This window comes from Babylonia areolata, chromosome 20, assembly GCF_041734735.1.
Source record: "Babylonia areolata isolate BAREFJ2019XMU chromosome 20, ASM4173473v1, whole genome shotgun sequence".
NCBI lineage: Eukaryota > Metazoa > Mollusca > Gastropoda > Neogastropoda > Buccinidae > Babylonia > Babylonia areolata.
In genome coordinates, this window is record NC_134895.1 from 56,011,195 (window position 1) to 56,083,283 (window position 72,089).

Genomic DNA, 72,089 nt, shown 5'->3' on the forward strand with positions numbered 1-72,089 from the left:
CAGTCAGTGGGACAATAGTACAACATGCACACAGTCAGTGGGACAATAGTCAGTACAACATGCACACAGTCAGTGGGACAATAGTCAGTACAACATGCACACAGTCAGTGGGACAATAGTACAACATGCACACATCAGTGGGACAATAGTCAGTACAACATGCACACAGTCAGTGGGACAATAGTCAGTACAACATGCACACAGTCAGTGGGACAATAGTACAACATGCACACATCAGTGGGACAATAGTCAGTACAACATGCACACAGTCAGTGGGACAATAGTACAACATGCACACATCAGTGGGACAATAGTACAACATGCACAGAGTCAGTGGGACAATAGTACAACATGCACACAGTCAGTGGGACAATAGTCAGTACAACATGCACACAGTCAGTGGGACAATAGTCAGTACAACATGCACACAGTCAGTGGGACAATAGTCAGTACAACATGCACACAGTCAGTGGGACAATAGTACAACATGCACACATCAGTGGGACAATAGCTGAATGACGATGCTGATGCTGAAGATGGTGCAGCTGCTCTGCTCTCTGTCAGCTATAACTGGGCTTCTGTTTTAATTATTTTTTTTACTATGACCATTTTTCCCTGCAGTCGAGGCACCATTACTGTTTTAATTATTTTTTTACTATGACCATTTTTCCCTGCAGTCGAGGCACCATTACTGTTTTAATTATTTTTTTACTATGACCATTTTTCCCTGCAGTCGAGGCACCATTACTGTTTTAATTATTTTTTTACTATGACCATTTTCCCCTGCAGTCGAGGCACCATTACTGTTTTAATTATTTTTTTACTATGACCATTTTCCCCTGCAGTCGAGGCACCATTACTGTTTTAATTATTTTTTTACTATGACCATTTTTCCCTGCAGTCGAGGCACCATTACTCTGTTTTCAAAGCGGACAAATGCTGAATATGTTTGTATTTCAATAATCCGCTACATACAGACTGGTGGATGTTCAATGAATATGACTGATGTGCATGCATAATACCTATAAAGGTCTGCACATGCCGGTGTGTTAGCACAAAGCAGTGGGAACATTTACATTATCACTTGTTTCTCTTGTTCAATTAACAACTTCTCTTTTACCAAGTCCTTTAAGTAACTTTCTTTCACTGTATTTGAATATTCATTTCAAATATTCATCTTTGATTCTACCCTCCTTCTACCCAGTTCCCCACACCTCACCATCCCTCCTCCTTAAGTCTGAGGGAGAGAGAGAGACAGAGAGAGAGACAGACAGAGAGAGAGAGGGAGCGACACAGAGAGAGACAGAGAGATATACAGAGAGAGAGAGAGAGAGACAGAGAGATGATTTATTCATCAAGGCCACAGCCCCATATGAATGAGAGGTGATAACAAGATATGTAGACATTACCGTAACTGGCAATACTGTTTCTCTTAATTTAAAAGCTTTATATAAGTACAATGTGAGATTTCTTATAACGCCATCACCAGATAATGCCATCAATAAACAAAATTTAAACAAACAAGGGTGCTCATAATATTTCTTTGAGATCATTTTAAAATGAATATCATGCAATACAGGACACTTCAAAACAAATTGAACATCATCTTCAGTTGTTTGAGATAATTTTTAAATGAATATCATACAATACAGGACACTTCAGAACAAAATGAACTTCATCTTCAGTTGACTCTTTGCATAATGGGCACAACTTCTCTTAATGATTAACATTTTTATTGTGATACCTGTGCATACTGATTTCAGAAATGCCAAATCTAAATTGTGTTAATACAAATCATAAGTGTCTGTTGATATTAAGCAAAAGAAGATTTTTAACTAAATATGCAGAAGAATAAGCGCTGTAGGAACAGAATTGATCACTTGATTGGACATGACTTTCCCAGTTTTGCCATCTACAGTCTATTAAACGTTGACGAAAAGATTTCAAAAACACATTCTCACTATCGACTCCTTGATGTTCCCATACTTATCCAAATCCTAATTTACATAGACAAGTTCGTATATTTGAAGCCCAGTTTCTTTTTCCTCTAAAATCTAAATCATACAATATATCATATGATTTCCGTGATAGTCTATCTTCGTTCATTTTTAATAATTTCAACCAGTATCGAACACATCTCACAGCAGAACTGATTTTTTATTGGATATCTATTCGTCTCACCATAAACTAAATCATTTGGTGTTCTCATTTCAACTCCTAGAAACTTTTTAAAGTCCAAATAAGTGAACAGATTCACATTGTAAAGTAGCGTTCTTATCTAAGCCCCATAATTCTTAACCATATTGTACGATGGGTTGAGAGAGAGAGAGAGAGAGAGAGAGAGAGAGAGAGAGAGAGAGAGAGAGAGGACAGACAGACAGACAGAGATGGGTGGATGGAGGGAGAGATGGAAAATAAAATCATAGCTGGAGGAGTGCTGCCACACTATTTTACTAAATTTGCCTTTAAAAATTCCCCATCACAACACAGCTGAAATATCTATTGTGGTTTGAGATGTTCTTTTTCACAAAGTTGCCACACACACATAAATATACATAATTCTATCACATATGTATCTGCACACACAAACACACATCAATATAAATAATTATATCACATATGTATCTGCACACACACATAAATATACTAACCGGTAATTATATCACATATGTATTTGCACACACACACACACATAAATATACATAATTACATCACATATGCATCTGCATACACACATACATAAATATGCATAATTATATCACATATGTATCTGCACACACACACATGAATACACATAATTACATCACATATGCATCTGCACACTCACACACACAAATATATATAATTATATCACATATGCATGTGCACGCACACACACACACATATCCAGTCATAAAGATACTAAAAAGGTTTGGAAAAAATTCAATGAAATGAAAGAAGGTATAAATTTGCCATCTTGAACAATTAAGACAGAAGACAAAGAATTCCCATCCAGTGCAGAGAAAGCAGAAACATTTGTGGAAATGTTCTCAGAGTATATGCGATTGGAAGGTCTATCGCCTAAAAAGAGTAAACACAGAACCGAAGAAGAGAGCAAAAGTGATTATACAGATCCATGTCCCGATAACAGTCAATACATCAATGCTCCACTCACACTCAGTGAGGTTAAAGACTCATTACTATCCCTCCCTAAAAAGAAAACATCTGTAGGTCTTGATGCGGTCTCAAATGAGATGCTTAGGCACTTACCAGAAAATTTTGTTTTTTCTTATTTGAGCTTTTTCAAAAGTGCTGGATTGATGGTTTAATGCCAGCACAATGGAAACAGTCTATTGTAATACCAGTTCATAAACAAGGAAAATGTAAAACACAGAAGAACAGTTACAGGCCAATTGTGCTAACATCACATACTGGTAAGCTGATGGAAAGAATAATTTTGAGAAGACTGATGTACTATTGCCATAAAAATAGAATTATCCCAATTAATCAAGCGGACTTTCAGAGAGGTAGATCTGCAATTGATAATTTGGTTAAACTTAAAACACATATAAAACAACAATTTGCTAGAAGACAAAACGTTCTTGCAACTTTCTTTGATATAAAGAAAGCCTATGATCAAGTTTGGCATGCAAAGTTACTCTTTAAACTGAAATCTGTTCCTGACTAAAAGACATATACAAGTACGAGTTGGAAATACATACTCAAATCCTAAGACTCTTCACATGGTTCTGTTATTGCCCCTGTTCTATTTAACATCTTGCTGAACGACTTACCCCAACATTTATCAAAAGACGTGATCCTAGTGCAATACGCAGTTGATATATATGTATGTGGATGAATGTAACTATGAAAAGAAATACATCAAAAAGGGCATTAAACTATATTAAGAAAACATACCAAAGAGAAATAGATAAACTGAATAAGTATATTGTCGACAATGGTCTTACATTATCAGCAGAAAAAACTCACATTATACTTTTTAACAATGGTAATAATCCAGAAGAGTTACCAACATTTAAAACTGAAAATGAGCCCATTCAGTACAGAGATATGATAAAATTTTTAGGCTTAATGCTTCCTTCAAAACTAGCTTGGAATGCCCATATCGAATATATAATAACAAAAGCAAGAAAATGTTTAAACTTGCTCAAAGTTATAAGTAAACAGTACTGGGGACAAGATACAACGATATTGAAACATTTATCATCATCACTTATTCGATCCAAACTATCGTATGGACAAGAAGTCTTTTTCAATGCTCCAAAGCATTTGTTAAAGAAACTTCAAAGCATTGACTGAAAAGCATATAGACTTGCCCTTGGCGTACCTTTCCACGCATCAACCCTAGGAACATATAAAGAAATAAGAGAATTACCTTTGGATGAATACCGAAACCTGGCATGTGCTAAATACGTATTGAGTTGCTCAACAACTGAAAATTTTACATCGGAGGAAGTAAAAATTACATCTGAAAACAACTTCCCAAAAAGAGCTAAAACGATATCTTATCTAACACCAATTGGCACGTTTGTGTCAAACCTTTTCCAAAAGTCCGAAATTAATCCAGATAATGTAGACATGCAGAAAACAGTAAGTCCATGCTCCATTTGGGAGATGAGTAAAGCACAGCTTGATATAAATCATACTGACATTGCAAAAAAAAGAAAATCCAAATATCATGGCAACAGAAGTCCGATTACACCTTCAGAATCGATACCGTGACCACTTACATATTTACACAGACAGCTCACTCCTAGACAATGGCCAAGCAGGTTCAGCTTTCGTTATACCAAAACTGAAAACAGAACGATCATACCATATTGGTAAAAATCGGTCAATATTCACAGCTGAACTTATCGCTGTTCTTATGGCTTTAAATTATATTCTTGATCTTCCAGTTTGCCTTCCACAAGTCTTATTTTGTGTTGATTCAAAATCTGTATTATACGCTTTAAACTCATCAAATTGTAAGAACAAGTTCAAAATAATAATAGAAATAAGTCACATTGTACATCTTATGAATTTGAGAGGAACACGTATAACTTTTTGTTGGGTTCCTTCTCACCTTGGTCTCCTATATATATAATGAATGGGCTGACAGGGCTGCAAGAAAAGGTGCAAAACACCAACAGGGAACCACAGACCTTTATGTACCTTTGTCTGTACAAGAGGGGTACCGCTTACTAGAAAAAGCATCATGGAGCAAAGTCAGGGAAGTATACCAGCAAAATGGCAAAGTTTTAAATAAAAGTATAAATAATAGTCAACAACCGGAATCTATCAATCAATCAGATTAAGGCAAATTCGGACATTATCAAACAGGATAAAGCTGAACGCTTTTATAACAAAGTTCAGCAGAGATGTTAAATGCATGTGTGGAGAATCTGTTTCTAGGAAACACATACTCTTTGAATGTCAGAGTCTGAAATCGTTTTTACCAAACTTCTCGGAAATTTCTTTTGAATGTATTTTTGACAATTTCAAGATGCTATCTGCTATTGCAGAAGGTTTGCTGCATAGTCCAATTGGACATTTGTTATAGTTGTTACAGTTGTTTGATGTTAGCGTTTCCTTCTATATTGTGCTTATGTCTCCCGTTTTAATGCTTAATTTTTTCCAATGCTCTGTATCTTCTCCCCCTCCCCCCCCCCCCCCCCCCACACACATGCGCACACACACATACACACACACCATTTTTCACCCTCACCCTCTGCCCAATACCGTTCCCTCCACCACGCCCCGCCCCGCCCTCCACCCTCCCGCACTCCCCACGCCCCCTTTTTTTTCTTCCGTCTAATATCACTTAAAGTGGAAGACATTAAACTGAAGACTACTACTACTACACACACACAAACTTTCTCAATCTCTCTCACATACCCACAAAGTCTAATGCAAAGTGCCAATCTAAATCTTTTTTACTCCAGAAAAATAACCAGAGTTGATAATTTTATTGCACAGAGGCATCAAAAGAATACACATCAGCATTCAACCAAATGACACGTTTTGTAAGTGACATCAAAAGAATACACATCAGCATTCAACCAAATGACATGTTTTATAAGTGGCAGGTTTGTCTTTGCACGTGTTCATCAATGTTAATGCAAATGTGTTGCACTCACACTTATTTTTCACAAAACACACACACTTGCTCATGCAAACACACACACACATACTCACACAGAGACCCATGTCCACATACGCGCATGCACACATGCATAAATGACTGCACACACACACACACACAACAAGATGTAGCTAGATGTGGAACGATCCCTGAGAAAGGAATGATGCATTTTGCTCCACTACTTTAAAAAAAGAAGAGAATTCAATTTTCTTAAAGGCAGTGAAGTACAATTTTCAGGTACCTTACATGGACAATTTTCATTCTGATTCTTAACTACCAGTAAAACAAGCACAGAATATGAACCTGGACAATGTTCATCCTGATTTTGAACTAAAACACAACATAGAATATCTACTTGGACAATGTTCATCCTGATTATTAACAAAAACACAACACAGAATATCTACTTGGACAATGTTCATCCTGATTCTTAACTAAAACACAACACAGAATATCTACTTGGACAATGTTCATCCTGATTCTTAACAAAAACACAACACAGAATATCTACTTGGACAATGTTCATCCTGATTCTGAACTAAAACACAACACAGAATATCTACTTGAACAATTTTCATCCTGATTCTGAACTAAAACATAACACAGAATATCTACTTGAACAATTTTCATTCTGATCCTTCAATAAAACAAACACACACAGAGAATATCAACATGAACAATTTCCAAGCTGATCCTTAACAAGAAAGCTAGAAGACGGAATTTTAATCAATAAAATTAATGTTAAGAGTCCTGGGGGCTGTCATGGAAATGGCTGGGGAGGAAGTCAGCTGTGAAATACTGGCTGTCTAGTTAACAATCATATGTACTGAAAACTGAAGCTAGCTATGATATACTGGCTGTAGCTAGCAACGAAATACTGGCTGTCTAGTTAACAATCACATGTACTGAAAACTGAAGGCGGTGCCACCTCCCACCTGTCCCTGTGGACAGGAAGACCAGACAGTGGAACACATTGTCCAGAACTGTACACACAGGCAACACAACAAGTGTGGTCTGTCGACACTGCACTCACAACCAAACTACATGGCAGCCACGATGAGCTGGAGAAAACAGCGTCGACACTGCACTCAGGTGGAGAAAACAGCATCGACATTGCACTCAGTTGGACAAAACAGCATTGACACTGCACTCAGCTGGAGAAAACAGCATCGACACTGCACTCAGGTGGAGAAAACAGCATCGACACTGCACTCAGGTGGAGAAAACAGCGTTGACACTGCACTCAGCTGGAGAAAACAGCATCGACATTGCACTCAGGTGGAGAAAACAGCGTTGACACTGCACTCAGGTGGAGAAAACAGCGTCGACACTGCACTCAGCTGGAGAAAACAGCATCGACATTGCACTCAGGTGGAGAAAACAGCGTTGACACTGCACTCACAACCAAACTACATGGCAACCACCATGAGCTGGAGAAAACAGCATCGACACTGCACTCAGCTGGAGAAAACAGCGTTGACACTGCACTCACTACCAAACTACATGGCAGCCACCATGAGCTGGAGAAAACAGCGTCGACACTGCACTCAGGTGGAGAAAACAGCGTTGACACTGCACTCACAACCAAACTACATGGCAACCACCATGAGCTGGAGAAAATGGCAGCCACCATGAGCTGGAGAAAACAGCGTCGACACTGCACTCAGGTGGAGAAAACAGCGTTGACACTGCACTCAGAACCAAACTACATGGCAACCACCATGAGCTGGAGAAAACAGCATCAACACTGCACTCAGAACCAAACTACATGGAAACCACCATGAGCTGGAGAAAACAGCGTCGACACTGCACTCAGGTGGAGAAAACAGCGTTGACACTGCACTCACAACCAAACTACATGGCAACCACCATGAGCTGGAGAAAACAGCATCAACACTGCACTCAGAACCAAACTACATGGAAACCACCATGAGCTGGAGAAAACAGCGTCGACACTGCACTCAGGTGGAGAAAACAGCGTCGACACTGCACTCAGGTGGAGAAAACAGCGTCGACACTGCACTCACAACCAAACTACATGGCAGCCACCAAGAGCTGGAGAAAACAGCGTCGACACTGCACTCAGGTGGAGAAAACAGCGTTGACACTGCACTCACAACCAAACTACATGGCAGCCACCAAGAGCTGGAGAAAACAGCGCCATCCATTGCCACAACTGGACTGATGATGTAGCTGTGTACGCCAAGAAGAAGAAGAAGAAGAAGAAGAAGAAGAAGAAGGAGGACTGTCTAGTCAGACACAGGCAACAGCAGTGAATGGACGGAATACATGTGTAGTGTGTAGGAGGATAAAGTAAAAGTCACACAACTCATATCTATTTTATTGTTATCATTCTGAGCTTACACACACACAGAGGAACAGACTGACACATGCACACACAAGCTCACTAGTTAAGGTTAAGATTCCAGTAGCACTTCACAGCCATCAGTGCAGTGAATTAATGTCCACTGTGTCTTAGGTTTGGCAAATGAAGGAGGGGCCCAATCCTCCCCTTACACATTCCCTGAGCACCAGACAAATACATCCCCAGTCCTGGTGATATGTCATGAAAATCTCCAACTCACATCATGCAATACGTCCACAGTCCTGGTGATATCTGTCATGAAAATCTCTCTCCAACTCACATCATGCCATACGTCCTCAGTCCTGGTGATATCTGTCATGAAAATCTCCAGCTCACATCATGCAATATGTCCTCAGTCATGGTGATATCTGTCATGAAAATCTCCAACTCACATCATGCGATACATCCTCAGTCCTGGTGATATCTGTCATGAAAATCTCCAGCTCACATCATGCAATATGTCCTCAGTCATGGTGATATCTGTCATGAAAATCTCCAACTCACATCATGCGATACATCCTCAGTCCTGGTGATATGTCATGAAAATCTCTCTCCAACTCACATCATGCGATACGTCCTCAGTCCTGGTGATATCTGTCATGAAAATCTCTCTCCTACTCACATCATGCAATACATCCTCAGTCCTGGTGATATCTGTCATGAAAATCTCTCTCCAACTCACATCATGCAATACGTCCTCAGTCCTGGTGATATCTGTCATGAAAATCTCTCTCCAACTCACATCATGCAATACGTCCTCAGTCCTGGTGATATGTCATGAAAATCTCTCTCCAACTCACATCATGCGATACATCCTCAGTCCTGGTGATATCTGTCATGAAAATCTCTCTCCAACTCACATCATGCAATACGTCCTCAGTCCTGGTGATATCTGTCATGAAAATCTCTCTCCAACTCACATCATGCAATACATCCTCAGTCATGGTGATATCTGTCATGAAAATCTCTCTCCAACTCACATCATGCAATACATCCTCAGTCCTGGTGATATCTGTCATGAAAATCTCTCTCCAACTCACATCATGTAATACGTTCTCAGTCCTGGTGATATCTGTCATGAAAATCTCTCTCCAACTCACATCATGTAATACGTCCTCAGTCCTGGTGATATCTGTCATGAAAATCTCTCTCCAACTCACATCATGTAATACGTCCTCAGTCCTGGTGATATCTGTCATTAAAATCTCTCTCCAACTCACATCATGTAATACGTCCTCAGTCCTGGTGATATCTGTCATGAAAATCTCTCTCCAACTCACATCATGCAATACGTCCTCAGTCCTGGTGATATGTCATGAAAATCTCTCTCCAAATCACATCATGCATTACGTCCTCAGTCCTGGTGATATGTCATGAAAATCTCCAACTCACATCATGCAATACGTCCTCAGTCCTGGTGATATCTGTCATGAAAATCTCTCTCCAACTCACATCATGCAATACGTCCTCAGTCATGGTGATATCTGTCATGAAAATCTCTCTCCAACTCACATCATGCAATACGTCCTCAGTCCTGGTGATATCTGTCATGAAAATCTCCAACTCATATCATGCAATACGTCCTCAGTCATGGTGATATCTGTCATGAAAATCTCCAACTCACATCATGCAATACATCCTCAGTCATGGTGATATCTGTCATGAAATCTTCTCACATCATGCGATACGTCCTCAGTCCTGGTGATATCTGTCATGAAAATCTCTCTCCAACTCACATCATGTAATACGTCCTCAGTCCTGGTGATATCTGTCATGAAAATCTCTCTCCAACTCACATCATGCATTACGTCCTCAGTCCTGGTGATATCTGTCATTAAAATCTCTCTCCAACTCACATCATGCAATACGTCCTCAGTCCTGGTGATATCTGTCATGAAAATCTCTCTCCAACTCACATCATGCAATACGTCCTCAGTCCTGGTGATATCTGTCATGAAAATCTCTCTCCAACTCACATCATGCAATACGTCCTCAGTCCTGGTGATATCTGTCACGAAAATCTCCAACTCACATCATGCAATACGTCCTCAGTCCTGGTGATATCTGTCATGAAAATCTCTCTCCAACTCACATCATGCGATACGTCCTCAGTCCTGGTGATATGTCATGAAAATCTCTCTCCAACTCACATCATGCAATACGTCCTCAGTCCTGGTGATATCTGTCATTAAAATCTCTCTCCAACTCACATCATGCAATACGTCCTCAGTCCTGGTGATATCTGTCATTAAAATCTCTCTCCAACTCACATCATGCAATACGTCCTCAGTCATGGTGATATCTGTCATGAAAATCTCTCTCCAACTCACATCATGCAATACGTCCTCAGTCCTGGTGATATCTGTCATTAAAATCTCTCTCCAACTCACATCATGCAATACGTCCTCAGTCCTGGTGATATCTGTCATGAAAATCTCTCTCCAACTCACATCATGCAATACGTCCTCAGTCCTGGTGATATCTGTCATGAAAATCTCTCTCCAACTCACATCATGCAATACGTCCTCAGTCCTCTTGATATCTGTCATGAAAAATCTCTCTCCAACTCACATCATGCAATACGTCCTCAGTCCTGGTGATATCTGTCATGAAAATCTCTCTCCAACTCACATCATGCAATACATCCTCAGTCCTGGTGATATCTGTCATGAAAATCTCTCTCCAACTCACATCATGCAATACGTCCTCAGTCCTGGTGATATGTCATGAAAATCTCTCTCCAACTCACATCATGCGATACATCCTCAGTCATGGTGATATTATGTGGTGTATGTCAGTATAGCTCACAGATCAGTATGGTGTATGTCAGTATAGCTCACAGATCCACACTTTTTATGTGGTGTATGTCAGTATAGCTCACAGATCAACAAACACTTTTTATGTGGTGTATGGCAGTATAGCTCACAGATCAGCAAACACTTTTTATGTGGTGTATGTCAGTATAGCTCACAGATCAGCAAACACTTTTTATGTGGTGTATGTCAGTATAGCTCACAGATCAACAAACACTTTTTATGTGGTGTATGGCAGTATAGCTCACAGATCAGCAAACACTTTTTATGTGGTGTATGTCAGTATAGCTCACAGATCAGCAAACATTTTTTATGTGGTGTATGTCAGTATAGCTCACAGATCAGCAAACACTTTTTATGTGGTGTATGTCAGTATAGCTCACAGATCAGCAAACACTTTTACTATAAATGGTTTTCACACAGACCAGTTCCTGTTTTTCTATGCTATTCCATATAGCCCTGCAGATGACACATAGATAACAACAAACACACTTACTTTAAATGTTAGATATGGCATTTCTTTGAAAAAAAAAAAAAAACCCAACCAAACACGCTGATACTTTCTTGAAAGTCATCAAATTCTAAGCTTGATTTTTGCACCAAATGTAATAGTGGTTAGCATTTCTTACACTGATTCCTTAAAATGTCAGTTACTCAAGTGAAGTCAAGCGCCTTTAACACCTGAAAGATCATCTTCATTTCAGTTTTTCCCCACTTGTCTTCCTTTTGCATGTCCTCACTTTTCCTCTATGTAGATGTAGAGTTCTCAATCACCATCCATCCTGACCTTCAGTAAGCAGTATCATACACATCTTCAAGTTACAATAGTTAGGTAAACCACACTTGTATCTTTCCTTTTACCTTAAAAAAATGAGTATAGATCCTTTTAAAATCTTTCAGGATAAAACAACACATTTTTTGCCATGCACACACAGACTATTATAAACTCTGCACAAACACAAAAACACACATGATGAACAAACAATAATACCCAAAGAAAAAAGCAATAAGTTATACTCACGACAACCAAACCACACTTCATGCACCACATTGTACAGAACATGCAAACATTTCACACAGCTAAAAAGCACCGACGTTACAACAGCACACCGCTGTAACCCGAGTGCTTGTGGTTGGTGGGGGGCGGTGGCCGAATGGGGAGCTGAGGACACATGTTCAGCTTCCTGTAGAAGCGCAGCACATCACAGCTGGCTCGCACGCAGGATGGATCAAAGCCGACCACCCTCAGCCCCTGCAGGCTCTTGGCGCGGGACAACGCCACGTACGCCTGTCCGTCCTCAAACACTTTGTCCAGTTTGAGCTCCACACAGTCCAGCGTCATTCCCTGCAAGGCCATGAGGAAGACAGCATCAGCACAGCATAGTCAACATTAACACCATCCATTTATTCAGTCCAGAGTCATTCCCTGCAAGGCCATGAGGAAGACAGCATCAGCACAGCATAGTCAACATTAACACCATCCATTTGTTCAAAGGCCATTCACATCAGGCTACGTTTACACCAAGTCCAGCCAGTTGCTGACAAGACCTGGCTGAGAATTGTGTCCGAAGTGTGTTGCTGTCAGGCTGACGGCAACTGGCTGTGTGTGACTGAAGTGTGTTGCTTTGTCAGGCTGACGGCAACTGGCTGTGTGTGACTGAAGTGTGTTGCTGTCAGGCTGACGGCAACAGGCTGTCTGAAGTGTGTTGCTGTCAGGCTGACGGCAACTGGCTGTGTGTGACTGAAGTGTGTTGCTGTCAGGCTGACGGCAACTGGCTGTGTGTGACTGAAGTGTGTTGCTGTCAGGCTGACGGCAACTGGCTGTCTGAAGTGTGTTGCTGTCAGGCTGACGGCAACTGGCTGTGTGTGACTGAATTGTGTTGCTTTGTCAGGCTGACAGCAACTGGCTGTGTGTGACTGAAGTGTGTTGCTATGTTAGGCTGATGGCAACTGGCTGTGTGTGACTGAAGTGTGTTGCTGTGTCAGGCTGACGGCAACTGGCTATGTGTGACTGAAGTGTGTTGCTGTGTCAGGCTGACAGCAACTGGCTGTGTGTGAATGAAGTGTGTTGCTATGTCAGGCTGACAGCAACATGCTGTGTCTGAAATGTGTTGCTATGTCAGGCTGACAGCAACTGGCTGTGTCTGAAGTGTGTTGCTGTGTCAGGCTGACAGCAACTGGCTGTCTGAAGTGTGTTGCTGTGTCAGGCTGACAGCAACTGGCTGTGTCTGAAGTGTGTTGCTGTGTCAGGCTGACAGCAGCTGGCTGTGTCTGAAGTGTGTTGCTATGTCAGGCTGACAGCAACAGGCTGTGTCTGAAGTGTGTTGCTGTGTCAGGCTGATGGCAACTGGCTGTGTCTGAAGTGTGTTGCTGTGTCAGGCTGACAGCAACTGGTTATGTCTGAAGTGTGTTGCTGTGTCAGGCTGACAGCAACAGGCTGTGTCTGAAGTGTGTTGCTGTGTCAGGCTGACAGCAACATGCTGTGTCTAAAGTGTGTTGCTGTGTCAGGCTGACAGCAACATGCTGTGTCTGAAGTGTGTTGCTGTGTCAGGCTGACAGCAACATGCTGTGTCTAAAGTGTGTTGCTGTGTCAGGCTGACAGCAACATGCTGTGTCTGAAGTCTGTTGCTGTGTCAGGCTGACAGCAGCTGGCTGTCTGACGTGTGTTACTGTGTCAGGCTGACAGCAACTGGCTGTGTCTGAAGTGTGTTGCTGTGTCAGGCTGACAGCAACTGGCTGTGTCTGAAGTGTGTTGCTGTGTCAGGCTGACAGCAGCTGGCTGTGTCTGAAGTGTGTTGCTGTGTCAGGCTAACAGCAACTGGCTGTGTCTGAAGTGTGTTGCTGTGTCAGGCTGACAGCAGCTGGCTGTGTCTGAAGTGTGTTGCTGTGTCAGGCTGACAGCAACTGGCTGTGTCTGAAGTGTGTTGCTGTGTCAGGCTGACAGCAGCTGGCTGTGTCTGAAGTGTGTTGCTGTGTCAGGCTGACAGCAACTGGCTGTGTCTGAAGTGTGTTGCTGTGTCAGGCTGACAGCAACTGGCTGTGTCTGAAGTGTGTTGCTGTGTCAGGCTGGCAGCAGCTGGCTGTGTCTGAAGTGTGTTGCTGTGTCAGGCTGACGGCAACTGGCTGTGTCTGAAGTGTGTTGCTGTGTCAGGCTGACGGCAACTGGCTGGGCTTAATGTGAATGAGCCTTAACCTGCTAATTTTGTATTTCTTTTTTTATCACAACAGATTTCTCTGTGAAACACAGGTCATACATCAGTCACAAACGCAAAGAATTGGGGATTATGTAATTTACACAATCCCAGTCCTTTACTAATGGGGTGGGGGTGGGAGCATGGGGGAACAACAGTCACAGCCAGCTTTTGTGTTTAAAAGGTCTGTTTACTATTGATATGATCAAAACTGTGTGATTTTGGAAAGTCTTCAAACAATTCTTTTCTTTTTTCTAAGACATTCTGAGACTTTGCGCTTCACCCTGTCAAATGTCAGAGACTGACAAGGAAAGTGAACTTGACTGACTGTCAAATGTCAGAGACTGACAAGGAAAGTGAACATGACTGACTGTCAAATGTCAGAGACTGACAAGGAAAGTGAACATGACTGACTGTCAAATGTCAGAGACTGACAAGTGAACTTGACTGACTGTCAAATGTCAGAGACTGACAAGGAAAGTGAACTTGACTGACTGTCAAATGTCAGAGACTGACAAGGAAAGTGAACATGACTGACTGTCAAATGTCAGAGACTGACAAGGAAAGTGAACTTGACTGACTGTCAAATGTCAGAGACTGACAAGGAAAGTGAACATGACTGACTGTCAAATGTCAGAGACTGACAAGGAAAGTGAACTTGACTGACTGTCAAATGTCAGAGACTGACAAGGAAAGTGAACATGACTGACTGTCAAATGTCAGAGACTGACAAGTGAACTTGACTGACTGTCAAATGTCAGAGACTGACAAGGAAAGTGAACTTGACTGACTGTCAAATGTCAGAGACTGGCAAGGAAAGTGAACATGACTGACTGTCAAATGTCAGAGACTGGCAAGGAAAGTGAACTTGACTGACTGTCAAATGTCAGAGACTGACAAGGAACGTGAACTTGACTGACTGTCAAATGTCAGAGACTGGCAAGGAAAGTGAACTTGACTGACTGTCAAATGTCAGAGACTGACAAGGAAAGTGAACTTGACTGCCATACTATTCTGTGTTCAGTTTCTCATTCTTAGTCCAGTACTAACAGACAGGCTGTGTGTGTTAACACTTTGTACCCCATCAGTGCAACTGCACTGCAGATTCTGTTAACCTATTATCCTACAACAGCTGAGTGCACCATCAAAGTCATACTTCATACACGAGACACTCACAGTGTCATCAAAAACATTCTCAATCCCCTTGGAAAACACATGAAAAATGTATAGGCTAAAGCTAGCAAGCTGAAAGCACTGAGTAAAAAAGTGAAACTGAATGTGCCCACTGCAGTACCAATATATCCATACTCAGTCTAAGGGAACCAAAAGGCAGAATGGATAAATCAGCACTCTGGAACATGGACTGGATGGAAATGAACTGAACAGATCTCATAAAAAAGGCAACATTAAACGACAATAAATTTGCCTGTCAACATAACGTGTCCACTTACCAATATGTACACATGTGTAAACACAAATGTACACACACACCAGCTACAGACTGACATTCCCTTAAATCATAATTCCCTTGCAAACACATGCATATCACTGAAAAGCAGGTTTATGTGTTGCCTCACAAACGTGTATCCTGATCACAGTGACTGGTGGGTAAATGGTGCAGATTTTTCTGATCTCCCAAGTCAGGAGATTTGCAGACCTGCTAGCGCCTGAAGATCAAATACACAGGTTAAACATCCTGCAATTCATGTCAAGGTTTGGTGGGTTATGTAAACATAAGCAGCATGCCCCATCCCCCAAAATGGTGGGGGTGAACAACTGTTATCCATGGAAAAACCCACTCTGCATGTGGGTGAATGCCCCATCCCCCAAAATGGAGTACAACTGCTACATGGTGGGGGTGAACAACTGTCATCTATGGAAAAACCCACTCTTCATGTGGGTGAATGCCCCATCCCCCAAAATGGTGGGGGTGAACAACTGTCATCTATGGAAAAACCCACTCTTCATGTGGGTGAATGCCCCATCCCCCAAAATGAAGTACGACTTCCTACATGGTGGGGGTGAACAACTGTCATCTATGGAAAAACCCACTCTGCATGTGGGTGAACATGGGACTTACAGCCCACCAACAAAGAAGAAGAAGAAGAAAACAAACATATCATTATGACCAGCCACGAACAAAGAAGAAGAAGAAGAAGAAAACAAACATATAATTATGACCAATTGCTACTCCAATACAATACTCTGGCACATTTGTATATTGTTGCGAAGCAAGTAAATGTGTTGTCTCACAATGCTGCACAGCAGGTAAATGTGTTGTCTCACAATGCTGCACAGCAGGTAAATGTGTTGTCTCACAATGCTGCACAGCAGGTAAATGTGTTGTCTCACAATGCTGCACAGCAGGTAAATGTGTTGTCTCACAATGCTGCACAGCAGGTAAATGTGTTGTCTCACAATGCTGCACAGCAGGTAAATGTGTTGTCTCACAATGCTGCACAGCAGGTAAATGTGTTGTCTCACAACGCTGCACAGCAGGTAAATGTGTTGTCTCACAATGCTGCACAGCAGGTAAATGTGTTGTCTCACAATGCTGCACAGCAGGTAAATGTGTTTCCTCACAATGCTGCACAGCAGGTAAATGTGTTGTCTCACAATGCTGCACAGCAGGTAAATGTGTTGTCTCACAATGCTGCACAGCAGGTAAATGTGTTGTCTCACAATGCTGCACAGCAGGTAAATGTGTTGTCTCACAACGTTGCACAGCAGGTAAATGTGTTGTCTCACAATGCTGCACAGCAGGTAAATGTGTTGTCTCACAACGTTGCACAGCAGGTAAATGTGTTGTCTCACAATGCTGCACAGCAGGTAAATGTGTTGTCTCACAACGTTGCACAGCAGGTAAATGTGTTGTCTCACAATGCTGCACAGCAGGTAAATGTGTTGTCTCACAACGTTGCACAGCAGGTAAATGTGTTGTCTCACAACGTTGCACAGCAGGTAAATGTGTTTCCTCACAATGCTGCACAGCAGGTAAATGTGTTGTCTCACAATGCTGCACAGCAGGTAAATGTGTTTCCTCACAATGCTGCACAGCAGGTAAATGTGTTGTCTCACAATGCTGCACAGCAGGTAAATGTGTTGTCTCACAACGCTGCACAGCAGGAAAATGTGTTTCCTCACAATGCTGCACAGCAGGTAAATGTGTTGTCTCACAATGCTGCACAGCAGGTAAATGTGTTGTCTCACAATGCTGCACAGCAGGTAAATGTGTTGTCTCACAATGCTGCACAGCAGGAAAATGTGTTTCCTCACAATGCTGCACAGCAGGTAAATGTGTTGTCTCACAATGCTGCACAGCAGGTAAATGTGTTGTCTCACAATGCTGCACAGCAGGTAAATGTGTTGTCTCACAATGCTGCACAGCAGGTAAATGTGTTGTCTCACAATGCTGCACAGCAGGTAAATGTGTTGTCTCACAATGCTGCACAGCAGGTAAATGTGTTTCCTCACAATGCTGCACAGCAGGTAAATGTGTTGTCTCACAATGCTGCACAGCAGGTAAATGTGTTTCCTCACAATGCTGCACAGCAGGTAAATGTGTTGTCTCACAATGCTGCACAGCAGGTAAATGTGTTGCCTGAACATTGCAAAGCAGGTATATGAGTTTCCTGACAAAAATGTATATTATCCTGACCAAGCATGCCACAGCACCAACCTGACTTTTGTGTATAGAGATGGCCCAGGCCAGCTTGAGGGGGACCTGTTTGCGTGTCAGCACCACACCGCCAAACATTTTAAAACTCCAGCGGGTTGGTTTGATGACCTCTTGTACACCACACACAAACTTCACCACAGGACAGCCTGTAAATAAGAAAACAGAACAAATGAAAATTTTAAAAAAACTGAAAGAAAAAAAATTGAAACATGTAATCAAATCAAATCAAATCATTAATCCACTTTAACTTGTGCGATCACAGGCTTGTTGTAAACACAAACATGAATTGATCAACATGAACAAAGAGATTAAAACTAGTCAAATAAGAATCCCAGTAGCTGACGACAAACTAAAACAAGCCTCCCCCCTCCACCCACACACACACATACATACACATGTTAAGACAATAGGGCATTGCACAATTAACAATATTTACAAATAAGAAACATCCAACAAATAAATGGTAAATATAACTAAAATAAAATGCACACACACACACACACACACGAGTGCGCAGACACATATTAAGACCATAAGGTATTGTACAACAATACATATCTATATATATATATCCGGGTATATAAACATCCAGGAGATAAATCGTATATATAAGTAAAATGCACACACACACACACACACGCACACGCACACACACACACAAACATACGTTAAGACCTAAGGTATTGTACAACAAATATATATATATATATATATATATATATATATATAAACATGCAGGAGATAAATTGTATATATGAGTAAAATGCACACACACCACACACTCACACCTGCATATTTCACACCAATAAATTCAGTACATTTAACCCTTTCGCTGCCAGGAAAATAAAATTTAATTGAAATCTATTTGCCAGGGTTTTTTCACAAAAAAACGGGTATAAATTTTCAAAAAATTCTGTGCTCTTTGTTATTGGAGAAAGACCCATGAAAGTATATATTTTCTGAAAGGTAAATGAACAAAGAATACAAAACACATGCTGTTTTTCCCATTTTATATATTTTTAGTGACATGCTGTTGTTTTGAAATCAGTGTTTTGTTTTTTGCCACATTTTCAACTTGTTCATTACAAACATTAGTCAGGTAATTTGCACAAAAACATCATATTTTCTGGACAAATGAATATCTGCAAACACAAAATCATACTAGAACAACCACAATATATATATTTTTTAAAGAGATAGATACACAATACATTGTGACTTCTCCAAGTGATAAGATGGATGTGAGGCCACGCCCCCCTCAGTCTCCACCCCCCCTCCTCTTCACCCCTCTCACACGGTCACTTGATTCAGTTCTCATCAGACCGCGTTGGCTGCGTGCCAAGCATATCGCTCTGCTACTAATTCGGTCATCTTCTGTCGTCTGCTAACATCTGTACAGCTGACATCACTCACTGACAGTCGCATCTTGGCCACTCTCTTGATTGCTCCCTTTATTTTCTATCAGATCGTCCTATAAATGTTCATCACTATCTTCTCCTTCGAATTTACGCTTCAATTCTTTCTGAGCATCAGCTAAAGAAAGAAATCTTGGTTGATTTAGTTCGTCACGATCGCATGTCTTGAGCACGGCGTCATTCCGACATTTTGTTGAGCGAGCGAGGAGAGAAGCCAGGCAAACACTAGGACAGTGACCCAACCAAAACATTCAAATAAAGGACTGCTTCATGACGTAGATGGGGTTTCTAGCTATGAATAGAATCTAGAGAGATTCCCCAGGCTAAAGCTACCACTATTCTTGTCAACGAAGTGAATGCAACCCAAGGAAAAGTCAGAATATATCGATGACGAGTTATCTCGTCATTGTGGCAGCGAAGCATACATGCTTGCCATGACGAGTTATCTCGTCATGCAGGCAGCCTAGGGGTTAACAGTAAGATACATGAAATCCCTGACAAAAACAACAAAAAACCGAAAAAATCACTTTCGATCACACACACACTGTGGCTGGCCCATACTCAGCCACTCAGTCCCACATGCACACATAATGTCTGCAGCCCTGCATTTGTCTGATGGTGAAGTTCATGTGTCCACACACACAAACTTCATGAACAGGACAGTCTGTAAATAAGTAAAGAAATGAGGAAAGAAAAGAAATGGAAATGAAGTACTGTGCTGCAGTGGCCATGTTTTCCCCTGAATGATATTGGTTTATTCCCCAAGCCCCACCACAACCCCCCTCACACTCCCCCCCAAAATAAAACCTGAACTGATTAATCAATTACAACAGACAGCCAAGCAAGCAAACAAACATGCAATCAACACAAACACATCTATACAAAAGATATCAAAACTAGCCAGTCAGTGAATCTACCACATAAATAAACAAACACATCTATACAAAAGATATCAAAACTACCCAGTCAGTGAATCTACCACATGAATAAACAAACACATCTATACAAAAGATATCAAAACTAGCCACTCAATGAATCTACCACATGAATAAACAAACAGCTGGTTCGCTGACTATTGCACACTACTTTCCAACACAAAGCAAAAAACACGGTGCTCGTGACATGCTCAAACCACCTCTGAACATCATATTGTAGTAACATACAAATAATAACTCACATACATACATAATACAAGCAAGTATGTTGATGAAAATTAAAACAAACATAAAACGCTGAAGCATAATCATGAAATACACTGCCTCTCCCTTTCCCACACACACACACACATACTGCATGAAAACATAGTGCACAAGCCTCTCCCTTTCACACACACACACACATACTGTATGAAAACATAGTGTACAATCCTCTCCCTTTCACATACACACTGCATGAAAACACAGTGCACAATCCTCTCCCTTTCACACACATACTACATGAAAACATAGTGCACAAGCCTCTCCCTTTCACACACACATACTGCATGAACACATAGTGTACAATCCTCTCCCTTTCACACACACACACTGCATGAAAACATAGTGCACAATCCTCTCCCTTTCACACACACACATACTGCATGAAAACATAGTGCACAAGTCTCTCCCTTTCACACACTGCATGAACACATAGTGCACAATCCTCTCCCTTTCACAAACACACATACTGCATGAAAACATAGTGCACAAGTCTCTCCCTTTCACACACTGCATGAAAACATAGTGCACAAGCCTCTCCCTTTCACACACACAGCATGAACACATAGTGCACAAGCCTCTCCCTTTCACACAAACACACTGCATGAAAACATAGTGCACAAGCCTCTCCCTTTCACACACACTGCATGAAAACATAGTGCACAAGCCTCTCCCTTTCACACACACACACTGCATGAAAACATAGTGCACAATCCTCTCCCTTTCACACACATACACACTGCATGAACACATAGTGCACAATCCTCTCCCTTTCACACACACACACACTGCATGAAAACATAGTGCACAATCCTCTCCCTTTCACACACACACACACACTGCATGAAAACATAGTGCACAAGCCTCTCCCTTTCACACACACATACTGCATGAAAACATAGTGCACAATCCTCTCCCTTTCACACACACACATACTGCATGAAAACATAGTGCACAAGCCTCTCCCTTTCACACACACTGCATGACAACATAGTGCACAAGCCTCTCCCTTTCACACACACACACACTGCATGAAAACATAGTGCAGAATCCTCTCCCTTTCACACACACACACACACACTGCATGAAAACATAGCGCACAAGCCTCTCCCTTTCACACACACACTTCATGAAAACATAGTGCACAAGCCTCTCCCTTTCACACACATACTGCATGAAAACATAGTGCACAATCCTCTCCCTTTCACACACACACACACTGCATGAAAACATAGTGCACAAGTCTCTCCCTTTCACACACACTGTATGAAAACATAGTGCACAATCCTCTCCCTTTCACACACATACTGCATGAAAACATAGTGCAAAATCCTCTCCCTTTCACACACACACACATACTGCATGAAAACATAGTGCACAAGTCTCTCCCTTTCACACACTGCATGAAAACATAGTGCACAAGCCTCCCACTTTCACACACACACTGTATGAAAACATAGTGCACAATCCAAGTCCAAAGAGAGAGAACCCACCTTCGTTAGAAGAATCAAAACCTGTCACAATGCCTCTGGCTCCATTCACTAGACCCCGACTGACTTCAAGATTTTTACACAGCAGTACCTGGTTGGAGCACAGAAAGCAAAAGAATTCAAAATATTAGGGATTTTCTCCTTTACACAAAATATGGATGGTATTCGCAATAAATACCATATTTTTCAGTAGGTATAATTATGATATATAAATGAGTTGGTGATGGTGTGTTCTTATTTTTGACTTTTTTTTTTTTTTTGCCTAGACTTAAGCATAATGCATCTTCAAAATCATAAGCATGAAGAGGTTTATACCTAAAAGTCATTTCTGGCATATAAGTTACAAGGGCAAACCGTGCAAACAAAGGTATCTCTGACTCAGTTACATGTGCAAACCGTGCAAACAAAGGTATCTCTGACTCAGTTACATGGGCAAACCATGCAAACAAAGGTATCGGTGAATCAGTTACATGTGCAAACCGTGCAAACAAAGGTATCTCTGACTCAGTTACATGTGCAAACCATGCAAACAAAGGGATCGGTGACTCAGTTATATAGGCAAACTATGCAAACAAAGGTATCTCTGACTCAGTCACAAGGGCAAACCGTGCAAACAAAGGTATCTCTGACTCAGTTACAAGGGCAAACCGTGCAAACAAAGGTATCTGTGACTCAGTTACATGGGCAAACCATGCAAACAAAGGTATCTGTGACTCAGTTACATGGGCAAACCATGCAAACAAAGGTATCTGTGACTCAGTTACATGTGCAAACCATGCAAACAAAGGTATCTGTGACTCAGTTACAAGGGCAAACCATGCAAACAAAGGTATCGGTGACTCAGTTACATGTGCAAACCATGCAAACAAAGGTATCTGTGACTCAGTTACATGGGCAAACCATGCAAACAAAGGTTATTCTGACTCAGTTACATGGGCAAACCGTGCAAACAAAGGTATCGGTGACTCAGTTACATGGGCAAACCATGCAAACAAAGGTATCTGTGACTCAGTTACAAGGGCAAACCATGCAAACAAAGGTATCTGTGACTCAGTTACATGGGCAAACCATGCAAACAAAGGTTATTCTGACTCAGTTACAAGGGCAAACCATGCAAACAAAGGTATCTGTGACTCAGTTACATGGGCAAACCATGCAAACAAAGGTTATTCTGACTCAGTTACAAGGGCAAACCATGCAAACAAAGGTATCTGTGACTCAGTTACATGGGCAAACCATGCAAACAAAGGTTAATCTGACTCAGTTACATGGGCAAACCATGCAAACAAAGGTATCTGTGACTCAGTTACATGGGCAAACCATGCAAACAAAGGTATCTCTGACTCAGTTACATGGGCAAACCATGCAAACAAAGGTTAATCTGACTCAGTTACATGGGCAAACCATGCAAACAAAGGTTAATCTGACTCAGTTACATGGGCAAACCATGCAAACAAAGAATGAAAGAGAACAGTAACAAGGAAAAATTCTTTGCTGCTGACAAAAACATGTTAAACAAAAAGCTGATGAACTATTTATTGTCATTGTTTAGTTGTACGTGTGGAGGTATTTCAGTATCTCTCATGATGGTGATTACAATCAATATATTCCTTCAGCTTCATTAATCTTATCATGAAAAAATAACCAAAGACTTTTGGGACAAAGTTCATTACAAATATAACAAAATATTATTCAAAAAACAAAACAAAACAAAAAAACAGCAAACAACCAACCACACTGGGCTTGAAATCAATGTTCAGTTTATCACTCCCTTCAGTCCTGTAATGTGATTGATGATGATGATGATGATGGTGATGGTGATGATGATGATGATGATGATGATGATCACTGACATAACAAACAAAACAACCAAACTGGGCTGGAAATCAATGTTCAGTTTATCATTCCCTTCAGTCCTGTAATGTGATTGATGATGATGATGATGATGATGATGATGATGAGGATGGTGATGATGATGATGATGATGATGAGGAGGAGGATGGTGATGATGATGATGATGATGATGATGATCACTGACATAACAAACAAAACAACCAAACTGGGCTGGAAATCAATGTTCAGTTTATCATTCCCTTCAGTCCTGTAATGTGATTGATGATGATGATGATGATGATCACTGACATAACAAAAAGAAAACCAAATTATTGTATTATATCATTGTATTACTTCTTTTTGTTACAACAGATTTCTCTGTGTGAAATTCAGGCTGCTCTCCCCAGGGAGAGCGCATCACTACACTGAGAGCACCACCCATTTTGGGGGGGGTATTTTTTCTGCCTGCATCCTTTTTGTTGCCATGGGTTCTTTTATGTGCGCTAAGTGCATGCTGTATACAGGACCTCAGTTTATCGTCTTATCTGAATGACTAGCGTCCAGACCACCACTCAAGGTCTAGTGGAGGGGGAGAAAATACTGGCGATTCTGCTGGGATTTGAACCAGTGCACTCAGATTCTCTCGCTTCCAAGGCGGATGCGTTACCTCTGGGCCATCACTCCACATATTGCAACAGAATATTTCTAGTGATTCCAAGTGATACAGAGTGCACACTGACCTGTGCCCCCACTTTGAGAGACACAACGCTGCTGACAGGACACAACTTGTCCAAGTTCTCCGCGTACGCAGGCTCTGAGTCACTGGCAATGAAGGTCTTTTCTGCACCTGAACAAAAAACAGTGCAAGTCAACAATGCTGTCTGCCTAGTTTCTTCTCAGTCATAAGGCACACAACAGAATTAGACCAAAGGGCCCTATCATAGCTATATAACATTTTGAATCTAATCTGTTTCAAACTCTGTGTGCTGCCTATCATAGCTGTGACCAAGCGCGCTATGCTTGCTCCAACACTATTCACGCACAAGCCACAGCAGACGACAGTTTTCCCTCATAACCCGCGCACAGAATATGTGACGTCACTCTGCTTACATCATTTTGTCCTGGCCAGACCACCTGCTGACTGCTCGACCAGTGTCAAGTCGTGATACGTCATTGGCTGAGAGCAAACTTGTGTTTCTGTTCCACAGTATTTAATTAATAACTCTTTTGTCGGATCAGTAAACTACTAGTATTATATACTGGCAGAATCGTCTTAATTCCATCTTTAAATCTATTCCATTTATGTTTACCTACGTGAAACTGATTTAACGCAGTTTGTAATTTTCAGCGACGAGCTCGTTAAAACTGACCCTGTTCAGGTGACTTAAATTAAGATTATAAATTCATCTTAAATAATCAACACTTCATTTTACACTCATTATAAAGTAGGCGTTGAGCTCTTTCTTTTGCAACTTATCCGATGCAAATCGGTTCAGGAATCATTCAGAAATCTGTTACTGAACACCTTGTAACAAGCACAGTTCTCATCAGATTTCTTCAGATTAGTGACGATCTGGTTTGCAGCCCACGTGATTGTCTTTGTAGTTCGCCTAATTTGTATAAATTGGCCGAGCGGGTGATGAGTGGTCACTACCCGAGCCAGCCGTGGCCAGCACCTGCTCTCTTTGTCTCTTGCTGTGTCGCGGGCAGTGTGTCGGGTGTGTTCTCACAACAGTGACACCTCGCTACGTATGGCTGTAAGTACTATTGTGTAGAACGTGTTGACTTGTAAATTGTATTATTCGACACAGTACTTGTGTTCATATGAGTATGTTCAGTTATTGCTTTGTTCAGTTAATGCTTTGTTCAGTTATTGCTTTGACATGTTAGTCACAGCTCGGCTATGATTGATCTAGAAAATTGCCATGTCGTCATATGCTCGTAGCGGTGTTCCATTTGATTCTTAACGTCACAGTCAGTGACGTCTCTGGACACTAGTAGTTTGTTCCAGAATGTTCTAGTGAGTGCGTAAAGTTCATTCACCACTTAATGGTTAAACCATGATGGTGCTTCACTTACTATCTGGTCTATCAGTTTGCCAGTATAATATCAAAGCCACTGATTCTATTATCTTGTTTATTATTCATGTATTATTTTACATGCTGATATCAATTGTACTGCTACAGTGTGCTCAGTACTCTAAGAGGTGTGTAGTATTCTGCTGTTGTGATTACAAGATAGTGTTGGATTAATTGTTTCAATCACTTTAACTGCACTATTTAAATGTATTAGGAATGTCATTTGATGTCAGTGTTTGGTCTTCACACATATGGAATACCAAGTGGTAATCTTTCCATGTAATATGTATACATGTGCTTTATTATTCACTTGTGCCGACATGTTGTGCTAATGACATTTGTTTGTGTCATTCCAGGCACTGTCTTCTCTTTTTATCTTCTTCTTCTCATTGTCTTCTCTTAGACTAGTTCTCTTCTAGTCTTCTTCTTCTTAGTTCTTCTCCTAGTTGTCTTCTTCTCATTATTTCTTCTTTTAGAATATTGTAAATAAAACAATAGAAAAACCCATTTGTGACTGGCCTCTATATGTTCCTGGCCTGTGCGTGGGATCTTGTCTATCCTTCAATTAATCATATTTAGTTAAGTCTTTTGTGCCATACCCTTCAGTAACCACTCGGTACACGGCTACATAGCTATATAACATTTTGAATTCAAAATGTTTCAAACTCTGTGTGCTTTGCTAGATTCATTTACAAGTCATCAGTGAGTGCAAATTTCGAACAGAAAAAAAAAATAATCATATCACTGTAGTGTATGATAGAATAAGAAGGGAGGAAGTTTTATATCTTGTTTCCAACTGCTTTATGTTTCTGATCAGTCTGGAAGTTTTCAGTTCATGAATTCTAAGATTTGTTTGTGAGTGATTTTATTTCTAACCCATACAAATTGGTCGTCTGTGGGAGAAGTCAGGGGAGCTAACTGGAGCAACAAGTGAGTCAAACATCGTGGGGGGGGAAATTTTCATTCATACCAATAATAGGTTGTAGCATTAAGTGAGTTAAACATAGCGGGGGGGTTGGGGGGAACGGGGGGAGAATCTTCAGTCATACCAATAATAGGCTGTAGCGTTAAGTGAGTTGAACATAGTGTGGAAAAAAAATCTTCAGTCATACCAATAGGCTGTAGCGTTAAGTGAGTTGAACATAGTGGGGAAAAAATCTTCAGTCATACCAGTAACAGGTTGTAGCGTTAAGTGAGCTGAACATAGTGGGGAAAAAATCTTCAGTCATACCAGTAACAGGTTGTAGCATTAAGTGAGCTGAACATAGTGGGGAAAAAATCTTCAGTCATACCAGTAACAGGTTGTAGCGTTAAGTGAGTTGAACATAGTGGGGAAAAAATCTTCAGTCATACCAGTAACAGGTTGTAGCGTTAAGTGAGTTGAACATAGTGGGGAAAAAATCTTCAGTCATACCAGTAACAGGTTGTAGCATTAAGTGAGCTGAACATAGTGGGGAAAAAATCTTCAGTCATACCAGTAACAGGTTGTAGCGTTAAGTGAGCTGAACATAGTGGGGAAAAAATCTTCAGTCATACCAGTAACAGGTTGTAGCGTTAAGTGAGTTGAACATAGTGGGGAAAAAATCTTCAGTCATACCAGTAACAGGTTGTAGCGTTAAGTGAGTTGAACATAGTGGGGAAAAAATCTTCAGTCATACCAGTAATAGGTTGTAAGTCTTCCAGATAAAACCTCTTTTCCTGGATCATGAACAGTTTATTTTGTTGAGGATATGATCCAGAAAATCACAGTTAATGTTTGGGTTTAGAAGAGTCTGTCTTGGAGATATCCTCCTCCTGTGTCCATAAAGTTCCGTGAATAAGAATTCCTTGCAGTACTGTCAAAGTCAATGTATTTCTACAGTACTGTCAAAGTCAATGTATTTCTATTGTGACATTTAAAAAACAAAGCAACTACTGTTTTTACTTACCTGCAAGGACAACTAGTTTTTAAGAGTCTATCTTGACAACATCCTTGATGTACACACTTTGTAAGAGTCTATCTTGACAACATCCTTGATGTACACACTTTGTAAGAGTCTATCTTGACAACATCCTTGATGTACAGTTTGTAAGAGTCTATCTTGACATCCTTGATGTACACGTTTGTAAGAGTCTATCTTGACAACATCCTTGACGTACACAGTTTGTAGGAATCTATCTTGACAACATCCTTGATGTACACAGTTTGTAGGAGTCTATCTTGACAACATCCTTGATGTACACAGTTTGTAGGAGTCTATCTTGACAACATCCTGCTTGATGCACCATGTTTGTAAGAGTCTATCTTGACATCCTTGATGTACACATTTTGTAAGAGTCTATCTTGACAACATCCTTGATGTACACAGTCTGTAGGAGTCTATTTTGACAACATCCTTGATGTACACAGTTTATGTAAGAGTCTACCTTGACATCCTTGATGTACACATTTTGTAAGAGTCTATCTTGACAACATCCTTGATGTACACAGTCTGTAGGAGTCTATCTTGACAACATCCTTGATGTACACAGTTTGTGCGAGTCTATCTTGACATCCTTGATGTACACATTTTGTAAGAGTCTATCTTGACAACATCCTTGATGTACACAGTTTGTAAGAGTCTATCTTGACAACATCCTTGATGTACACAGTTTGTAAGAGACTATCTTGACAACATCTTGCTTGATGTACACATTTTGTAAGTCTATCTTGACAACATCCTTGATGTACACAGTTTGTAAAAGTCTATCTTGACAACATCCTTGATGTACACATTTTGTAAGAGTATTATCTTGACAACATCCTTGATGTACCATGTTTGTAAGAGTCTATCTTGACATCATCTTGCTTGATGTACACAGTTCGTAAGAATCTATCTTGACAATATTTTAGTTGATGTGCCATGTTTGTAAGAGTCTATCTTGACATCCTTGATGTACACAGTTGGTAAGAGTCTATCTTGACAACATCCTTGATGTACACATTTTGTAAGAGTCTGTATTGACAACATCTTCCTTGATATACACATTTTGTAAGAGTCTATCTTGATACCATCCTTGATGTACACAGTTTGTAAGAGTCTATCTTGACAACATCCTTGCTGTAGACAGTTTGTAAGAGTCTATCTTGACAACATCCTCCTTGATGTACACAGTTTGTAAGAGTCTATCTTGACAACATCCTCCTTGATGTACACGTTTGTAAGAGTCTATCTTGATAACATCTTGCTTGATGTACACAGTTTGTAAGAGTCTATCTTGACAACATTCTTGATGTACATAGTTTGTAAGAGTCTATCTTGACAACATCCTGCTTCATGTACACAGTTTGTAAGAGTCTATCTTGACAACATCTTGCTTGATGTACACATTTTGTAAGAGTCTATCTTGACAACATCCTTGATGTACACATTTTGTAAGAGTCTATCTTGACAACATCCTTGATGTACACATTTTGTAAGAGTCTATCTTGACAATATCATCCTTGATGTACACAGTTTGTAAGAGTCTATCTTGACAACATCTTGCTTGATGTACACAGTTTGTAAGAGTCTATCTTGACAACATCTTGCTTGATGTACACAGTTTGTAAGAGTCTATCTTGACAACATCCTTGATGTACATAGTTTGTAAGAGTCTATCTTGACAACATCCTGCTTCATGTACACAGTTTGTAAGAGTCTATCTTGACAACATCCTTGATGTACACATTTTGTAAGAGTCTATCTTGACAATATCATCCTTGGTGTACACAGTTTGTAAGAGTCTATCTTGACAACATCCTTGATGTACACATTTTGTAAGAGTCTATCTTGACAACATCCTTGATGTACACAGTTTGTCAGAGTCTATCTTGACAACATCTTGCTTGATGTACACAGTTTGTAAGAGTCTATCTTGACAACATCCTTGATGTACACGGTTTGTAAGAGTCTATCTTGACAACATTCTCCTTGATGTACACAGTTTGTAAGAGTCTATCTTAAAAATTATTTGTTACTATTTCATTATTATATTTTCAAAATAATATGTACACATGTATGCATAATAATCTAGGTGTGTGTATGTATGTATATAGGCATGTGTATGTATGCATCAATACATATGCCTGTATATGTGTATGTGTAGAAGTTTTTGTTTGTATATGCATGTTTTTATGTACGCGTATACACATTTGTTTCTTTGTATACATGTGTATGCGTGAGTGTATGTGTAGGTTTATCTATATATATGAAAATGTATGTTTATATGCAAATATGATTTTTTCTTTTTCTTTTTTCTGCCTTTATCGGGAGTACATCTTTGCTTTTCCTTGCAGAGTTCATCTGTGATCTAATTCATATTTCATATTTGATGTTTAAAATACCACCACTATGTTATGTGTACACTGTGTGCTGACCAGTTTTCTAAGCTCCGGCTTGTTGCTGCTCTATGTGTTGGCATTGTCGTTACTTGCTTTTGAGAATAAAATCATGTTTAAAGCAAAACACTGTTCAAACAGACCTGCGAGGAGATTCAGTTTAGAAGAATTGATCTTGACGACATCCTCCTTGTGTGTGCACAGCTGTGTGGCCAGCACACCATCCCTCTCCACAACGTTCTTCTCCGTCTTCGCCAGCGTCTCCCTCACAAATGTGGGACACCTGAACCAACACAAACATGAATGTGGGACACCTGAACCAACACACAACCATCCCTCTCCACAACGTTCTTCTCCGTCTTCGCCAGCGTCTCCCTCACAAATGTGGGACACCTGAACCAACACAAACATGAATGTGGGACACCTGAACCAACACACAACCATCCCTCTCCACAACGTTCTTCTCCGTCTTCACCAGCGTCTCCCTCACAAATATGGGACACCTGAACCAACACAAACATGAATGTGGGACACCTGAACCAACACACAACCATCCCTCTCCACAACGTTCTTCTCCGTCTTCGCCAGCGTCTCCCTCACAAATGTGGGACACCTGAACCAACACAAACATGAATGTGGGACACCTGAACCAACACACAACCATCCCTCTCCACAACTTTCTTCTCCGTCTTCACCAGCGTCTCCCTCACAAATGTGGGACACCTGAACCAACACACACACACACATAGGACACCTGAACCAACACACACACAAACATGGGACACCTGAACCAATACACACACAATCATGGGACACCTGAACCAACACACACACACAAACATAGGACACTTGAACCAATACACACACACATGTGGGACACCTGAACCAACACACACACAATCATGGGACACCTGAACCAATACACACACAAACATGGGACACCTGAACCAACACACACACAAACATAGGACACCTGCACCAACACACACACAAACATAGGACACCTGAACCAACAAACACATAAACATAAACATAGGGCACCTGAACCAACACACACAAATATGGGACACCTGAACCAACACACACACAAACATAAACATGGGACACCTGAACCAACACACACACAAACATAGGATACCTGAACCAACACACACACAAACATAGGACACTTTAACCAACACACACACAAATGTGGGACACCTGCACCAACACACACACACAAACATAGGACACCTGAACCAACATACACACAAACATAGGGCACCTTAACCAACACACACACAAACATAGGACACCTCAACCAACACACACACAAACATGGGACACCTGAACCAATACACACACAAACATAGGACACCTCAACCAACACACACACAAACATAGGGCACCTGAACCAACACACACACAAACATAACATGGGACACCTGAACCAACACACACACAAACATAGGACACCTGAACCAACACACACACAAACATAGGACACCTGAACTAATACACACACAAACATAGGACACCTCAACCAATACACACACAAACATAGGACACCTGAACCAACACACACACAAATATGGGACACCTGAAACAACACACACACAAACATAGGACACCTTAACCAAAACACAAACATGGGACACCTGAACCAATACACACACAAACATGGGACACCTGAACCAACACACACACACAAACATAGGACACCTGAACCAACACACACACAAACATAGGACACCTGAACCAACACACACACAAACATAGGACACCTGAACTAATACACACACAAACATAGGACACCTCAACCAATACACACACAAACATAGGACACCTGAACCAACACACACACACAAATATGGGACACCTGAACCAACACACACACAAACATAGGACACCTTAACCAAAACACAAACATGGGACACCTGAACCAATACACACACAAACATGGGACACCTGAACCAACACACACACAAACATAGGACACCTGAACTAATACACACACAAACATAGGACACCTCAACCAATACACACACAAACATAGGACACCTGAACCAACACACACACAAATATGGGACACCTGAACCAACACACACACAAACATAGGACACCTTAACCAAAACACAAACATGGGACACCTGAACCAATAACCACACAAACATGGGACACCTGAACCAATACACACACACAAACATAGGACACCTGAACCAACACACACACAAACATAGGACACCTGAACCAACACACACACAAACATGGGACACCTGAACCAACACACACACAAATATGGGACACCTGAACTAACACACACACAAACATAGGACACCTGAACGAACACACACAAACATAGGACACCTGAACCAACACACAAACATGGGACACCTGAACCAATACACACACAAACATTGGACACCTGAACCAATACACACACAAACATGGGACACCTGAACCAATACACACACAAACATGGGACAACTGAACCAATAGATACAAACATAGGACACCTGAACCAACACACACACAAACATGGGACACCTGAACCAATACACACACGAACATGGGACACCTGAAACAACACACACACAAACATAGGACACCTGAACCAACACACACACAAACATAGGACACCTGAACCAACACACACACAAACATGGGACACCTGAACCAACACACATACAAACATAAGACACCTGAACCAATACACACACAAACATAGGACACCTGAACCAACACAGACACAAACATAGGGCACCTGAACCAACACACACACAAACATAGGACACCTGAACCAATACACACACAAACATAGGACACCTGAACCAATACACATATGAACATGGGACACCTGAACCCACACACACAGAAACATGGGACACCTGAACTAATACACACACAAACATAGGACACCTCAACCAATACACACACAAACATAGGACACCTGAACCAACATACACACAAATATGGGACACCTGAACCAACACACACACAAACATAGGACACCTTAACCAAAACACAAACATGGGACACCTGAACCAATACACACACAAACATGGGACACCTGAACCAATACACACACAAACATGGGACACCTGAACCAACACACACACACAAACATAGGACACCTGAACCAACACACACACAAACATAGGACACCTGAACCAACACACACACAAACATAGGACACCTGAACCAACACACAAACATGGGACACCTGAACCAATACACACACAAACATAGGACACCTGAACCAATACACACACAAACATGGGACACCTTAACCAATACACACACAAACATGGGACAACTGAACCAATAGATACAAACATAGGACACCTGAACCAACACACACACAAACATGGGACACCTGAACCAATACACACACAAACATGGGACACCTGAACCAACACACACACAAACATAGGACACCTGAACCAATACACACACAAACATAGGACACCTGAACCAACACACACACAAACATGGGACACCTGAACCAACACACATACAAACATAAGACACCTGAACCAATACACACACAAACATAGGACACCTGAACCAACACAGACACAAACATAGGGCACCTGAACCAACACACACACAAACATAGGACACCTGAACCAATACACACACAAACATAGGACACCTGAACCAATACACATACGAACATGGGACACCTGAACCCACACACACAGAAACATGGGACACCTGAACCAATACACACACAAATATAGGACACCTGAACCAATAGACATACGAACATGGGACACCTGAACCCACACACACAGAAACATGGGACACCTGAACCAATACACACACAAACATAGGACAACTGAACCAATACACATACAAACATGGGACACCTGAACCAACACACACAGAAACATGGGACACCTGAACCAACACACACACAAACATAGGACAACTGAACCAACACACAACCATCCCTCTCCTCTATGTTCTTCTCCGTCTTAACCAGAGTCTCCCTCACAAACGTAGGACACCTGAACCAACACACAAAAATGGGACACCTGAACCAACACACACAAATGTGAGACACCTGAACCAACACACACAAATGTGAGACACGTGAACCAACACACACACAAACATAGGACACCTGAACCAACACACACAAACATGGGACACGTGAACCAACACACACACAAATGTGGGACACCTGAACCAACACACACAAACATGGGACACCTGAACCAACACACACACAAACATAGGACACCTGAACCAACACACACACTGTGATTTGGATCCATTACCAACTAGCCTTTTAAAAAATGTCTAGATGATCTTCTCCCCTTGATCACCACTGTCATAAACTACTCTCCAGAGTCGGCACTGTTGATGATTTTCTCAAATTGCCTATTGTCACCCCATTTTTGAAAAGGCACAATCTGGACTCGAATCAACTAAAGATTAAACTGTGTCTAATCTGTCATTCATTTCTAAAATTATTGAGAAAGTTGTGTTAGAGCAGTTACAGGAACATCTTGAGAAAAACAATCTACTTGAAATTTGTCAGTCAGCCTATCGAAAAAGCCACAGCACAGAAACCGCTCTTCTTTCTGTTACAGACAGTCTTCTCTCAAATACAGACAAAAAACTTGCATCCTCAGTGGCATTCCTAGATCTGTCAGCAGCATTTGATACAATCAACCACCAAAATTTCATCAACCATCTTAGCACTACCTTTGGCATTCGTTCTGTTGCTTCAAAATGGCTTTCATCATATCTCTCAAACCGTCAACTCTGCATCAAAGTAAATCATACTACTTCTAAGGTTATCCCTCTTGTATTTGGTGTCCCTCAGGGATCAGTTCTGGGACCTATTTCATTCACTTTATATACTCAGCCTTTGTCTGACATCATCAAAAAGCATTCATTTGATTACCATAAGTATGCTGATGACACTGAGTTACAAAAAGCCGCTTCACCATCTGAATTCAAAACAGTCATTAATGAGACAGAATCCTGTATGGCTGATGTAAAGGTGTGGATGAAGAGAAATAAGCTAGAGAAGAGAAAACCGAGCTCTTAGCTGTAGGAGACTGAGCCTGTCTCAATGAAATGAAAAAGGGCCTTGTCACTCTCACCACTTCTACAGTTACATTTCAAACATCACTAAATACCTAGGTGTACATATTGATCAGACCTTGACCATGGCTGACCACATTTCATCCCTGTGTTGCTCAAGCAATTTCCATCTTCGCAGACTAGCCTCGGTCAGACAATACTTAACCCTTTCGCTGCCAGGAAAATAAGATTAAAGTGAAATCTATTTGCCAAGGTTTTTTCCAAAAAAACGGGTAAAAATTTTCCAAAAATTCTGTGCTCTTTGTTATTGGAGAAAGACCCATAAAAGTATACATTTTCTGAAAGGTAAATGAATAAAGAATACAAAACATATGATGTTTTCAAATTTTATATATTTTCAGTGACATGCTGTTGCTTTGAAATCAGTGTTTTGTTTTTTGTCACATTTTAAACTTGTTCATTACAAACATAAGTCAGGTAATTTGCACTGAAATATATTTTCTGGACAAATGGATATCTGTACACACAAAATCATACTAGAACAACCACAATAAAAAAAAATTACAAAAGAGACAGATACACAGTGCATTGTGACTTCTCCAAGTGATAATATGGATGTGAGGCCATGCTCCCTCAGTCTCCACCCCCCCCTCTTCACTCCTCTCACAGGGTCACTTTATCCAGTTTTCATCAGATCCCGTTGGCTGAGTGCCAAGAAAATCGCTCACACTGTGTCCTGCTAATAATTCGGTCACTTTCTGTCGTCTGCTACAGCTGTACAGCCGGCATCACTCACTGATAGTCGTATCTTGGCCACTCTCTTTACTGCTCTCTTTATTTTCTATCAAATTGTCCTATAAATGTTCATCACTGTCTTCTCTTTCGAATTTATGCTTCAATTCTTTCTGAGCATCAGCTAAAGAAAGCAATCTTTGTTGATTTAATTCACTATGATTGCATGTCTTGAGCATGGCGTCAGTCCGGCATTTTGTTGAGTGAGCGAGGAGAGGAGCTAGGCAAACACTGCGACAGTAACCCAAACAAAACTTTCAAATAAAGGACTGCCTCATGACATAGATGGTGTTTCTAGCTATGAATAGAATCTAGAAAGATTCCCCAAGCTAAAGCTAACAGTATTTTTGTCAATGAACTGAATGCAAACCAGGGAAAAGTCAGAATATTTCGATGACGAGTTATCTCGTCATTATGGCAGTGATGCGTACATGCTTGCGCTGACAAGTTATCTCGTCATATAGGCAGCCTAGGGATTAACGGAAAAAAAACATGGTTCAGTTGGTTTCCTCTTTTGTCCTGTCCAGATAGATTACTGCAATTCTACTTTTGCAGGTTTCCCATCTTCCTCTCTTATTAGACTACAGAAAGTACAGAACAATGCTGCATGACTTGTCCTAGCAAAAAAGAAATCTGATCATGTCACACCTCTTTTGCATTAGTTACACTGGCTTCCTATAGAGTCCCACATTCACTGTAAACGAGCGACACTTGCCTTCTGACATTTTGATGAATCTCTTCCCCCATATCTCTCCTCTGTGCTGGGAACGTATGAACCATGTAGAACGCTAAGATCCAGTTCTGAAAGGTTACTTAAAGTCCCAAGAGCTAATTTAAAATGTGCCAGGAAAAGCTCCTTTACAGCTCAAGTACCCCAAGTTTGGAATTCTTTGCCATCATCCCTCAGAAATGCTCCTATCTCCAGTCCTCCACCTTTTCCACAAACATTTCTGTACTCAGCACAATGGACAGTCCGAAGTCTGTTCACCACATGGAGTTTCATGCTAGAGATATCTTAATACTTATGTGATCTTGTTTTAGTGCAGTTGATATATTTAATGTGTCTGGGTGCGTGTGTGTGCATGTGTGTGTGAGTGTGAGTGTGCATGTGTGTGTGCTTGTGCATGTGTGTGCGTGTTTACGAAATATGTGTTTTATGGAATGTATTTCATTTTAATCTAAGCATTATTTACTTGATATTTTTTATTGTTTGGTGGATTGTGCTTTTTGATTTGTTCTGTGAACACACTGGATTGAGCTGTTGTAATGTGTTTATGTTATGTTTATATCTAACTCGATCATGCAAAGTGCTTTGAGCAGCATTAGTACTGGATATCGTGCCACAGAAATATTATGAATTATCATTATCATTATTATTTTTTTTTAAAAACAAAAAAAACGACGAGTGCAACAGCCAAATGGTTAAAGCGTTGGACTTTCAATCCGAGGGTCCCAGGTTTGAATCACGGTAACGGCGCCTAGTGGGTAAAGGGTGGAGATTTTTCCAATCTCCCAGGTCAACATATGTGCAGACCTGCTAGTGCCTGAAGGCCCTTCGTGCAAGCAGAAGATCAAGCACGTTAAAGATCCTGTAATCCATGTCATCACTCGGTGGGTTATGGAAACAAGAACATACCCAGCAAGCACACCCCTGAAAACGGACTATGGCTGCCTACATGGTGGGGTAAAGATGGTCATACACGTAAAAACCCACTCATGCACATACAAGTGAATATGGGAGCTGCAGCCCACAAACGCAGAAGAAGAAATCATCAAAAAACAAAACAGAGGCAAATAAAGCAAGAGGATAAAGTGCATACTTTCCCAGGCGAATCTCCTGAAGCACCTTAACGAAGTGAGAGTCAGACTGTCGCTTCACCTCCCTCAGTTCAAGGGTCACTCGTATACACTTTTCCCATGCAGCCGTCTGTGGAAGAAGAAGAAGAAGAGAAATTCCTGTTTTAGATAATCACTGGGAAAACACAACCATAAACAAGAGAGGCAAGGCCTTGAAGACTCACTTGTGATACACTTAAAAAAATATTTTAAAAAATCCAAGCTTTTTATGTATTGAGTATAATTTCAAAATGTAATGTTTATGATGAGAAAGATCAGTTTAAAGCAAATTAAGTCCCCTAGCATTAATTACAGAGTAATTTCCCTTTTTTACTATCTGCACCAAAACATTTGCAAAATAAATAAAACTTCCATGCTTAGCAAAAGAAGTTCCTGTTTGAACAAAAAATTATAATAATGACTGCTCTTGTTGTTGGGTCAGAATATGAGATCAAAGTGCCAAGTTTAGAGAATACAAAAAATATAAATATAACAGTAAATGCAGTTTGCATATAATTAGGCTTCGTTTTTTTAATTATTTTGTGCCCATCCCAGAGGTGCAATATTGTTTTAAACAAGATGACTGGAAAGAACTGAATTTTTCCTATTTTTATGCCTAATTTGGTGTCAACTGACAAAGTATTTGCAGAGAAAATGTCAATGTTAAAGTTTACCACGGACACACAGACACACACAGACAACCGAACACCAGGTTAAAACATAGACTCACTTTGTTTACACAAGTGAGTCAAAAGGTGATTAAATTACAACAGAAAGAGATTGCTTTTGAAACATGCTTTGGGAAGCAGAGGGGTGGGGGTAGAGGGCTCAGTGTATTTTCCTTCCCTGACCATAAACTGGGACTGAAAAGCCATGTATGTACACCATCATAATCCAGTGCCAATGTGTATTTGTGTGCAGGTGCATGTGAACATGCACACATGCGTAGGCTTTCGTGCGCATACATGTGAATGAGCATGAATAAACTAGTGAATGCCTGTGCCTGTATGTATCAAAAAGTGTGCAGTTCAATTAAAAGGAAGTATTTCATGGGTGTACAAATGTGCTGAAACGTACAAGTTTTTACAAGATGTGATGCGATATGGCTTCTGTCCGACTGTTCACTAACATAACAACTCTGGTTATCAGGAGACATCAGAACAGCACTGACCTGGAAACAGAAGCGTGTGTGAGTGTTCTTGGACACAGGAGGCAGCTGGAGAAAATCTCCACACACAATGAGCTGTATGCCACCAAAGGGCTGGTCTGATTTCCGGACAGCTCTGTGCAGATAATTCAAAGGTAAGAATCAAAAACAATCATCCACCTGACCAATATGCCTTCCCCCAAAATCTCACCATCACAGATGATCCAAAAGCAGGAACAAACTGAAATTCTCAAGAACTTTTGGGAACTTTATATTCCTACAAAATGTCAGGCTGTGTACATGCAAGCATGTTTTCACTCACACAAAACCACTGAAACAGTAAGAAACAGGGGGAAGCAGTATGGAAATTCTTTTTCATCTCCAGCCAGTAGTGCAGCAACATTCACAAACAATGCATTCATTTTCTTCTTTTTTCCCCTGACATATCTAAGCACAAGCAAAGCAAGATGTACATTCATGCAAACCATAGACATGCCACTTTTCCTTTCTAAAAAAATAACAAAGTTATTCTCTAAACAATAGATTACTCTGACAAACTATCTCAGCATAAAACACTCCATAAACCACACATTTGAATGAAACTGATATCATACCTGGCAACTGCTTCCAACTTTTGAAAGAAGTCCCCATCCACCATGGAGATTTCATCGATAATCAGGTGATGGCACTTGCGCCAATGCTGAGCCACCTGGCGACGAGAAGCTAGCTCTATACACTGTGCCAGATCACTCTTTCCGGAACCCATACCTGCACACAATACAATGCTGAACCACCTGGTAACGAGAAGCTAGCTCTACACACTGTGACACATTACTCTTTCCTGATCCCATACCTGTACACAATACAATGCTGAACCACCTGGTAACGAGAAGCTAGCTCTATACACTGTGCCAGATCACTCTTTCCGGAACCCATACCTGCACACAATACAATGCTGAACCACCTGGTAACGAGAAGCTAGCTCTACACACTGTGACACATTACTCTTTCCTGATCCCATACCTGTACACAATACAATGCTGAACCACCTGTTAACGAGAAGCTAGCTCTACACACTGTGACACATCACTCCTGATCCCATACCTGTACACAATACAATGCTGTCAGGTCAGGTCAGGTCATCAGATCTGCTACTGGTAACCTGTAATCCAGTACAACCTGTTCAGGGTCGGGTTGCCGGCGACTAAACCGGCACTCCCACCGCTCCCTTCCGGGATTGGTGAGGCGGGTGGCTAGACACCCTTATGGAGATCCATAAAAGGGCGTTGGCTCAGGACAGCCACCGACGGCCATCTAGCTCCAACGTGCTGTGTGCATGCCACACGCAGTTGGCCCCCGGGGTGTGTCTACCCATGCATGCGAAGTCTGGATCTGGCAGAATCTGCGGAAGAAACCTATCGGTTCAACGGAGAGGAAGGCGGTTACAGCAACGCACTGTGGAGTGCAGAGAGCAAGATGAGACACCGAAAGGATATCTTGGTCATCCACTGCATCCGTGCTCATCCTCCAGTCGTCTCGACTTAGTCTTGCCACTGGAAATTGGTGGACCCGGATGAGAGAGTGAGGTCGACGTTGCGCAACTCCTCTTCACGTTAAACAAACTCATCGCTCAAGTCATCAGTCATCCAAAATGACCTTTCATCCTTCATCATTTCATCACCCCCAAGTCCTGTGGCGACAGGCGAGTGATGAAACGACAGGTGTGGGTACACTGGCAGTCGCAGCCGCAGACCTGCACGCAGGCGGCTCAGGCCATAGGGTCGTTCTTCGTCGACAGGAGCAGCGATGGAGCTCGGCAGCCGTCTGAGCAGCCCTCTTTAGGAATGCACTGCTCACCTCCCTGGCATGAGGAAGGGGCTAGAAAAGGTGCCCTAAAAATTGCCTGCTCCATATCACCCTGGCCAGCATACCGCGGCTGGCAGGGACCCTACATCAGCGGTCGAAACAAGAAAGAAAAGAAAAAAACAAGGATTGTTCCTCTCACCATTGGTGCTTGGAACATAAGGACTCTCCTGGACAGAGATAACGCAGACAGACCCCAAAGGAGAACGGCACTAGTTGCATCCGAACTCGCCAGATACAACATTGACATCGCAGCCTTGAGTGAGACTTGGCTTGCAGGCGAAGGCGAGCTCTGTGAACAGGGATCTGGTTACACCTTCTTCTGGAGTGGATGAGGAAGCGAAGAGCGACGTGAGGCTGGCGTTGGTTTTGCAGTAAAAACAACACTTGTCAGCAAGCTAGCTGGAATCCCAAAGGGAGTCAACGATAAGCTTATGACCATGAAACTCCCACTGGCATCTGGCCAGAAGCACCTCACCATTGTCAGTGCCTACGCCCCAACCATGACCAACCCGGATGAAGTGAAGGCGAAGTTCTACGAGGACCTTCACTCTGTCATTGCTGCTATCCCTAAAGCAGATAAGCTCATCATTCTTGGGGACTTCAATGCTAGAGTTGGCTCTGACAGCATCTCCTGGGATGGAGTGATTGGAAAGCACGGTGTGGGCCACTGCAACCCAAATGGATTGCTTTTGCTTCAGACCTGTGCAGAGCACGAACTGCTGATAACCAACACAGTTTTCTGCCTCCCTACCCGTAACAGGACGTCATGGATGCACCCTCGCTCAAAGCATTGGCATCTCATCGATTATGTCATCGTCAGGAAAAGGGATAGGCAAGATGTACGTGTAACAAAGACCATGTGCGGCGCCGAGTGTTGGACAGACCATCGCCTTGTAGTCTCGAAGCTGAATATTCGAATCCAGCCCAAGAGACGCCCCCAAGGCCAGAAGGCTCCAAAACGGCTTAACATCGCAAAGCTGAAAAATATCACCATCAAACAGTCCTTTGTGGAGCTGCTGGAAGATCGTCTGGAATCCGCCTCTCTGGACAACCAGAATGTGGAGTCTGACTGGAGGACCCTGCGTGAGCTGATCTATAGTACAGCTTCAGAGACCCTGGGACCCATGACCAGAAAGCACAAAGACTGGTTTGATGAAAACTGTGATGAAATCAAGCAGCTTCTGGATGAGAAACGCCGTCTGCATCAATCCTACCTGAGCAACCCAAAGTCCACATCAAAAAAGGATGCGTACGATGCCATCCGCAGGACTGTTCAGCAAAAGTTACGCCAGATGCAGGGTAAGTGGCTGAGTGACAAAGCTGATGAGATCCAGGGATATGCTGACAGGCACGACATGAAGAGGTTCTATGATGCCTTAAAAGAAGTCTACGGCCCCACATCCTCAGGATCATCCCCCCTCCTCAGTGCAGATGGGAATACCTTGATCACCGAGAAGGAGAAAATTCTCGAACGCTGGGCTGAGCACTTCAACAGTGTCTTAAATCGCCCTTCCTTCATAAATGATGAAGCCATAGACCGTCTCCCACAAGTCCCCATCAACGAAGCACTGGACGATCCGCCAACACCTCTTGAGACCCAGAAAGCAATCCGTCCGCTATCCAGTGGCAAAGCACCTGGCTCAGACTCCATACCAGCAGAGGTCTACAAGGATGGAGGCACTGTGCTGACTGAGAAGCTCCATCAGCTGTACTCACTCATGTGGAAAGAAGAGACGATCCCCCAGGATTTCAAAGATGCATCTATCATTCACTTGCACAAGCGAAAGGGGAACCGGCAAGCCTGTGATAACCATCGGGGCATTTCCTTGCTCTCCATCACAGGCAAGATACTTGCCAGGATCCTACTAAACCGCCTCACAGCACACCTTGACCAAGGTCATTTGCCTGAGAGCCAAGGTGGATTCCGGAAAGAGCGCGGAACCACCGACATGGTGTTTGCTGCAAGGTATCTGCAAGAGAAATGTCAGGAGCAAAATGCTGATCTGTTCTCCACCTATGTCGACCTCACTAAGGCCTTCGACACCGTGAGTAGAGAGGGACTGTGGAAGATCATGGCCAAGTACGGATGCCCTCGGAAATTTATTTCCTTGGTCAGCCAATTCCATGAAGGCATGCAGGCTCGAGTCCAGGACAATGGCGAAACATCTGCTCCTTTTGCTGTCACAAATGGTGTCAAGCAAGGCTGCGTCCTGGCTCCAACGCTGTTCAGCCTCATGTTCTCTGCAATGCTTACTGATGCCTTCAGAGATGGCGATGTTGGAATCGGCCTAAAGTATCGAACAGATGGCAAGTTGTTTAACCTCAGAAGGCTTCAAGCAAAAACAAAGGTCATGACAGACATCAGAGACTTTTTGTTTGCTGATGATTGTGCCCTCAACGCTGGATCTGAAGCTGACATGCAACTCAGCGTCGACAAGTTTGCCACTGCCAGCAGGAACTTCGGCCTTACCATCAGCACGAGGAAAACTGAAGTTCTCCATCAGCCAGCCCCAGGGAAACCCTACGTTGAGCCCAACATCACAGTCAACGGTCAGAGACTCAGTGCGGTGGAGCGGTTCACATACCTTGGCAGCACACTGTCACGAAATGTGACAATCGACGATGAAGTGAACGTCAGGATTGCAAGAGCAAGCGCAACTTTTGGTAGACTCAATGCAAATGTCTGGAACAGAAGAGGCATTAGTCTTGAGACCAAGCTAAAGGTCTACAGAGCAGTAGTTCTCCCCACACTACTGTACGCCTGCGAAACTTGGACAGTGTACCAACGACATGCCAAGAAGCTGAACCACTTCCACACAACATGCCTCAGGAAGCTACTGAACATCAAGTGGCAAGACAGGACCCCAGACACAGAGGTGCTTGCAAAAGCCACCCTTCCCAGCATCTTCACCATCCTGATGCAGTCCCAGCTTCGCTGGGCTGGACACGTGGCGCGCATGCCAGACCATCGGCTGCCCAAAAGGCTCTTCTATGACGAGCTGCAACAAGGGAAGAGATCACACGGAGGTCAGAAGAAGCGCTTCAGAGACCACACGGAGGTCAGAAGAGGCGCTTCAGAGATACTCTGAAAGTCTCTCTGAAAGCGTTTGATATCAACCCTGACTCCTGGGAGGAATCTGCAGTGGACCGTGACAAATGGCGCACTGCTGTGCACAAAGGCGCCAAGTTGTGCGAGGCCAACAGGACTGCTGCAGCTGTTCAGAAGAGGCAGGCCATAAAGTCACGGGCAAACAAGCTCCCTGACAATGGTATGCTTGTCTTTGTCTGCCCCAACTGTCAGCGAACATTTCGTGCGCAGATTGGACTATTCAGCCATCTGCGCATTCACAGTAGATTCATGAGCATCCTCCCCCCACCCCACCACCACCCTCCCCCCATCCCCCAGCTGGATGACAATGATGTTCATCATCGATCTCGATGGACACACCACCACCACCACAACACCACAATGCTGAGCCACCTGTTAACGAGAAGCTAGCTCTACACACTGTGACACATCACTCCTGATCCCATACCTGTACACAATATAATGCTGAACCACCTGTTAACTAGAAGCTAGCTCTACACACTGTGACACATCACTCCTGATCCCATACCTGCACAGAATACAATGCTGAACCACCTGGTAACAAGAAGCTAGCTCTACACACTGTGACACATTACTCTTTCTTGATCCCATACCTGTACACAATACAATGCTGAACCACCTGTTAACGAGAAGCTAGCTCTACACACTGTGACACATCACTCCTGATCCCATACCTGTACACAATACAATGCTGAACCACCTGTTAACGAGAAGCTAGCTCTACACACTGTGACACATCACTCCTGATCCCATACCTGTACACAATACAATGCTGAGCCACCTGGTAATGAGAAGCTAGCTCTACACACTGTGACACATCACTCCTGATCCCATACCTGTACACAATACAATGCTGAACCACCTGTTAACGAGAAGCTAGCTCTACACACTGTGACACATCACTCCTGATCCCATACCTGTACACAATACAATGCTGAGCCACCTGGCAACAAGAAGCTAGCTCTACACACTGTGACACATCACTCCTGATCCCATACCTGTACACAATACAATGCTGAGCCACCTGGTAATGAGAAGCTAGCTCTACACACTGTGACACATTACTCATTCCTGATCCCATACCTGTACACAATACAATGCTGAGCCACCTGGTAACAAGAAGCTAGTTCTACACACTGTGACACATCACTCCTGATCCCATACCTGTACACAATACAATGCTGAACCACCTGGTAACGAGAAGCTAGCTCTACACACTGTGACACATCACTCCTGATCCCATACCTGTACACAATACAATGCTGAACCACCTGGTAATGAGAAGCTAGCTCTACACACTGTGACACATCACTCCTGATCCCATACCTGTACACAATACAATGCTGAACCACCTGTTAACTAGAAGCTAGCTCTACACACTGTGACACATCACTCCTGATCCTATACCTGTACACAATACAATGCTGAGCCACCTGGTAATGAGAAGCTAGCTCTACACACTGTGACACATCACTCCTGATCCTATACCTGTACACAATACAATGCTGAGCCACCTGGTAACGAGAAGCTAGCTCTACACACTGTGACACATCACTCCTGATCCCATACCTGTACACAATACAATGCTGAACCACCTGGTAATGAGAAGCTAGCTCTACACACTGTGACACATCACTCCTGATCCCATACCTGTACACAATACAATGCTGAGCCACCTGGCAACAAGAAGCTAGCTCTACACACTGTGACACATCACTCCTGATCCCATACCTGTACACAATACAATACTGAGCCACCTGGTAACGAGAAGCTAGCTCTACACACTGTGACACATCACTCCTGATCCCATACCTGTACACAATACAATGCTGAACCACCTGGTAACGAGAAGCTAGCTCTACACACTGTGACACATCACTCCTGATCCCATACCTGTACACAATACAATACTGAACCACCTGGTAACGAGAAGCTAGCTCTACACACTGTGACACATCACTCCTGATCCCATACCTGTACACAATACAATGCTGAACCACCTGGTAACGAGAAGCTAGCTCTACACACTGTGACACATCACTCCTGATCCCATACCTGCACAGAATACAATACTAACATGCAGACACAAAAGACACATGCATGCATCATTACATATAGATTTTGTCATATGCTGAAATGAAATCTCTATGAAAAAGAAAGTGACTATGCCTTCACTCATTTCCTTATCGTATTCCTGCACATAAAAGAACAGAAAAATAGACACAAAGAACATGTTGATGTATTATTACATACAAATTTTGTCACAATACTGATTGATGGCTGAAATTAAGTTATCTGTATTAAAAAAAAAAAAGAAAAAAGAGAGAGAGCGAAAGAGAGAGAAGTAAATATATGATGACTCATTATTCTGTCTCTTTGTAAACTGACAGCTGGAAATACATATTTGTACGATGATTGTCACAACAATGTATGCATGATTGTCATGCTAGTGTATGCACAACTATTACGATCATGTATGCTTGATTTTTATGATAATACAAGCATGACCGTCAAATTAACTTACGACTGGCACAGCAGCCGAGTGGTCTTAGAGTTGGACTTTCAATTTAAAGCCTGAACCGGACTATAAATGGCGGGCGATTTGAATCAAGCCAGTTTCTCACCAGAGTCTGACACTGTGACGTCGGTGAAGGTTTATTCAAAATAAAAGCCTAATAAAGCTACGGTTTGGCTTCATTTATGGCAGAGAGCGAGATTTGCCTAGCAGCTTCCAATCTAGACCTGAATTGACTTTGGAAAGTACAAAATGTGTCAGCTACACGTAATACAAAATTTGAATGCAGAGAAAAGGGGCGGAGCTAGAGCCGTTTGTGTTTGCGCTAGACGTGTCTGTCAGATAAAAATAGCACCAGCACGTGGTACTGTCCGGTGAGAATTGGAAAGCATGCAGACAGCCCCTCGACGTTGGCAACCGTAAACGACCACATTGTTTGTAAAACATGCAAACGGAGAGAAATATGACGATCTACTAACCTACCGGACACGTTCTCGCGCTTTTTATAGATAAACTCCGCCCCTTTCCCTTTTATGGATAGGCTCTAGTGCGCATGCGCAACCGAAACCTTGCTCTCGGGAGTTAAGACTTTAAGGGTCCTTAGTTTGAATCACAGTCACAGTTCCTGGTGGGTTAAGGGTGAAGATTTTTTTCAGACTGATTAACAGATGTGCAAACCTGAACCCCCTTCACGTGTATATGCATGCAGAAGATCCAATACACATGTTAAACATCCCAGCATTCATGTTGGTGTTTGGTGGGTTATAGAAACAATACCATACACTGCATGCACACCCCCAAAAACGGATTTATGGCTGCTCAAAGGGCAGGGTTAAGTCACCCCCCCCCCCCCCCCCCCCCCCCCCCCCACAAAGCCCACTCATGCATTAAAACATTACATGTCTGTATGAGTGTGTGTATGCACGACAGAAACCTGACTGATTGACCCAGGAAATGAATGATGAGCGCCCAGTGGAGACTGTCAGTCGGATTTACCAAGTAGGCAGCCTGTTGTGCAAATGACTCTGTAGTGCTTTGAGCTTAGGTTCTGTCCAAAGATAGGTGCTATATAAGTATCCATATTATCATCATCATCATGATCATGTAAGTGAATGGGACTTCAACCGCACTCGTGTTGTTAACTCAGACTAAATTATTCACACTGTTTTGCACTGAGTGAGCATCAACTTCACTTTTGGCTTTGTTTAACAATGAAAGTCCACAAAGCAAACTAATTGTTGTGGGAGAATGAAATCTTCTTCTCGTTTGTCGGATGGATACCCCAGTCTTTGCGAAGAAGGCAGCTGTACGCTGGAGAAAGAAACAATATTATCCTAACAATCATGTATACACTGTCATCGACAATTCACACCATGGCAACACACAGACTGTGGCTGATGTGCGACTCACCAGCGAAGGAATGGAGAGTGGTGCCCCCTATGTGGCAGGCAGCCACCCCTGTGCTGGCCGTGGCAAAGGTGTGCTGTGGAGGAAGAGCACCTGCAAATAAAACACACCGCGCTGTAAGGACATGTAAAACAGTGAACACATGCACTGAAATAAAACACAGCGTGTTGTAAGGACATGTTAAACAGTGAACACATGCACTGAAATAAAACACAGTGTGTTGTAAGGACATGTAAAACAGTGAACACATGCACTGAAATAAAACACAGCGTGTTGTAAGGACATGTAAAACAGTGAACACATGCACTGAAATAAAACACAGCGTGTTGTAAGGACATGTTAAACAGTGAACACATGCACTGAAATAAAACACAGCGTGTTGTAAGGACATGTTAAACAGTGAACACATGCACTGAAATAAAACAGTGTGCTGTAAGGACATGTTAAACAGTGAACACATGCACTGAAATAAAACACAGTGTGCTGTAAGGACATGTTAAACAGTGAACACATGCATTGAAATAAAACACAGTGTGCTGTAAGGACATGTTAAACAGTGAACACATGTGCTGAAATAAAACACAGTGTACTGTAAGGACATGTAAAGACATGCATTCAAATTAAACACAGTGTGTTGTAGGGTCATGTAAAACAGTCAACACATGCATTCATACATAACATACACACATACATGTACATACACACTCACATTCTCAAATGCTCTCCACTGACATGAAATCTGGTGGAGAGAGACAGGGGTGGCATAAAATGAACTGTACAGAACAAATACAAAGACCAGGGCTTGTGATCATCCATAAAATATGTGAAAAAAGAAAGGATACACTGCCTGTTTATCAAGAGGGTCCCTTGGACATTCTTCTTCTTCTCTGTTCGTGGGCTGCGACTCCCACATTCATTCATATACATGAGTGGGCTTATACGCACATGACCATTTTTACCCTGCCATGTATGCAGTCACACTCCGTTTTCAGGGGATGGGGTGCATGCAGGGTATGTTCTTGTCTCCATAACCCATCAAATGCTAACATGGATTACAGACTCTTTAACGTGTGTATTTTATCTTCTGCATGTGTATATACAAAATGGTGGTTCAGGCACTAGCAGGTCTGCACATCTGTTGACCTGGGAGATCAGGAAAATCTCCATCCTTTACCCACCAGGCGCCGTCACCAGGATTCAAATCAGGGCCTTCAGACCATCCTTTACCCAACAGGTGCCGTCACCAGGATTCAAATCAGGGCCTTCAGACCATCCTTTACCCACCAGGCGCCGTCACCAGGATTCAAATCAGGGCCTTCAGACCATCCTTTACCCAACAGACGCCGTCACCAGGATTCGAATCAGGGCCTTCAGACCATCCTTTACCCACCAGGCGCCGTCACCAGGATTCAAATCAGGGCCTTCAGACCATCCTTTACCCACCAGGCGCCGTCACCAGGATTCAAATCAGGGCCTTCAGACCATCCTTTACCCACCAGGCGCCGTCACCAGGATTCAAATCAGGGCCTTCAGACCATCCTTTACCCACCAGGCGCCGTCACCAGGATTCAAATCAGGGCCTTCAGACCATCCTTTACCCAACAGGTGCCGTCACCAGGATTCAAATCAGGGCCTTCAGACCATCCTTTACCCACCAGGCGCCGTCACCAGGATTCAAATCAGGGCCTTCAGACCATCCTTTACCCACCAGGCGCCGTCACCAGGATTCAAATCAGGGCCTTCAGACCATCATTTACCCAACAGACGCCGTCACCAGGATTCAAATCAGGGCCTTCAGACCATCCTTTACCCACCAGGCGCCGTCACCAGGATTCAAATCAGGGCCTTCAGACCATCCTTTACCCACCAGGCGCCTTCACCAGGATTCAAATCAGGGCCTTCAGACCATCCTTTACCCACCAGGCGCCGTCACCAGGATTCAAATCAGGGCCTTCAGACCATCCTTTACCCACCAGGCGCCGTCACCAGGATTCAAATCAGGGCCTTCAGACCATCCTTTACCCACCAGGCGCCGTCACCAGGATTCAAATCAGGGCCTTCAGACCATCCTTTACCCACCAGGCGCCTTCACCAGGATTCAAAATCAGGGCCTTCAGACTGAAAGACCAATGCTTTTTTCACTCTGCTGTTGTGTGGTCATAAGTAGAGTGAAAATCCTATCTTGGAGCTTCAGTCTGACCTGGGATCATCTGTTACAAGGAAGAGATGTTTCCCATCACCACTTCCTACCTCCCTCTTCCCCCTCCCCCTCCCCCACAAAACCAAAAACAAACAAACCACCCAGACCTATATTAGGTCTGTCTTTGTGAGTAGCAATGCACATTTGATAACCATGTGTAGCATTTGGAGTGACCTTCTAAAGGCAGTCTAGGAACCCCTAGACTTATGGTAAAAGAGTCTCCAGGACCCTCAACATTTTTAACTTCACAGAAGCCCATGCAGAAAGACATATGTAAATTGTATAATCTATATAAACACACACACAAAAATGTATGCATGCTAGCAAAGATTGTCAAGATAAGAGAAACAAAGGTCTAGATCTGAAGCAGGATTTCTCAGTGTCATCTGAAACTGCATCATCACTATAGACAAATGTCATCTGAAACTGCATCATCACTATTGACAAATGTCATCTGAAACTGCATCATCACTATAGACAAATGTCATCTGAAACTGCATCATCACTATTGACAAATGTCATCTGAAACTGCATCATCACTATTGAAAAATGTCATCTGAAACTGCATCATCACTATTGACATATGTCATCTGAAACTGCATCATCACTATTGACAAATGTTCTCAAACAATCAATTTTAGCAACAATGACTCAACTCTAAAAGTATGTGAATGCAGACAACTTTGGAAAAACACACAAAAACCCCCCAGGTAATAATAATAACAATAATAATGGTACTTATATAGCGCTGAATCTTATGCAGAGACAAATCAAAGCACTTTCGCACAAGTCATTCACACGCATGCATCACTCTAAAACTGTAGAAACTAAAGACAAGGAAGAGGCAGGCAAGGAAGGCTATTTTGGGAAGAGGTGGGTTTTAAGGCCAGACTTGAAAGAGCTGAGTGTGGAGACTTGACGAAGCGAAAGAGGAAGTTCATTCCAATTGCAAGGTCCAGAGACAGAGAAAGAACAGCGGCCAACAGTTGAGTGTTTGAATCTGGGTATGCATAAACAGAGTGGATCCGAAGCCGATTGTAGTGAGTGAAATGGAGTGTAGAGGTGAAGGCAGCCACAGAGATAGGAAGGGGCAGTTTTGTGAATACATCTATAACATCGAGTGCTGATCTTGTACTTTATTCGGTGTGTGACAGGGAGCCAGTGGAGATGTTGCAAACAGGCTCATACAGGAATTCAATCACACAATTGAAAAAAAAACCCAACAACTCCAAGGCCAAAAATGTAAAATGTCAGGAACCCAGATGAAACGTATGACATTTTGTAAGCTGGCATTTTGGTCACAAAGATGCTTTTGGGATTAAGCGTTTATAAATCATAAAGTTACTTTAAAATCAAATTCTGGTGGAAAATTTCACACCTGTGCTTTATCACTGACAGGAATGATGTATGTATTTTTTTGTTAGCAGTAATGATATTAACTGATATTGAAATCAAAATTTTAAAAATTTACATACCCAGGTAATTTTTCTAACAATTTTAAGATCTAGCCATGTCATCTTTTTTTTCTTCTTCTTTTTTTTTTTTTTACCAACTCTTAAAAAAACTATTGAAAATAATAATAAAGTGTTCTACCTCCATAGCACAATGGGTATCTATAAAGTGCTCTACCTCCACAGCACAATGGGTATCTATAAAGTGTTCTACCTCCATGGCACAATGGGTATCTATAAAGTGCCTTACCTCCATAGCACAATGGGTATCTATAAAGTGCTCTAACTCCATGGCACAATGGGTATCTATCAAGTGCTCTACCTCCATAGCACAATGGGTATCTATAAAGTGCTCTACCTCCATAGCGCAATGGGTATCTATAAAGTGCTCTACCTCCATAGCACAATGGGTATCTATAAAGTGCTCTACCTCCATGGCACAATGGGTATCTATAAAGTGCTCTACCTCCATAGCACAATGGGTATCTATAAAGTGTTCTACCTCCATGGCACAATGGGTATCTATCAAGTGCTCTACCTCCATAGCACAATGGGTATCTATAAAGTGCTCTAACTCCATGGCACAATGGGTATCTATCAAGTGCTCTACCTCCATAGCACAATGGGTATCTATAAAGTGCTCTACCTCCATGGCACAATGGGTATCTATAAAGTGCTCTACCTCCATAGCACAATGGGTATCTATAAAGTGCTCTACCTCCATAGCGCAATGGGTATCTATAAAGTGCTCTACCTCCATAGCACAATGGGTATCTATGAAGTGCTCTACCTTCACAGCACAATGGGTATCTATAAAGTGCTCTACCTCCATGGCACAATGGGTATCTATCAAGTGCTCTACCTCCATAGCACAATGGGTATCTATAAAGTGCTCTACCTCCATAGCGCAATGGGTATCTATAAAGTGCTCTACCTCCATAGCACAATGGGTATCTATAAAGTGCTCTACCTCCATAGCACAATGGGTATCTATAAAGTGCTCTAACTCCATAGCGCAATGGGTATCTATAAAGTGCTCTACCTCCATAGCACAATGGGTATCTATAAAGTGCTCTACCTCCATAGCACAATGGGTATCTATGAAGTGCTCTACCTTCACAGCACAATGGGTATCTATAAAGTGCTCTAACTCCATGGCACAATGGGTATCCATCAAGTGCTCTACCTCCATAGCACAATGGGTATCTATAAAGTGCTCTACCTCCATAGCGCAATGGGTATCTATAAAGTGCTCTACCTCCATAGCACAATGGGTATCTATAAAGTGCTCTACCTCCATAGCACAATGGGTATCTATGAAGTGCTCTACCTTCACAGCACAATGGGTATCTATAAAGTGCTCTACCTCCATGGCACAATGGGTATCTATCAAGTGCTCTACCTCCATAGCACAATGTCCCAGAGTGTTACAAATCAACATGAATATGGGGGAAAATGGTAACATAAATCAACACAACTAGGCACTCTGATCAACACTTACCAACAAGACAAATGAAAAGCGTCAAGGACGGGCGCAATAGCCGAGTGGTTAATGATGGACTTTCAATCTGAGGGTCCCGGGTTCAAATCTTCGTAACAGCGCTGGGTGGGTACATGGTGGAGATTTTTCTGACCTCCAAGGTCAACATATGTGTAGACCTGCTTGTGTATACACAAGCAGAAGATCAAATACGCATGTTAAAGATCCTGCAATCCATGTCAGCATTCGGTGGGTTATGGAAACAAGAACATGCATCCCCCCAAAATGGAACATAGCTACCTAGATGGTAGGGAAAAAATGGTCATACACGTAAAAGCTCACTTGCATACATATGAGTGAACGTGGGAGCTGCAGTCCACAAAGGAAGAAGAAGAAGAAGAAGAAATGCATCAACTCAACAGACAATAAACCTGTATCAACTCTGACAAAGCCCTCACCAATGATCCTCTTCATCAGAAACGACTTCCCGGTGCCGGCACTGCCTGTGAAGAACAGGCTCTGGCCGCTCATCACCGCCTGCAGCACGGCATTCTGGTCCCTGTTCAGCACCACCGGTCGCATCACGATCTTGGAGGGACTAACGCCCTGCAGAGGTTTCTGTCGCTTGGCAACGCTGTTCTCCGAAACGCCGTTGAGGGGTCGGTTCTCTTGACCTTCTCCAGCGATCCACTTCCTCTTGGTTCCTCCTTGACCGTGAATGGAAGATCAGGAATAGAGGTGTCAGCCTTCTTCATCACACACGAGAGAAACTTAAAGCAAAACAATAAAATGCCAGGCTAAAAAAAAAGACGCAAACTCAAAAATCAATTCATAAATTTTTTTTTTTATTATTTAAACTTCCCTTAACAACACTTTTCTGAATCACAGCTGATTGAACTAGGTGAATCCACATATATTTGTCAAAGGGAGTAACTCTCACCTTAACAACACTTTTCTGAATCACAGCTGATTGAACTAGGTGAATCCACATATATTTGTCAAAGGGAGAAACTCTCACCTTAACAACACTTTTCTGAATCACAGCTGATTGAACTAGGTGAATCCACAAATATTTGTCAAAGGGATTAACCCTCACCTTAACAACACTTTTCTGAATCACAGCTGATTGAACTAGGTGAATCCACAAATATTTGTCACAGGGAGTAACTCTCACCTTAACAACATTTCTCTGAATCACAGCTGATTGAACTAGGTGAATCCACATATATCTGTCAAAGGGAGGAACTCTCAGGGTGTGAATAAAAGCAGATATGTAAACTATTTCACTTAAGCCTTTTCCCCCACTCTCTCATGCCTGAAAAAAACAAAAAAAGACTTAATATTGTAATTTGTAAATAACATAAAATAGTATTGAAAAAAAGATAAACAATTCATACCAATTCCTATGATAAAAAAAAGAAAAAAAAAAAGGGAAGAAATATTTTATTTTACACCCCCCCCCCACCCCCCCCCAAATCACACGCATTCCTTTTTCATCAAATCATATATCTATTTCAGTGTGTGTGTGTGTGTGTGTGCGTGTGTGTGTGTGCGTGCGTGTGCGTGCGCGTGAGTGGGTGTGTGTGTGTGTGTGTGTGTGTGTGTGTGTGTGTGTGTGTGTCAACATACCATCACTCATGTCAATACCATAGCCACAGAGGAGTTCAACACAAACAGCAGACAAAGCTGAAGACAACAGAAGAGCCACAAAAGCCCAAGCGTACCTGCACTTGTGCCAGCTTTGGCCACAGCAGACACAGAGCTTGCAGCGGTCTTGCTAGCTGCCTGTACATCCTTCAACGTCAGGGGGGAGATTTCGGTGAAAGCACGGGGCAGGTCTGAGAGCATGCGCTTCCTCTGGGAAAGAAACCCTTTGTGGCGCAGTACCTCAAGCTTGGCCTTTGGTGAAAAACCACAAGTGCAAACAAAGATTAAAGCGAAATTAAATTCACCAAAAACCACAAGTGCAAACAAAGATTAAAGCAAAATTAAATTCACCAAGGTTGTTGCATAGTGTTGTACAGTAATATTCATGATACATAATTACATGTAATGATAGATATGATGTGCACACATCAGACATGTGCAAATGGAAATTAAACTTAATTTCACCATGGCTGGTGTATACTTTTTTTTTCTTCAAGTTTTCAAGTTTTGATTATCCTTTCACTCCAACTGGAGTATGGAGAACTCCTACAAGATAACGATTTCATGCCCAAAACAAACATTTCTCAAAACAGAACCATGTTACATAACAGTTGAGAAACACAAATGTGTTTTAACCTCCAAATTGTATCCAGACAACATCTGCAAATTTTATGAGTTCACTTAAAGCTAAAATGATTTTTTTTGGTTTTTTTTTGTTGTTTGCCTAGTTTGAGCATATTACAAAAATCAAAAACCGATTTTGGAGAGAAGTGTTTATCAGGCACATATCTTTTTTTTCGCAATTGATTGTACTAGGGGCATACTGTTGTATACATTTACTCATGATTAATCAATGCATGTATGCATACATTTCAGACATATACTGATAGAAATTAAAGCGAATTTCACCACAGTTGGCGTTTAGTGGTGTATACATATGTACGTTATACATCATGATCATCGAATGTATGTGTACACTCAAGACACACACTGATGGAAATAACAGTTAATTTCACCAAGGTTGGTTTACAGTTTATATTTATGACACATCATTCTATGTACGCACTTGAGAAACACACTGATAGAAATAAAAGCAGACTTTGGACAAGCTTGCAAACAGGTAAATTCATAAAGATACAAAAAGGAAACACTAATGACTATTGTGTGAACTTATGTGCCTTGTACATGTTTATTTGATCTTATTCTATTTTCATATTTTTTGCTGCCAATTTTCCTGCACCATAACAGTAGCATTACTCCCATGTCGCTCATTCCCAGTCCCCCATATATATATATATATATAAATATATATATTCAACCACATCCAGGTTTGCCTGTTGCAGTCTCAACACCAGCAATCTACAAGGAACTATGGATGTCAGGTTGCGACAAGGACACACACCAAAGTAGACCCTGCACTGATGTTTTAGTGGTGTTCAATAATACCTATTCTGATTCAAACTAAGGTCGTAAGGAGGACATCACCTACTAAGCCCCATACTGATGGAAACAGTTGCTTAGTTGTAGAGCCAGAATGAGAGTGGGGACAGCCTTAACATCCCTCCAGAACAGTCCCCCAAAGAATGGCTGCATACAGTGCAGGGTAAAAAGAATCATACATGTAAAAGCCCATTCACAGATACAAATCATTATTGAAAACAGCTCACCAATGGAGAAAGAAAGAAAGATGAGCTGTGTGAGAATAATGCAGTACTGACACTGAAATTAAACAGAGGGTAATGGCAGCCGAAATAAACACCAACCAAACATGATTAAACTTTGAAATTAGCCTGTTCCATCCATTGTTTCCATTACTGCATCAGAAGATCAGAGACTGCACCTGTAAAGTCTTGACAAAAAGTGACAGCTGATCGGGCGGGCAGTTGGACAGCATCAGTTGCAGCTGCTGATCGGGCAGCTTAATGGTGGCTTTGCCGCTAGAAATGAACTTCTTGTGCACCATGATCTCTCTCATCTTCAGCCTGCTCACCTGCAGAACAATCAAAGAAAGGAAAATGATTATTATGAATTCAATATCAGTTCCCTTTCACCATCATTTTAAACTATGTTGTTGTGTGTTAACACTTTTAACAGCTTTTGGATGATAATGTACAGATACTCTGTATATGTTGAACTGATACAAGAATTGTTAATTTTACACGAAACAAGTTTGTCATACAAAAAAATGTGCACCCAAAAAGTTTGATATTCTAAAAAGTGTTTTTCATGGATCACAAAAGATCAGCATTAAATCTTTTCAATGGATTCCACGGTAATCAAAAGGATGAGTGACAGAACATGCAGAAATGTGTGTGTGTGTGTGTGTGTGTGTCTGCGTACGTGTGTGCAGGCATGCATCACTTGTGTGTGTGTGTGTGTGTACATGTATTGTGAGTGTTTATAATGTGTAGAATGTTTGGTATATATGTGTTGTGGTTTGATTCAATAATAACATGTATTACAAAAATGTATATTTGTGAATGAAGACTTCTGTACGTACCATTGTATACATAGCACACACTTTGAACTATTCAATCTAGACAGGAAGAGTTCTTTGGGGGGATATATGATGAAAACCTTTATTTCAAGACACAGTCCATGAGATGATTTAAGTGTATACTTCAAACAACCATTGTATATAATCTCTGCCTTAACCCACCTTCTTAGGAAAATCAATACGAAGCTGTATTTCACCGAACTCATCACGGCCCAGCGTCAGCGTCACATTTTTATGCAGGCTCTGTTTGAAGATGCTGCCATTTGTTGCCACCTCTTCGATGGACAGGGTGCAGGTAATTGTTCCGTTCTGCATGGTTCCGTTCATAGTGGAGTCGTGGTGACAGCTCCTTGTGATTTGTGACAGATAGTGGAGTCGTGATGACAGCTCCTTGTGGTCTGTGACCGATAGTGGAGTTGTGGTGACAGCTCCTTGTGATTTGTGACCAACAGTGGAGTCGTGATGACAGCTCCTTGTGGTTTGAGACAGATAGTGGAGTCGTGATGACAGCTCCTTGTGGTTTGAGACAGATAGTGGAATCGTGATGACAGCTCCTTGTGGTCTGTGACCGATAGTGGAGTTGTGGTGACAGCTCCTTGTGATTTGTGACCGACAGTGGAGTCGTGATGACAGCTCCTTGTGGTTTGAGACAGATAGTGGAGTCGTGGTGACAGCTCCTTGTGGTTTGTGACAGATATTTCTGGAATCAGGCACACACTCAGCTACCTGATAATGGTACACATTATAAAATGAGCACAGGAAACATAGCGTTATTAAACACCATATTTAGTTTCATCCTCTTTCCTTATTACTGTTTGTGAACTACTCTGACTCAGAAAAAAAAAGTATCCACGAAACAATCCCAATGAATACTCCACCATGATGAAGAAATGTATTTTTGTATTTTGTAACACACACATAGACAGGCACATATACAGTGACACACACACTACACACTCTCCCATGCAAGTTCACATGCATACACACACACATCACTCACAAAGTGACATTTACATCACAGGAACACTCTCTCATGTACATCACATTACACAACACCAATTCAAGTTTTTGATACACTGAAGGCATTTTTCTTCCAATGGCATCATGTTTGTCATAACATTCCTCAATCCTTTTGCAATGACTTTTCCTTGGATTACTGTTTACATCAGTCTCAAATTCAATTCATTTAGATTTTGTTCATGTCTACTTTTCCTATTTGACCAGCTGTCTGATTCACTCTTCCCCAGTTCTCTTTAAACTATTTCACAGCATTTTACCCCACCCCCCTCCCCCACTCTCCTCCCATGCGTCTGAAGTGCATCAAAAAAGTTCTACCAGTTGACCGCCTCAAGGTAAGAAGACAGACTCAGTGAATGCATCGCTGCATATGAATCTGTCAACATGGGCAAATCAAATTGATTCAGCTGAGTGAAGGGGCTGAATTGGGTTTTGAAAAAAGAAAAAAGAAATCCAGCATGCACTGATGACTGGGTTATGTGGATTTGTGAATCGGAAGAACCGCATGAGAATAATGAAACATTTTTGCATGTAAGATTAGTTTTGTATGCAAGAAAATTGTCATTTATCAAGCAGTGGAATTTAGAATGCAGACCAATTGATAATCTGAACCCAGCCATCCAGAAATTTGCTGTTCACATTATCATAATAAATCACTTGAATCTGCTTGCCTACCGAAAGACTGGAAAATGGCTGAGGTAACAGCTATATATAAAAAAGGGTCAAAACATGAACCAGGAAACTACAGACCAATGAGCTTGACTTGTATTGTGTGTAAGATTTTGGAGTCCTTTATCAGGGATGCTATAGTATCACACATGACAACAATCTGTGTGCAGACTGTCAACATGGTTTTAGACAGAGAACATCATGTACAACAAAACTCCTAGAATTGAAGATCTCACAAAAATGATAGATATGGGTAAACCTGTAGACATTTTTTAGACTCTAGAAAAGCATTTGACTCTGTACCACATCAAAGACTTTTATCAAAATTTGCTTCATATGGTATTACTGGAAACATACTGAACTGGACAAAAACTTCTTGTCAGAAAAAACACAGGTAGTTAGAATTGGAGAAAAAATGTCAACAAATGAAAATGTTGTTTGTGGTATACCACAAGGTAGCATACTTGGCTCAGTGCTTTTTACTATTCCTGAAAGTATAGAAAGCAAATGCAAAATATTTGCTGATGATACTAAACTTTAACGCAATGCACAAAATAATACTACACTAAAAAAGGACTTATATAAGTTACAGGACTGGAATGATAGAATAGATGGAATCTATATTTCAACGTATCAAAGTGTAAAGTAATGCACATGGGAAGAAAAAATCCAGAAAACAAATACCATAAAATATGATAATAGAAGACACCACACAGGACATTGAAAAATGTCAAAGTGAGAAAGACCTTGGCATATCTTTTTTTTTAATAAACTATCATTTGACATACATATACAGAATATAATAAATAAAGCCAACCAGATGATAGGAATAATTAATAGAACGTTTACCTATTTAGATAAAGATATATTTATTAAACCGTATAAAGCACTGGTTAGATCACAAATGGAATATGGTATTGTGTGGCACCCATACCTCAAGAGACAAGTGTGGCACCCATACCTCAAGAGACAATCTATAGCTATAGAAAGGGTACAAAGAAGAGCAACTAAGTTATTAAAAGAATGCAAATCTGTGAGCTATCAACAGAGACTTATATACTTAAATTGAGTTAAAACTGCATTCATTAAAGGGTAGAAGGCTAAGAGGGGATTTAATAGAAACATTCAAAATGTTAAATTGCTATAATGAAGTAAATGTGAATATTTTTTGAATGTCAGATTTAGATTATGAGAGTACAAAAATTCAATGATGAAAATGTTTAAACAGCTCTGTAATACTAACCTAAGGAAATATTCATTAGCTAATAGAATTGCACATATGGAATGCGCTACCTATCGAAACTAAACTTGCACAAAATACTGATGCGTTCAAAAATCTCCTTGACATGAATATCAATTTAAAAGAAAAATTTATGGACTTTGACGAGTGATTTACAGTACATGTAAAAGAAAACATATATGAATCCCAGAAATACAAGGAGACCGATATTGAAGGGGACATAAAAAAGGCCGTGAAGCCCAGGCAGTCAAATGCCAGTCCCTACACTACTACTACTACTACTCGTTCGTTGCAGCTCGCCGTCCAGGGTAGCCTGAATAATTTTTTTTTAATTTTTTTTTTTATCGGAAGCAACCTGCTAAATCTGATGTCTGTCGTCATCTTTGCATTGTTCTAATCTTTGTTCGCCGTCCTTACACAGTGCGGCAGAGGTACACTGCGTTCATTGTTTTTAGATCTACTGTTCATCCTACCTGAATCAATACTAAACTCAAGCCACGACAACCATGTACACATCCATGCCTGCTTTTGAAATGGACGCTTCTTGTGTGTTTACATTGTAACCAATAAAACCGCATTTTTCAGGCGATAACCAATCAAATTCCATATTTCACAATTGCAGAATCGGAAGCGGAAGTACCTTTCGCGAAGTTGAAAGTATAAATATTTTCTCCAACACAGACAGAAAAAACAAGAAGCGCCGATGGATAAACAATAGTGGAAAAGATTTCAACATACAGACGATCCATTAAGTCAATGTGACATTATTTTACAGCTGTTTGCGAGCGAAAATGATGTGCTATGAGCACAAAACACCTTACCACTTCATTTTTCAGACGCCTGTTATGCCCCTGAACGACTGAAGACCGGCGCGTAATCTGTGGCGTAGGAACATAATTAGTTCTCAGATGCTGCTCATTTCCAGTCCGCCCACATGCATCTGGCATGCATTTCAGTTAAGAACAAACCATATGGGAAAAAAAATCTAATCACTGACATCTTTACAAAAGGGGGAGATGGGTGAAGTATTTTCTCTTCTGCGCCAGGGGAATCGTTTTGACCCCGGAAACTAAACTTATGCCCTGACCTTGTTGGACACATTGGAGTGGAAAACAAAATGTCAGACTTTGGTTGTGTGGTTTGTTGTTTTTTAATTTCCTGTATCAGTGCAGTGCAAATGGGTCTTTACTGCTGTGCTTTGTTTTTATCCATTAAAGTGGGACAGTAACCCTCATTCAAAACAAAGTCCGCATTTGTGACAAAACTTTGATAACAAGCAAACACCACACGAAGTGGCGGAAAACTAGTGTTAGTAAACAGTTCCGTACAACTTGGTGTCATTTAGAAAATTAAATTACAAAGAATTTAAACAACCCCAGGTAGAGGGGGTCATAGTAAAAAAAAAAAAAAAAAAAAAAAAAAATAGAATACACATTTTTCAACCATAGATGGAGCGGGTCCATTAAACCGTCACTGACAAGGGCAATTCGTTTTGCTTGACATTACGAGTAATGTCACCTTATTAAGTAGTAGTAGTAGTAGTGTCTGGTTACACTTAGACCGCGAGGTCTAATATTTGTCCCCTCTTTGGTTTTGGTATTGATTGTTTTTGTGTAGGTCGGTCATGCCTAATGGGGTTTCTACTCATCATAGCCATAAAATAGTTCTAGCTGGGGCAGTTTGTCAATCAGGTTCTTGAACTCATTCACAGATTTTGCAAATTTAACTGATTGAGGAAGTGCATTCCAGGGGTTAACAACTGTGAAAGAAAATGAGAATTTGCGCTTATTAGTTCTGGCATGCATTTCAAACAATTTTCCTGCAGAGTTTCCAGTGACATTTACAGGTGCATAGGAAAACAAAGAGTGCAGATCAACATCATCATAACCATGGAAAAACTTTAAGACAACACACACACTTTTTTTTTGGTTTTTTTTGTCTTTCTTTCTTCATCTTTTTATGTCCTTACTTTTGACAGTAGTGATAACTGTTTGCCCAACAGCATTTGACAGTGACACATTACTAAACGAATGTAACTTTGAAGAGATAAACATCTAAATAAATTGTAACGGTGAAACACCCAAAAAATCTAGAACCACAACAATCAAGTTTTCCCATCTTCAAGGTGCCCCACCCTCATTTGGCCTGCCAGTCATGCTGCCTCTCTCTGCACTCTACTGGTTGATGCATTACATTCAGAAGTGGTCCCTGTCCTCATATTGATCCAGATTCACCCCTATTTCTTTCTCTGTTTACATATGTATGTGTGTGTCCAGTTTGTTTTGTGCTGTGTGTTTCTTTGGGTGGGGCCTGGACATTACTTCATGTCATGCTTGGGTCTCAATACTTTACAAGTTGCTGAGGGCAAACACAAACAGTAGTGGCTGCTAGCAGATCTTTGTAGTTCTCCCCTCCCTAAACCTGAGAAGGTTTTGCTATGGTATTATTTATTTCAGAACTGTTCTACTATTCTGTAAGTGGCACATGCCCAGCAGTATCAGAATTATGAAGGAAAAAAAGAAGAAGTAAAGCTGTAAATGAATGGGCTTCAAATACATTCATCTGATATTCCTCCTCAATTTTTGTGTTTGTTTTCCTCTCCAGTCATATCCCAGAAGTGCATAAAGTTATGTAAAAAGAAAAAAAAGAGAAGATTGTGACCGTAGCGGTGTGAAAAGGAACCCCTTTGCCAGAAGATTGTGACCATAGCGGAGTGAAAAGGAGCCCCTTTGCCAGAAGATTGTGACCGTAGTGGAGTGAAAAGGAACCCCTTTGCCAGGAGATTGTGACCGTAGTGGAGTGAAAAGGAGCCCCTTTGCCAGAAGATTGTGACCGTAGCAGAGTGAAAAGGAACCCCTTTGCCAGAAGATTGTGACCGTAGCAGAGTGAAAAGCAGCCCCTTTGCCAGAAGATTGTGACCGTAGTGGTGACTGTAGCGGAGTGAAAAGGAACCCCTTTGCCAGGAGATTGTGACCGTAGCGGAGTGAAAAGGAGCCCCTTTGCCAGAAGATTGTGACCGTAGCGGAGTGAAAAGGAACCCCTTTGCCAGAAGATTGTGACTGTAGCGGTGACTGTAGCGGAGTGAAAAGGAACCCCTTTGCCAGGAGATTGTGACCGTAGCGGAGTGAAAAGCAGCCCCTTTGCCAGAAGATTGTGACTGTAGCAGAGTGAAAAGGAACCCCTTTGCCAGAAGATTTGTGACCGTAGCGGAGTGAAAAGCAGCCCCTTTGCCAGAAGATTGTGACCGTAGCGGAGTGAAAAGCAGCCCCTTTGCCAGAAGATTGTGACCGTAGCGGAGTGAAAAGCAGCCCCTTTGCCAGAAGATTGTGACCGTAGCGGTGACTGTAGCGGAGTGAAAAGGAACCCCTTTGCCAGAAGATTGTGACCGTAGCGGTGACTGTAGCGGAGTGAAAAGGAACCCCTTTGCCAGGAGATTGTGACTGTAGCGGAGTGAAAAGGAACCCCTTTGCCAGAAGATTGTGACCGTAGCGGTGACTGTAGTGGAGTGAAAAGGAACCCCTTTGCCAGAAGATTGTGACCGTAGCAGAGTGAAAAGGAGCCCCTTTGCCAGAAGATTGTGACCGTAGCAGAGTGAAAAGCAGCCCCTTTGCCAGAAGATTGTGACCGTAGCGGAGTGAAAAGCAGCCCCTTTGCCAGAAGATTGTGACCATAGTGGTGACTGTAGCGGAGTGAAAAGGAACCCCTTTGCCAGAAGATTGTGACCGTAGCGGTGACTGTAGCGGAGTGAAAAGGAACCCCTTTGCCAGGAGATTGTGACTGTAGCGGAGTGAAAAGGAACCCCTTTGCCAGAAGATTGTGACCGTAGCGGTGACTGTAGTGGAGTGAAAAGAAACCCCTTTGCCAGAAGATTGTGACCGTAGCAGAGTGAAAAGGAACCCCTTTGCCAGAAGATTGTGACCGTAGCAGAGTGAAAAGGAACCCCTTTGCCAGAAGATTGTGACTGTAGCGGTGACTGTAGCGGTGACTGTAGCGGAGTGAAAAGCAGCCCCTTTGCCAGAAGATTGTGACCGTAGCAGAGTGAAAAGGAACCCCTTTGCCAGAAGATTGTGACCGTAGTGGAGTGAGAGGAACCCCTTTGCCAGAGCCTTTTCCTGTACCATACTCTTAAGCCAATAAATCCAGTGAAATCTTTGTCTCCATTTATGTGTTTGTTTATTTTCATTTGTGCATGTGAGTGTTTTTCATTATAAATGGACAGAATTATCACTTGGACTTGATCAGTACAAAAATCTTAGGTGATCTAATCTGATCTGATACTACCCAGACCCGAAAATACAGTATGATGTGATTTATGAACATGATTTTTTTCTGTTTTTAGATGATGTCTTTTGGGTGGTGATGTGATTTATGAACATGATTTTTTTTCTTCTGTTTTTAGATGACATCTTTTGGGTGGAAGCGGAAGGCAGGAGCGGGTGTGATTCGCAAGGCTTCTCAAGCGTTTGAAGAAGAGGCAAAGGATGAGGAGTTGGACAACGAAGTGACCCGTGGAGAAGTGGACTGGTTGACCCTGGCCCCCAAAAAGAGGTTGATCAGCCTGGAGGATGCCAGAGCCAAAAGTCGACGTCTGAGTGATGAGGCGTCCACCCTTGCCGAGGCAGAGAGGTACGTAGTGTAAGATAATTAGCCTCCCGTGGCTCCCTCATTGTAGATCAGAATTAACGACTGCTCCTGTAGCGTGCATTTTTAGAGAATAAACTATACTACAAGAGCCCAACACCCGCCTGAAGTCTCTGTTATCATTTCTACTCTTTTCTGTCAGACAGCTCCAACTTAGCTTGTACCTACTAACTTTTCATGGTCAGAAAGTGGTAGAAACAGTCTGTACACTGCTCCTCTCGCTGAAATTATCAACCACTACAATATTAGTCATCATTCCTATGTTGATGACACTAAACTTCAGAAGAGTGATACCCCTGAAAAATTGTCCTCGCTCTTGCAAGAAACATCTGAATGCTTCCTGGACATTCAAAACGATGATTCTAAATGAGTTACAATTGAACGCAGACAAAACCGAAGCAATGATCATAGGAACAAAACAAAAACTCTCTTCCATCACAAATGACAAAATCAAACTTGGCAGTACATCCATCCCTCTTTCCAGCTGAGTCAGGAACCTCGGCGTTGTCCTTGACAACACACTGTCCATGCAAAAATTTAACAGTCAGACATGTCAATCCTGCTACTGTCAGTTGCGATGCATCAGTTCCATTCAGAAATATCTGTCCACTGACGCAACATCTAGACTTGTTGTTTCTCTCATTCTCTCTCACCTTGACTACTGTAACTCCTATTGTCTGCAGGGATCGCGTTAACGCATGTTTTTCGCGTATTTGACGCATTTTGATTTTCGCTGACACATTTTCACAGCACTCATGCGTAACACTTAAGCAAAACAACTTTTACTCCAAGCCGTATCAATGCAACTTTAGGACTGACTTGGCAGCTAGGTTTGCGATACTGAATCAGACGGTACAAGACAAAGTGTCTGTGCATGCGGAGCACTGCGAGATGCCTACATGACTCTTAACAGCTACAGCCAATTAACAGAGTACGCACGCACACAACACTGCTTAGCTGATGAGTTTTGGAACAGAGTGGCATCATAACAGGGCGTGACCAGTTTCGAGAAAGCCTGCAAAGTCATCATCATGGATTATGACGCAACATATCCTGATTTTGCTGTGCTGGCGAACATTGCATTGACAGTCCCTGTCAGCTCTGTTCCTTGTGAGAGAGGTTTCAGCTGGCAAAATATGATCAAAACTGCTGACCGATCAAGACTGACAGATGCGCATGTGGACACGCTGTTGCGCATTGCAATGGAAGGTCCAGCATTGAGCCAGTGCAACGAACTGATTGTCAGGGCTTGCGGTGAATTTCAGCGCCGATGTGAGCGGCGAAAATAGGTGAGTAAACCTTTGATTTAGTGTCACAGGTCTGACGCAATTCTGACTCTAACTTACGCGTTTTTTTGCCGACTTTGCATAAGCTGCACGCGTTTTGAAAAAGTCTAGCGCGATCCCTGTGTCTGGTTTGCCTGCTTCATCCATTCAGTCCCTTCAGTGCATACAAAACTCTGCTGCCTGACTCGTCCTCAGAAAGAAAAGATCTGAACACATCACTCCTCTTTTGCAACATCTCCACTGGCTCCCTGTCTCATACAGAATAAAGTATAAGATCAGCACTCTATGTTATAAATGTATTCACAAATCTGTCCCTTCGTATCTTTGTGGCTGCCTTCACCTCTACACTCCATCTCGCTCTCTACAGTCGGCTTCGGATCCACTCTGTTTATGCATACTCAGATCCAAACACTCCACTGTTGGACGCCGTTCTTTCTCTGTCTCTGGACCTTGCATTTGGAATGAACTTCCTCTTTCACTTCGTCAGGTCTCTGCACTCAGCTCTTTCAAGTCTGGCCTTAAAACCCACCTCTTCACAAGATAGCCTCCCTCCCCTACCTCTTCCTTGTCTTCAGTTTCTTCAGTTTTAGAGTTATGCATGCGTGTGAATGACTGGTGTGAAAGCGTTTAGATTTGTCTCTGAACAAGATTCAGCACAATATAAATACTATCATTATTATTATTATTATTGTATCACTCTATGTTTAGAAATCTGGGTGTGTTTATGTTTCTTAGTCCCAACACATACATCAAAATTCAGCCTTTTATGCTTTATCATTTCAGGAATGATAAGCTGTATTGCTCACTTTGATATGATAATTTGTATTTTAAATTAAATAACGATAACTTGTTTACTTATTCTGTGAGCAGGTACTGGGAAGCCATTAAAAAATGGGACGAGGCACTCCTGATAGCTCCCAGTGACAGCCAGATGCTGGAAATGAAAGCACAGGTACCTGTGGGTCTGCTTTGTGAAGTGCATGTGTGCGTATGCATGTGTGGAGGTTGAGAAGTAAATGTTGTAATTACGATAATGCGATGAGTTCTGTTTCTGGTCATGAGTGAATCAGTTACATAAGATAAGAGTTTCTATTCTTAGTATATACTCTGAGATATATTACCAGATATTTCAGCCAGGTTAATGTACTTATGATAAATTACATTGAAACGTCACTAAATCGAATCTGAATCAGTGATTAAATTAGTGCTTCTGCAGTTCTTATTCCTTGCTTTCTTTTTCTTACCTAACGGACACCATATGTTCTTTTTCTTACTTAACGGACACCATATGTTCTCTGTTTTTTTGCATAATATTGAAAGTACCCAGTTCGGACAGGTAGCGACTCAATACAGCTGCAGGTGAAAGCAAAAGGTGAAAACCTGTACTTGTCAGTTGTGTCACTTCTTTGTTACAGTTGATTGTCACAAAATCAAACATTGGTCTGAGCCTAGAAAACTGCCCAAAATTATAGATAATTTCATAGATAAATCTTGTACTGTTTGCAGGCAAAAATTCACACTTCCAGTTTTATTTCTGCAAGTTGGCTTACATGCGTATTTCAGGTTATCGGGTTCTTTTCATGCGGGAGATTGTGAGTGGTCATTTTGTTTGTTTTTCTAAAACCCATTTGATAAGTGTCGATATGGGTTTGGAGTCTTTTTTTAATCATCTGCTTACACACACACACACACACACACACACACACACACACACACACACACCCTTCATCCCTTACCCAACAGACTATACAAAAATTCACTCCCCCCTAACCCCCCAAAATCCCAACTCTTTTGCCCGACACAAGGTTAATTACAAACCATGACTGATATACTCATACAGTGCATTGATTGAAACAACCCGACACACACAGTACAGTTCACATGTGTGTGTGTGTTGTGCAGTCACTGATGGCAGTGGGGGAGGTGGTTCAAACTGTCACACTCAGTACAGTTCATGTGTGTGTGTTGTGCAGTCACTGATGGCAGTGGGGGAGGTGGTTAAAACTGTCACACACAGTACAGTTCACATGTGTGTGTGTGTTGTGCAGTCACTGATGGCAGTGGGGGAGGTGGTTCAAACTGTCACACTCAGTACAGTTCATGTGTGTGTGTTGTGCAGTCACTGATGGCAGTGGGGGAGGTGGTTCAAACTGTCACACTCAGTACAGTTCATGTGTGTGTGTTGTGCAGTCACTGATGGCAGTGGGGGAGGTGGTTCAAACTGTCACACACAGTACAGTTCATGTGTGTGTGTTGTGCAGTCACTGATGGCAGTGGGGTGGGGGAGGTGGTTAAAACTGTCACACTCAGTACAGTTCATGTGTGTGTGTGTGTTGTGCAGTCACTGATGGCAGTGGGGTGGGGGAGGTGGTTCAAACTGTCACACTCAGTACAGTTCATGTGTGTGTGTTGTGCAGTCACTGATGGCAGTGGGGGAGGTGGTTAAAACTGTCACACACAGTACAGTTCACATGTGTGTGTGTGTTGTGCAGTCACTGATGGCAGTGGGGTGGGGGAGGTGGTTAAAACTGTCACACTCAGTACAGTTCATGTGTGTGTGTTGTGCAGTCACTGATGGCAGTGGGGGAGGTGGTTAAAACTGTCACACACAGTACAGTTCATGTGTGTGTGTTGTGCAGTCACTGATGGCAGTGGGGGAGGTGGTTAAAACTGTCACACACAGTACAGTTCATGTGTGTGTGTTGTGCAGTCACTGATGGCAGTGGGGGAGGTGGTTAAAACTGTCACACACAGTACAGTTCATGTGTGTTGTGCAGGCACTGATGGCAGTGGGGGAGGTGTTCCCTGCAGTGCAGACAGCCCAGCAGGCTGTGAACGCAGACCCCACATGGTGGGTGGCCAGGCAGACCCTGGGCAGGGCTCAGCTCAACCTGGGAGAGGTCAAACTGGTGAGTAGATTTGCAAAAATTGTGGACAATCAAACACACAGAGCACACATAAAAGAACCCATGGCAACAATAGGGTTGTACCTGGCAGAATTCTGTAGACAAATCCACTTCGATAGGAAAACATAAAAAAAAACTGCAGGCAGGAAAAAATACAAAAAGTGGCGGGAGCTCTCAGTGTAGTGACGTGCTTTCCCTGGGGAGAGCAGCCTGAATTTCACACAAGAGAAATCTGTTGTGACAAAAAGAGTAATACAATATAATACAATACAATACATTGGCTGAAATGGCCTTGAGGTTGCATGTACAGTCATGCTGGCCTTGTTCTGATTGAACTGAGGCATGTTTCTTACATGCTAGGCAGGCGAGGTTCTGGTGAGACATGCTAAGAAGGTGCGTTTCTTTTTTCTACCTCATGGCAAGAGTGGTTGGTTCTCACAAGTCAAGGTTATAGAGCCTTCAGAACAACTTAGCCGCGAGGTAAGTTAAAATCTACCACCCGCCTCGCATTCATTTCATCAAGCATGTACTCCTTGCCTTGGCACTCTTTCTGGCCACCTGCACAAGTGTGCTAGCAATTAACAAACACATCTCTGGTAATTTGGGAGGATTCACTTGTCACCGAAGTTTGTCACACATGACAACAAAATGACAAAAAAAAGTATAAGACAATGGCCTTGCTGACTAAAAAGTGATGAGACGTTTGTCCTCCTAAATTAAGCAGTAAAATGATTGGACATTCTAAACCCTTTTATCAGTCTGTAACATATGGCAGATGCCATTGTACACCCCTGTCCCTGTTCCCTTAAAATCTAGCATCATTTTACAACAGACTTGTTGGAATAGACAGTTAGCACTGCCTCTTGCAGGCCATTTTGGGCGAATGTCTGCATGTGATTCAAGCCTGACTGACACACTGAGGGGATGTTGGAACAGACAGTTAGCACTGCCTCTTGCAGGCCATGTTGGGCGAATGTCTGCATGTGATTCAAGCCTGGCTGACTGACACACAGGGGATGTTGGAACAGACAGTTAGCACTGCCTCTTGCAGGCCATGTTGGGCGAATGTCTGCATGTGATTCAAGCCTGGCTGACACACTGAGGGGATGTTGGAACAGACAGTTAGCACTGCCTCTTGCAGGCCATGTTGGGCGAATGTCTGCATGTGATTCAAGCCTGGCTGACTGACACACTGAGGGGATGTTGGAACAGACAGTTAGCACTGCCTCTTGCAGGCCATGTTGGGCGTATGTCTGCATGTGATTCAAGCCTGACTGACTGACACACTGAGGGGATGTTGGAACAGACAGTTAGCACTGCCTCTTGCAGGCCATGTTGGGCGAATGTCTGCATGTGATTCAAGCCTGGCTGACTGACACACTGAGGGGATGTTGGAACAGACAGTTAGCACTGCCTCTTGCAGGCCATGTTGGGCGTATGTCTGCATGTGATTCAAGCCTGGCTGACTGACACACTGAGGGGATGTTGGAACAGACAGTTAGCACTGCCTCTTGCAGGCCATGTTGGGCGTATGTCTGCATGTGATTCAAGCCTGACTGACTGACACACAGGGGATGAATGATGTGTGCCTAAAGGCAGCCGTCAGTCAGCTCTACATCAACAGAAGAAAATAAATCGACTATGACAGAAATGTTTTGTGCACTGAGAGAAAAAAAGGATACATATATCATTCCATATGTATTGAGATTTAATTTCACACCAACACTAACAACTCTTGTATGGATTTTTCAGTAAGCATAGATATTTTGGATGTTATCCAATCATCAGCCAAGAAGCACTGGAAGTTTGTTTATGTTTTTTGTTTTGTTTTGTTTTGTTGTGTTTTCACCTGAGGAAAAACTTATCAAATTGAAGTGTATGTGTTGTCCATAGAAGTATTGTCTGTTTATGATAAATCATATATTGAAATGTCTCTCAGTGTAACACACAGAGACATGTGGGAGTCACCATATCAGTGTTGAAATCTCTCTCAGTGTAACACATAGTCACACACAAACATGTGGGAGTCACCATATCAGTGTTGAAATCTCTCTCAGTGTAACACATAGTCACACACAAACATGTGGGAGTCACCATATGTTGAAATCTCTGTCAGTGTAACACACACAGAGACATGTGGGAGTCACCATACATTGAAATCTCTCTCAGTGTAACACATAGTCACACACAAACATGTGGGAGTCACCATATGTTGAAATCTCTGTCAGTGTAACACACACACAGACATGTGGGAGTCACCATACATTGAAATCTCTCTCAGTGTAACACACACATAAAGTCATGTGGGAGTCACCTTGCGTTGAAATCTCTCTCAGTGTAACACACACAGACATGTGGGAGTCACCTTGCGTTGAAATCTCTTTCAGTGTAACACACACAGAGACATGTGGGAGTCACCTTACGTTGAAATCTCTCTCAGTGTAACACACACACACAGACATGTGGGAGTCACCTTACATTGAAATCTCTCTCAGTGTAACACACACAGAGACACATAGGAGTCACCTTACGTTGAAATCTCTCTCAGTGTAACACACACACAGACATGTGGGAGTCACCTTACGTTGAAATCTCTCTCAGTGTAACACACACAGACATGTGGGAGTCACCTTACGTTGAAATCTCTCTCAGTGTAACACACACAGACATGTGGGAGTCACCTTGCGTTGAAATCTCTTTCAGTGTAACACACACAGAGACATGTGGGAGTCACCTTACGTTGAAATCTCTCTCAGTGTAACACACACACACAGACATGTGGGAGTCACCTTACATTGAAATCTCTCTCAGTGTAACACA

The 72,089-nt window shown here is 42.1% G+C and overlaps 2 protein-coding genes across 4 annotated transcripts in view; one reads left to right on the top strand and one right to left on the bottom strand.

Moving 5' to 3' along the window:
* Positions 1–11,222: 11,222 nt before the first annotated feature.
* On the bottom strand, positions 11,223–57,943 carry LOC143295215 (ATP-dependent DNA helicase PIF1-like). The gene is made up of 13 exons (XM_076606787.1): positions 57,673–57,943; positions 56,854–57,003; positions 55,091–55,265; positions 53,825–54,073; positions 48,239–48,328; positions 39,953–40,106; positions 39,363–39,474; positions 38,176–38,282; positions 30,667–30,806; positions 24,847–24,953; positions 22,277–22,364; positions 18,173–18,318; positions 11,223–12,647 (listed from the first exon to the last, which is right to left on the bottom strand). Exons 1-13 carry the CDS (start codon positions 57,835–57,837, stop codon positions 12,399–12,401), a joined length of 1,932 nt encoding a protein of 643 aa, XP_076462902.1. The 5' UTR covers positions 57,838–57,943; the 3' UTR covers positions 11,223–12,398.
* Positions 57,944–61,462: 3,519 nt separating this feature from the next.
* Positions 61,463–72,089, top strand: part of LOC143294752 (tetratricopeptide repeat protein 33-like) — a 17,724-nt gene continuing 7,097 nt past the window's right edge. The window contains exons 1-4 of one of the 3 annotated variants that reach the window (XM_076606217.1): positions 61,463–61,555; positions 64,836–65,062; positions 67,234–67,315; positions 69,141–69,272. In XM_076606217.1, the coding sequence (XP_076462332.1) occupies positions 64,836–65,062; positions 67,234–67,315; positions 69,141–69,272 (441 nt within the window). In that variant the 5' untranslated portion in view covers positions 61,463–61,555. The other 2 variants (XM_076606215.1, XM_076606216.1) reach the window with 2 other exon arrangements.

Excerpts from the sequence above, each read along its gene's own strand:
- LOC143295215 (XM_076606787.1), bottom strand. The coding sequence starts at position 57,837 with ATGAACGGAACCATGCAGAACGGAACAATTACCTGCACCCTGTCCATC. Across the intron at positions 39,475-39,952 it reads AAGTTGGAAGCAGTTGCCAG|AGCTGTCCGGAAATCAGACC; the intron begins GTATGATATCAG and ends TTATCTGCACAG. Across the intron at positions 18,319-22,276 it reads TTTTGATTCTTCTAACGAAG|GCTGTCCTGTGGTGAAGTTT; the intron begins GTGGGTTCTCTC and ends TCTTATTTACAG.